Consider the following 72,089-nt stretch of genomic DNA (forward strand, 5'->3'; position numbering starts at 1 on the left):
GGCATAGCATGATAGCAATCCACATTTATCATCACTATGTAACTAGTTTGCGAACCAAACTACCCCCAAAGCATATGGAGGTCATCTTTCCCTAACACTCCTTAAAGTAGTTTATCCTAAACATTCAAACAGTCAGATGTGAAAACATGCACAACAAGGAAAGCATTTACATTAACTAAATCATCATAATTAAGGTATTTCAGAATTGCAGCCCCTGTCTTAGGCAAGTTTCACAAAAAGAAAATCGACAATTGAAGGAAACTCACTAACCCTGACAAAATCAACATCAAATTGACATAAATCAATCATCCAAAGTACCAAGCAATAAATAAAAATTTAATCTTTATAGTTACAACACATAGGCCAGAAAAAAATAAAGGGGGGGGGGGGGGTGGCTAACCCGTGGGAAGAAAATGATAATAACACAAGAACAATTAACTAGCATTGGATTACATATACAGAGCAATGACAAGGTCGAATTAATGGGATTGATATTAAAAGCTAAATGAGGGGTTCCAGATAACAACAACATCAACAACAACAAAAAATCTAGCGTAATCCCGTAAATGGAGTATGGGGAGGGTAGTGTGAACGCATACCTTAGCCTACCTAATATTGATAGAGAGTATATTTTTGATAGACCTTCGGCTAAAGGAACAGTGAAAATAAAGCAACCAAGCAACAAACAATAGTAACAAGAATGTAATATCCTAACAAAAACGAATAACACGTCGTGTAATAATAAAGAACCATGAATAAGAAATGGATCAGAGCATAAAAATAAAAAATAAAATAAAAACGTTGAAGGCATACCCATTCGTGAAAACTCAAAGCTTGATCAATGCTTGTAGATTGGAATGTACAATTATATGATCGAAGCCAGTGTTGCTGTGCGATTTCTATAGACGAAAGAATTTATGCAATATTTACATTAAACCAGTTATTTTAACTTTTAGCATTCACAATTTCCATGTAACCAACCAGGTGAAAAACTGGGGGAAAAAACAAATAATCTTATGAATAGGACGTGCATGGATCGGATCCCATGTCGTTTTATGAAAATCTTCCCCTTTTCCATCGGATGTTCCTACAAAGGGACACGCCAAATGTTCAAAATTAGTTAAAGAAATGTACTTCATGTACGGAGAATTTTTGTCAACGTGCCTAATTATGTTAAATTATTGTAAATTTGATTAGTAACCGGATACTTATGGAGTAACTTTCATCCATACAAATATCAAATGACTTTGATTACGTTATAAAACAATAAAAGAATAAGAAGAGTATTGCAAACAAAAGTAAAGAGAGAATTATTATTGATTTGGGATGATAAAATTCCTTTATTTATAGGGAAAAGTGACTTAGCCACAAAGTAATAAACTCTAAAATCTCTAAAAAATATAGACATTCACCTTAAATACAATTCTATTTATAGCACTCCCCCTTGAATGTTTATTCAACAGATAATGTGTCTCATTAAAATTTTAACTAAAATAAAACCCAGTGGAAAAACAAATTCTAGTGAAGAAAAAGAGTACACATATCTAACAATACACTTATTGGGTGCCTCGTTAAAAATCTTGCAAGGAAAACTCAGTGGGATAAAACCTTGTGAGGAAAAAAGAGTACAACGCGTATTAACTCCCCTTGATGAGACAATCAATTCACATCTTTGAGCCTTCGCATTTCAATCTTGTGCACCATCTTCAAAAAATTGTTAGTAGAGATTCGATAAACAAATCAGCCACGTTAACTTGAACGAATTTGTTTCACCTTGAAATCATCATTTCTGATAGAGATGTATTATCTTCGTATGATCTTGTTGGAATCGTCATTTCAATATCTTCACATATGGGTAAAGATTTTCGCTATCACATTATCGTGCTTATAGTTATAGCAAGATACAAATGTGCACAAATTGCACTTAGGATGTAGTACTTCATGACCAAGAAATCTATATGGAGCAATTTAAATCCTTCAGGGATTGTCATATAAGTATAGCCAAATAAGCCATATAAATAGACTTTAGATTTATATCAAGTTTTCATGTCATGACGATATATAAAATACATGAAAGTGATTGCACACACCTATTGACTTTATACTTTCGAGTGTTTGAACTATATGTCCAAAACTACATGTCTTTCATATAAAACCAATTCTACTTGAATTGTTTCTCCAGACTTAAAATCCTCATATATATTTAGCGCTATCATAGACGTCGTCGACGAATATTTTATATCGGTTTCAACCTCCTTATTTTTCATAAAGACATAACATAGAGATCTCTTCATTCATATTTTCAGGTACCTGAATCTCTCCTGAGATTTTATGAAGTGTTATGTCATGTGATCTTCTAGATCACTTGCCTCCTTATTATGATCAGTTTGATCATTTGCTCATCTTCTTTATCAAGAATATTATTTGAAACCGATTTGTCTATACGTTTTAAGTGTACCATAGACTTTGTCCTTCTAGGACTTATTCTAATAAGAGCATTTGCAGTGAGAATATAGTTACTTTCTTTGGGTCAGCAAATGTGTATGGCATGCTTTGAAATATATTGCAGATGAATTATCTTTTTATGAATTTCAAGTTCATATTGTTTTATTCTAGGATCTAGATGTACAAATGATAATTCATACTATGTAACTTTTTCTCAATTGTTTATCATATCTCCCCCTCGTGTTAAAAAAACTAACTTGCTTCCTCAACTTTATAAAAATACCATTATGCATTATGGTGTTATTTAAAATATATATCGCACATCAATAATAATAAGATAAAATTATTTGGTTCTTGACCCTGAATCACTTGTGAGGGGAGAATGTATTATACTTCGTATATAACGTATATTAAACTGATATAGATAACTTTGTTCTCAGAAGCAATAGTTTAATTATTAAGTGGAGGCACTCAATAAATTATTTTGCTAAACCAATTGTGATGTAAACCAACTTATCAAGATGAACTGTCTTGAATAGAAAATATGAGAATTATGCTCGAAATTAAATTATTGAACAAGTTACCTCGCAAACATTAAGTTGCGGGTTAATAATAATCGCACATGTAACCATCTCATAAATGCATCTTATGTGGTATACATGACAGGTGAATAAGCCCATATTCACCTTTGATGTTTTCAGCATTCATGGGATTCAATCACAATTTTAGTTGGTTTATTAATTAATGAGAATAAACAACATAAGAGAATTCATAAAGAACTTTCTAGTTCTTTAATATTTACCCATGTGACTCTTTCTCTTTATTTTTTTTTTGCTTGCAGATCATACTTAAATTTATATGGCTAAAATTAATTATGTCAACTGAATAAATTATCAATATTGATAAATTTTAGGTTTACACCATGACATATGCAATTATCAATAAACTCCAAGTTTATTATGATATGAATTTTTATATCAATAACTTCTATTTTATTGTGATATTCTTTTGTTTGTGTAGTACAAACGGGAGAATAAAGCAAGTATTTTTTCACATACATATTACCTCGCCACAAGTTGTAGTAAAAAAAGATATTATATCTTTCTTTTATTTATAGTCTCAATATAACCAACCGTTTTCGCGAATACTTTAGATACTATATAAGTTTCTTTGAGACTTACTACAACACAATACCTTATTGATTATCAATTTTATTTCTTCAAAATAATATAATTGGCTCTTCTAGAGCTTTCGATTGATTCTGTACTACCACATATTCATCAACATCCATGTGGTGAATATCTCTTTCAAGGAGAAAGTTATACCATTATAGTCATGGTCAAAATCATTATAGGCAAGATATGTTGCTTCTATTACTTTTACCCTGTAATAATCACATTGCCATAATATTTTGGCATAATCACAATAGGTACTTGATCAATGATAATTCATGCCATAATAATGAAATTATTTTCTTATTTCATCTCAAACCTCTTTCTAGAGATTAATGTAGTATATCCACTACCACTAGCACGTTCATATTCTTTCAAGAATAAATATGTATTCATAAATGAGATGTTGTCACATTCATATCATGAATGGACTATAAACATCTAATCTCATGTCAAATCGATGACAAACATTATTTTTACAGAGTGAAGGATTATTTGAGAATCCTTATTATTCTCATTAACACAACGATGACAATTATAATTTCGTCTATTGCCACGTCCACATCCATTGATACCTTCACAATAATAATTTTGTCTTCCTTCAGACTTATTGCATATTGCTACCACATTTTCTTAAGGGAACGAGAATGAAGCAAATCCATTGGGACGAGTTTTCACTTCTTGTGCTCATAATCATATATGAATTTGATCATGGCAAGACATAAAAATTTTACCACTTCGGGTGGTTATAATTTCTCACAAACTCTATTAGAGTTATAATAAAAATTTATTATCTTTTCTTGTATTTAAAATCAAATTATAGAATTTCAAAAATTTAAAAGAGAAAAATATGATAAAATACTTACCTTAAATCCAGAATTTATTCCTGAAGGAAGTTCATGGATCAATTGACAATCATTATGCTCAATATTATGTAGAAGTTGAGCATCATGCACGTATCCCAAATCCTAGCGACCAAAGCATATGCCTCTACTCAATTGGTTAGAGTCTCATGCTGATAACGTATTATAAAACAATAAAAAAAAAAGAGTATTGCAGAGAAAATTAGAGAGAGAATTCTTATTGATTTGGGATGAATTACAATGGAATAGAACCCATCTATTTATAGGGAAAAAGTGACTTAGCCACAAAGTAACAAACCCTAAAATCTCTCAAAAATATAGACATTCACCTTAAATACAATTCTATTTATAACAGATTACTAATTATATATGTGAATTCAAGAATTCGTTATCAAAGTTCTATTATGATAGCTAGATTATGATATATGAACATATGACACATGCGGAGCTAGCCTATTAGGTACGGGTTTAGCCGAATCCCTACTCATTTTTTATATATATATAAAAAATTGCGAACATATAACTAAGAAGAGCTACAGTTCCGTGGCAAATTCAGATCACATAAACCCATAAATTTTAAATACTAACTCTGTCGCATATCACTAATAATCAAGATTAGTGGTTCTTCTGTTGGTGAAAAAATAATTATATTTCTTTTAACATCAAACAAATGACTATAAATACACATCTTTTTAATGTTATAGCGATTCCTTTTATAAATATCATCTTCATAGTTGCCTAACTTTTTATGGGTGAAGTTATCTAATGTATGTGCTGATAGAAAATAACAAGTATTCAATAAAATAATCGAGGTGTGTGCAAGCTTGGTTTAACACTACATTATCCGGAAAAAAGAGTTTTTTTATAAGCGAAAATTTTCAAAAGGTTAGTAATTGCATCATTCAAAATTTAATTCAATAAATAATGGATCTGCTCCTCAATCTTTTTCACTTAAATATGTAGTTTTCTGACACACATTACGCTAGGATATAAAGATAATGAATTTTAAATCATAAGAGTTTTATTAAAAATCAAGGAGCCAATGTTGGAATTGGATTGCAATTTATAACCCTTATACACCACCAACTACCAATAATAACAAATTCAATGTAATCTCACAAGTGAGGTATGAAAAAATTAATGTGTACGCAAAATTTAACCTACCTTGTGAAGATAGAGATGTTGTTTCTGGTAGACCTTCGGCTCAAGAAATTATGAAAATAAAGCAACAAAAATTGCAACAACAAGATAACAGGGTAACAGAAGCGAATGCACAACATGTACTAATAACGAACTAGGAATAAGAAAATACAACAATAGTACCAGTGCTACTGGTAAGCCTAGAAGAGACTCGCAACTATCTGTCAGCCTTCAACTCTAATACTCGACATCCACACCTTCTTATCGAGGGTCATATCTTCGGTAGGCTGAAGCAGAGGCGGATCCAGGATTTGAGACTTATGGGTTCCTACCGTAACTTTAAATTAATATACAATAATATATGGGTTCATAATTAGATATTTACAAATATTTAGTGAATTTCTTAATATAAATACAGGGTCTACGCAAAAGCTACTGGGTTCCCGGAAACCCGTAGTCAATGCTCTAGGTCCGCCCCTGGACTGAAGCAATGACATGTTTGCCTAATCACCTCACTTCAGTACTTCTTTAGCCTACGCCTACCCTTCTTCGTACCAGCCATGGTCAACCTCTCACGCGTCCTAACCGAGATAGTTATATCTAGCCTTTTTATATACCAAGATAGTTACATGCCCGAATTATCTCGGTCTCGATTACTCCTCCACTGGGCCCCTCCCTCCATATCCCTAATAACCCTTATACACCACAGTTCCTTATAGTTGTTTAATTAACTGTGGGGGAAAAAAGTTTCAATTAACCAAAATATAAAGAAAAAAAAAAAGATGACATTAAAGAAGTGTACTTATCAAAAAGGTGGAACCTTGGGAATTTGTATAAAAGCTTCGACCTGACTAATAAAAGTGAAGCATGGAATTTCAGATGGATCGACGAAGATCATGCCAGCTTACAACCACCTTCTTCGTCTTCCTCATATCGTCTACGCATTCGTTCTATCTTCCTGGGGTTGCTCCTCGCGATTTTCAATCGGTAACCATTTTCGCTTTTCTTTTTTCTATTTTTGTGGTATGCATGCAAAAATGAATAGTATTGGGACCAGATAATAATTCCCATAATCAATTTTTGAATAAATTTGATATCTTTCGATTTTGTGTGTCCACTAATATCTACCCACAATCATTCATAATAATTTCTGGGTGGCCAATAATTTTTATCCATAATCATTTCTTGAATAATTCAGAAGGGGAGTCTTGAAGCAAGTTCAAGTTATCTCCGTGTGTCTTATAGGTTACTGACGCACGGTTGGATTGCCTACATCACACCATTGGGTGCGGTCTTTTTCCGGAACCTACGTGAATGCGAGATGTTTTGTGCACTGCCTGCCCTTTTATTTGTTGAATAATTCAGGCATGTCGATTCTGGGTGTCCACTAATTTCTACCCATGTTCAATTTTATGACTAATTTAGACATTTTTTAGTTTTGGGTGTTCCGTAATTTCTACCCATGTTCATTTTTCTTGAATAATTTAGATATTTTACTATTTTGGGAGTCTATAAATTTCAAGAGTTTATAACTTTTTTTGTGTTCTTGTGAATCATAGTGGTTTGGATCTATTGATTTTCATCTACTGCTGAAGCTCTTATATTACCATGTTTTCTTATAAGGGGTTACTAGCAAAAATGTTTGGCTTGTAAAATGATTGTGAATATAATGACTAATGAACACAGACGGATCCACAATTTAAACTCTATGAGACTTTTAAGGTTCTTAGCATTAAACTATTGTACTTCTAAAGTTAGGGTTTCATATCTACTATTTTTTAGTGAATTTTTTACACATAAAATTATGCACCAAGTCAAAAGTACTAGGTTCAGATGAACCTACTACTGCTATGCTGCATCCGCCCCCTGCTAATGAAATGGCCTATATAGAGTGGAATGATTTCATATGAAGGCGTAGTTGATTGGCTGATTGATTTATAAAATGGATGTGATAATTGATCTCCTCTATTGCTAGACAAGTCCAGGGAAAATAAGTCACATATGTATTACTTCTGCTGAAGTTGATTATTTGCTGGATAGGCATGTTTAGTGTCTTATATGATATCATTTCAACCCTTTGTTACAGGTCATTTCATTAGCAGTTCCAGGATTCAGGTCATTGTGTTGCACCTGCTATATATATATTCGGAAACAGTCTCTCTGCCCTGCCAGGGTAGGGGTAAGGCTGCGTATATCATACCCTCCCCAGACCCCACTTGTGGGATTATACTGGGTTGTTGTCGTTGTTGTCCTTAAATTTTTTAATACCTATATGAAGACCAAGTTTGAGACTGTGAATGTGTGTGCACCTACTACCTAATTTTGATTGCTGGATCGTCTTCTGCTTCTTTAGGAGTTTTCTTTGGGGCCTTTGTGGTTTTTGTGTTGGTCTGCTTGAATGAATGCCTTTGGCAGAATACATTTAATTCATAGCGAATGTGTGTGAAAAGATTAAAAAAACAGTGACTAATTCAGTGTGAACTCAATGTAGAAATGCTGTATATTCTAAAGCTCTGAAATCTCCTTGCTTATGAGGAGGAGGCCTTCTTGATGTTTCTTTTAATTGAATCCGCTTGTCTTGAAATCTATATAAATTTGTCTATTGGTTTATGTCTTGAATATCCTGTGCAAGAAACATTGGGCATTGCAGTGATTTCATTTTCCCAGTTTCATCTGGTCAGAATTGAACACTTTGTACTAGTTGCTCAGGTAGAAATATCAGAAAGAAGATCAATTGAAAGATACCATTTTTGCTTTGTTTGATTGTTGCTATCTGTGATATGTGTTTCTGGTTACTGTTTGATTCTTCCCCCTTCTAGAGGAAAAGAACAAAGTGCCTGGAAAAAAGGGGCAACTCTATGCAACCTACTGCTTTCTCTGTTATTTATAATTGTCTATAACAAACCTGTTCTTATATATGTCTGTACAGGGTGATCCACTTAATGTCAAAGTAAACAAGCTAACATCTACAAAGACACAACTACCATATGACTATTACTACTTGAAGTATTGCAAACCTGCTGAAATTTTGAATAGTGCGGAGAATTTGGGGGAGGTTCTTCGAGGGGACCGCATAGAGAATTCAGTTTATACTGTAAGGATATATGCTTTTTCCTTCTAGCTTGAAATTGGCATTAAAAATATGTTTGTTCATGTACTTACGAGTGAACAAGCTGAATTGGTTATATCTTGTGAACTAATACACAGTTCCAAATGAGACAAGAACAGACATGCCAAGTGGTCTGTCGACAAAAACTTGATGCTGAATCTGCAAAGAACTTCAAGGAAAAGATTGATGATGAATACAGAATCAATATGTAAGATTAATCTAGTGTAGTTTTGTTCCAGTTCAGTCCCACCACAGCATGATATCTTTGCTCATCTTTTTGCTCCGCCACAAAAATTAAACATGGATTATTCAAATAATTATGCAGGATTTTGGACAACCTTCCTGTTGCTGTTCTTAGACAAAGGCGAGATGGAAGTCAGTCAACTACTTATGAGCATGGTTTCCGTGTTGGGTTCAAGGGAAATTATGCTGGGGTTAGTGCAGCACTGAATTGCTATAGAATGGTGACTTAATCCTTGCTAAGTAATCTAACCCTTAATGTTTTACTTTCTTCTGCCAGCGTAAAGAGGAGAAGTATTTTATCAACAACCATTTAAGCTTTCGTGTCATGTACCACAAGGACCCTGAAACTGATACTGCGCGTATTGTTGGGTTTGAAGTCACTCCAAATAGGTTTCAATGCTAACCTGTTCCTTGCTATTGTTTTCACACTCTTTGTTCTTGGGAGGGCTGTTCTTTTCTCACTTGATTTTTCGCAACAGCATTAATCATGAGTACAAGGATTGGAATGAGAAGAACCCTCAAGTGATGACGTGCAACCACAATACAAAAAATTTAATTCTAGGTGGCGTTGTACCCCAAGAAGTAGATACAGATAAAGGTGTTGTATTCACCTATGATGTTTCCTTCAAGGTATTCTCTTACTGAACCGTTCTCTCTCCTACTTCAGATGTGACACAGTATTTATTTGTTTGTTGATTTCTTATCTTCTTTTGTTTCTGCAGGAGAGTGATATAAGGTGGGCTTCTCGTTGGGATACATACCTTCTCATGAATGATGATCAGATTCACTGGTTTTCCATCATAAACTCTCTTATGATTGTCTTCTTCCTTTCTGGTATGGTTGCGATGATCATGATGAGAACTTTGTACAGAGATATTGCTAACTATAACCAACTGGAAACACAAGATGAAGCTCAGGAAGAAACAGGATGGAAACTTGTTCATGGCGATGTTTTCCGCCCTCCTATTAATTCTGGATTACTATGTGTTTATGTTGGGACTGGCGTCCAGATATTTGCGATGACACTAGTGACAATGATCTTTGCTCTGTTGGGTTTCTTGTCACCTTCTAACCGTGGTGGACTTATGACTGCCATGGTTCTGCTCTGGGTTTTCATGGGCTTGTTTGCTGGCTATTCTTCTGCACGTCTTTACAAAACATTCAGGGGAACAGAGTGGAAGAGGATTACCTTGAGAACTGCTTTTATGTTCCCCGGTATACTTTTTGCTGTCTTCTTTGTGCTGAACGCCCTCATCTGGGGAGAGAAATCTTCCGGAGCAGTACCTTTTGGAACTATGTTTGCTCTTGTGTGCTTATGGTTTGGAATCTCAGTACCTTTAGTGTTTGTTGGCAGCTACCTCGGCAATAAGAAAGCGGCCCGTGAAGAGCCAGTTAAGACAAACAAAATACCTAGACAAATACCGGAGCTGGCGTGGTACATGAAACCGGCCTTTTCAATTCTTATCGGTGGAATTCTTCCATTTGGGGCTGTTTTCATTGAGCTGTTCTTCATTTTGACTTCCATATGGCTGAACCAGTTCTACTACATCTTTGGCTTCCTATTTATAGTTTTTCTGATCTTGATAATCACATGTGCGGAGATAACTATCGTTCTGTGCTACTTCCAGTTGTGCAGTGAAGACTATTATTGGTGGTGGAGAGCTTATCTGACTGCTGGATCCTCGGCTTTATACTTCTTTGTCTACTCTGTTTTCTATTTCTTCACCAAGCTGGAAATCACAAAGCTGGTTTCAGGCATCTTGTATTTTGGTTACATGTTGATTGCATCGTATGCCTTCTTTGTGTTAACGGGAACAATTGGTTTCTATGCTTGCTTCTGGTTTGTCCGGAAGATCTACTCCTCGGTGAAGATTGACTGATGAAGAGATAGCTCATAAGTTGTTGCAAGTATAGTGAAAATGGTCTGGTGTTCTGATGATTTTGAGATTTAGTAAGAAAGGTCATGTGGATTGCATCATATGCCTTCTTTGCGCTAACAGGAACAATTGGCTTCTATGCTTGCTTTTGCTTTGTTCAGAAAATACATTCCTCATTGAAGATGGACTGACCGAGACATAGCCATAAGTCCATACCTGTATAGAGGTCTGAATTCTGATGATTTTGATATATAGAAAGTAGCAGATTTTCGTGCTGCATAGGACTAAGGCTGAAGTCTGCCTGCCAACGACTGTTTTGTGTCTGTTCACAGGCTTGACTTGTTTCTTGTCATTTAAGTTTATTTCATTTTGTTTTGTTGGTTACATTATTGCAACATTAATTGTACCTTTTTAAAACAATACATATGGTAGAATGTTACCAGAAATTTTGTTCTGTCTTGAAAACTTATGATGATGCATCTACAAATGTGTACAAGCTTGTCCTTTCGATTAGCAAATTGAAATCCATGAGAAACATTTATGCTATACTTCTGCATGTGATTAAGATAGCATTTTATGTTAGTCTCTCTAGGCCATTGCATAGTTGTCAAGAACAACACCAAGTGCTAAACAATGCAAGCACAGAATGCAACACTAGGTATCTTGACAGACAACACATGCAGATGAATACAACAACAACAACAAAAAACCCAATGTATTTCCATAAACGGGGTCTGGGGAGGATAGTGTGTACGTAGACCTTACCCCTATCTTATAGAGATAGAGAGGTTGTTTCCGATATAGAGACATGCAGGTGAATAAGATGAGAAAAAGGAGCCTGTTGTTACTGCAACATCGTTAAACTATTAATGTCCAAAGCAATGAATAATTGCTTTCTTACATAGATTATACAATGGAAGTTCATGGAAGTGAAATGCTTACCAAGTCTAACCCAAACAAAATTTTGCACATAGACTCATCACTAATCATCCCTATGTGCACTTGGACCAAACCTCAAATTCTTGTTTTACAGTAGCAGGCCAATACCAATCTCAGTAACTAACATGTACAGAATCAGGGGAGCTTTGATCAAAGAGGTGTGTTGCTTAACTGTACAACTTCACCCCCAGCAAAGCCAAAAAATGATAGGTGCCGATTTTTGGATGTGTAGTAGCTTCTTCGAGAAATGTTGAATATTCAAACTATTTCTATCGCGGTGTTTAAGAAAAATCACTGAAAACCAGTAATACCGTCATGGTGATCAACTGCAAATGGCTTCCACTGAAAGTTTCTTCAATACATTTCGACATGGATCACCTCCGAAATTCTCTGGTGTCACACTTACTGAGCAAAACTCTTGCCCAACACAATTCTGCAAAATAATAATAACAATAATTAAAGATGCAAGTAGGTTTCTCATGTTTATACAAAGTGAGAAACTCAATTTTGATTCCAATCATGAAGGTCAAAACTCATCAAACTATGATTCTTAAATACCTTTTCAAAAGCGTCATATGAGCGTCGGGCATGGCAACTTCCCTGCTGGAAGCTTCCACAAACTCCCTCTGGTGTTCCAAAGCTTGCAAATTTGATTGAAGAAATCTTCTGACCAGGTGCACACCGAAGATGGGCTTTAGGTCGGAGAGGTCTGTCAAATTTACCAGATGCTAGCCTCTGCCAATTCAACAACTGTGGTTGCCACTCATATATATCAGCGCAAACACTTGCTACTTCTCTTTTGACTAAAGTGATTCCATAAGGATCTCCTCCCCATTCCTCAAATACAACTAACAAATTTCCAGTAGGATGCAGCCACGACCGGGGAACATGGTACCTGAATTTATGCTACTCTGTTAACTAATTGGAGCTTCATGTTACATAAAGAGGAAAATCCACCAAGGTTTGTCATGACTTACCATCTTTGTGAGCCCTCTCCGCAGTTACTTAGGCACTTTTTCTCGTCAAACCAGCCTTTATAGTTACAGGCAGTACAATTACCAGATGATTTGTATGCAGGCCAATGGCGTCCGAGGCTCTGACCATTTATCCATACTTGACCTTTGCTCATGGTGTTCATATCTAAAGCCAAAGGCTCATTTCCAGCTGGAGCATTGAATGTACTCTGCAAACACAGCAAAGGGATTTTAGTGGCTGGCTTTTACTCAGGTCTTTTGAAGGCAGAGATTTGAATTCTTGATATGTAAATGTAAGCACTGCACCATAAAGCTAACTCCTCTTGGTGATGCCCGTCACCTATGTTAATATACTGAGCTTTAGAAGAACCTAATATTCCTGACTTATAGAAGGACAACTTTACTTTTGTAACTAACCATGAAAGAGAAGATATGAGTTATGCACCTTATACCAAGAGAGTGGCTGTTTCTGAGCCACTAAAGAGCCCTCAACCCACTCAACAGATGGGCTACCGCTGAGCGAATGAAGACTCAGGGCTTCTCCTTTTAGACCAACCTGGTCAAAGAAATGAACAGTCAGATAGACGGACATTTAAGCAAACAATTCTTTTTTTCAAAAATCTAAAAAGACAAACCTTGTAGCACCATTTCTGCCATGTTAAATCTCTTGTCCCCTTGTTAAGACCACTAAGTGAAACTGGTCCAAGAACACCAGCATTCCATGTCTCAAAATGAGGGCCAACATTCTGCATTCAAGCACATGTAGAAGCAAACCAAATGATGAGCATATTTTGGAATTACTGAAGTATTCTGGGATGGGAAGTATAGATAGAAAGGCAGAAAAGGAGGCGTCGGCTCTGAAATGATGGAAGATTGAATCATTCCTTCATTCTATTCCGGCTTTTCCTTTCCGGCGGGTGTAACTCTCAAAATCAGTTTTACTCGAATGCAGCACAAAGAGTCATGCAGCTGCCATGAGGAGATAAACAGGCATATGTATGATATATGCACGTGGAATAGAGAAAGAGGAGGGACAAACCGGAAGACCAACAGCAATGCTTAGCAGAGAAATCTTGTTGACGCCAGCTCTCAGATTAATACCATTGCTGAAAGTTAGTTTTGGGTTTTCTAAGCTTCCGTACACAGTTCCTGCAAAATGTATGGATGTACAGAAATGTTAAATAACAATGTGCAATTGACCGGGACATCAGTTTTTCTTATTAAACCAAATTGTTCCCTCAATTGGGTCGTAAATTGCATACAACAAAAAGCATGAAATCTCTGATTAAAAAAAAAAAAAAAGCCACAATTGCAATTGTTTGTAATGAAAAACATCACAGACCTGCTAATTGACCATTCACGAACACATGCAATGCATGGCCAGCAGAGAAGACTGTAAGCCAAGGCCAATTTCCGCTATTCAAAAATCCTTCTGTTGGATCAATCTCGACGCTGCGGGTAAACATAATCAATCCTAAACATGTGAGCAATCTAAAGTTGTTCGAGTGTAATTAACTTCCTTTGTTTGTTTGTGAAGCAATACCAGAAAGTAAGAAACTAAAGAGAACTTACTCAGTCATGTACCACAAATAATCAGATACATCTCTTGTGGTATTTATCTGCTCCAATAACCCAACAACTGTGTAAGTATTGTCTTCATACAATGCTGCGTCTTCGTTGTATGACTGCCAAGAGAATCCTCTAATGACTGGACTCATCTTCATCTGTGCACTTTGAGCACCAACCTTCACATTAAATTAAGAGTGTGAGACATTTTCATTATTGTGCACTAATAGCATAAGTAATTCAGGAGGTGTCTTTTTCTCACCCTCGCAGTATTATATACAGTGTTCTTGCAGTCGGGAAGAATGCTGATAGACCAGGGTGGCAAGTTATAATGCATGTTCCCAAATGCCACTTTAGCAAAAGAGTGCTGGTTGTAATTTGCAAGGAAGGCAGCGCAGGCTCCAGATTCCGACTTAAAAACACGAGCCTGTAAGAGAAAAATAAAAAGTTTGATCTCGCTTCCAATTTGGCAATGCTGACTGGTTTAAGAAGAATTCAAATGAATGTCACCTCTTGATAGTTTCCCAAGGGTGTCACAATTGGATCAGCAGATACTAAAGCTGGCTCACAAAGCTTTATTGCTCTATGCAGATCTTTCAAATGACCCCATTTAGGTTGCCGTAATAACCCTGAAGATCAAAGGGGGGAAAAAACACTTTGGTTAAACAATGATTTCCACTTCAGCTGCTCTTTTTCTTATCTTTTACATCTTCGTCCTAGTTCTAATCATGGATTTGATAGTAAAGAAACCTCATAGTAAGCTTTACTCAATAGCAGTGTGACTAACTGAACAACATTATATCATGTAAGTTTATCAACAGCAATAAACTAACTGAGAAACACAATATCATTTATGATGAAATAATTAATTTGATGGAATTATTAATATCAGCTGGTTGAACTTAATAGTAACCAGTAGGCATAGATGTCAGCCGCTTTTGCTTTAAATGCAGCTTGCATGACCTACTATAACACATGCATTGCCTTCTGAACTAGATTGACTTAAAATTTGATCACAGTGTTCGGAACAAATAAAACAACGATTTGTTTTTGGGTAAGTAAGTCATACAACAGGTAAAATTTTCCTCCATCCAAACAGAAGCACAGATCATTTGGTCATGGAGTTGCCCTTTTCTGCGGCTGTGAAATGAAAGAGCTGACTCTCGTGGGTGATGTGAAAAATTTAACGGAAAGCAGTGTACTAACGAAGCCAGGGGCTAACAGGAAAAAAAAGGTAAACCAAAGAATCAAATAGAAGAGTTGACCAAGAAAATTCTGCTTCTCCCTATTCAAATTCAAATGGTTTATGGAACTAAACAGGAGTGGTATTTTGATCCTTAACCTTCTCCTTAAACTACGAAATTCAATCCAAATATTGATTCTAAGAAAGCACATACCAAATTCATCAAGAGGTGCATCATAGTCATAACTAGTAGCAATAAATGGGCCACCAGCAGTCCTTCCAAAGTTTGTTCCTCCATGATACTGACCAAAATAGGGGGGGAAAAAGTCATAGAATCCTCCTTGGATTCATATTAAACACTTAAACTTATTAAAGTCAAATTCCAATGAAGTACCATGTAGTAATTGACAAAGGAGCCTCCTGTTTGTATAAATCTTGCGACAGCAAATGCCATATCCTCTGCAGGACGGTAAGGAACTGGACCTCCAAATTCAGTAAACCTGCCAAGATTATCAAAGCAGAAAATTATCCTGTCATGAACTCTAGCAAAGATGTAAAATAAGATATTAAGCTATAGCTTACGAGAGATGCATATGAAATTTACCAAGCTGTCCAGGCCTCAGTCCACATCTTGGGTTTATTAGCCTTATTTGGTGAGAAGTAGTCACAGTAGAAACCATTGCAAGTATTAATCTGCCCAGGGGAAGATATACATTAACATAAAGTACCAAAGTAAATTTAATTTTTAAAAAAAAATAACAGAAGACATGCCAATACAAGCTTTTTTACTGGATGTTTTAAGTTTTAGTAAAGTTAGTTATCACAAATAGAGCAAGTACAGTATCCCTTTGTTTGTAAGTTTGATTCAAACAGGTAAAAGAATGTTATTTTACAGACCACTAAAAAGCAAACATAGTCACAAGTCGGTGACTACAAGAGTCAAAGGCAACTGAATATTTTTTTAAGAGACATGAAAACAGAAAGGAGTGGGAACATAAGCCACCACATGTGCAGGAGTTAAAAGTATTCTATTTAATTCATGACTATACATGGTGACAACTGACAACTGACAATAATTGTTGCATAAGAACCCCACTAGAAATGGGAACATAGCAGGAAAGATGCCAAGAACAAGAAGAAAATATACAGACAATGAAAATAGAAAATCAATGAAATGCTATAGAATCCACTTACTATAGGATCAGGGACATCATCTTGCTTGCACATGATCCAAGGGACACCTGTGCCAAGATCTACTGCCATTTTGGCTGCCCACTCTGAGTAAGCTTTACCTGGTTCACCTAGTTCCCACTCCATAGGTCCATACTCATTTTCAATCTGTTAAAAAAATTCAAAGACATTTAGTTACCCATTTTACCTCTTAGCTTTAGCTGTAGGAAGAACTATAAATTTGCAAGATTGAAAAGTTTTAACAACCTGAGATAGAATAATTGGACCACCCTGAGATTCATACAACCGTTCTGACTTTATCATTTCAACAATCTTGGTAGTGAACTTTTGCATTGCAGCCTAAGTTACAGCATTTTAGATAAAAAGAATAACACCATTATTAGAAACCAATCACATCAAAGTAAGACTAGTACCAAAAATTGTTGCAATGAAGAATTTTTCATTTGGCAGCTCAATCTAACCTTGAAAGGCTCATTGTCTGTTCTGAAACTGATACCTGGAACATACTTTAGCCAAACTGGAAAACCCCTGAAATTGAAACAGGTAATATGATCAAGAACTTAACTTTATGTCTATATGGGGTATCATTATTTTGGCAGATATGACAATAATTTTGAACATTACCCAAAATTCCATTCAGCACATGCATAAGGTCCAATCCTGAGATGGACATAAAGTCCTGCTTCTTGCACCACTTTAATGAACTTCACTAAATCATACCTCCCTTCAAAATAATACTGGAAAATGAAACAAAAGAGTTAGCTAAATAACAGCAAATGATGAAAACAATAAAAATTTGAAGAAAGGAGTCTACTTTACTCACCTTCCCTTCTTCAGGCTCATGTCCATTCCAGAAAACATAAGTCTGTATCACATCCACTCCTCCTTCTTTTGCCTTCTGAATAAGATCTGGCCACATCTGTGTAACCCAAAAACAAGGATAAAGATAATAACTTTATAAAAATCCAATCTTTACAAACAAAAACAACAACTATGCCTTAGTCCTAAACAAGTCAACAGTCGGCTATATGAATCCTCACTGCTTCATTTATACTCAACTCATGTGATCATCATAACAAAAGATTGTCTAAAAACCCAATCTTTAAGCAATAAAAATTAAGAGTTTATTCAGAGAGTGAGAGAGCAACTAATTTAGACACCCATTTGCCAAAAAAACAATCTTGACTAAAACATGGAGCATGAAATCAACATCTTGAAGAAAACACCAAAACAATGAGAAAGATAACATAAGCTTATAAAAATCCAATCTTTAAACAGAAAAAAATAAAAGTTCAGTTAGAGAGGAAGTGAGCAACTAATTAAGACACCCTTTTGCTAAAAAAACAATCTTGAAAAAACATGGGACAAGAAATCAACATTTTGAAGTAAACACCAAAACAATGAGAAAGATAACATAAGCTTATAAAAATCCAATCTTTAAACAATAAAAATTCAAAGTTGAGTTAGAGAGGAAGAGAGCAATTAATTAAGACACCCTTTTGCTAAAAACAAAATCTTGAAAAAAACATGGAACATGAAATCAACATTTTGAAGTAAACACCAAAACAATGAGAAAGATAACATAAGCTTATAAAAATCCAATCTTTAAACAATAAAAATTAAAAGCTCAGTTAGATAGGGACTGAGCAACTAATCAAGACGCCCATTTGCTAAAAAAAAAAATCTTGAATAAAACATGGAACATGAAATCAACATGTAAAGTAAATTGTTCACATGAATTATACCTCAGGTGTGCTTCTTGGGTAATGAATGGATCCAGAAATGAGGATTTTTCTTTGTCCATTTACAATGATAGCCTTATGATCATATGACACTGAAGCAGTTCCACAAGAAACCCATGAACTCAATAACACCAATAAAATCAACAATACATTCCACATTGCAATCCAAGAACAACCCATGTTGGTCAGCATTGAGCATTCAGCTCCCCTTGTACCTCAAGTTCTTGTGCCTTTTACAAGGCACTTAACTTTATTCCTTCTTTTTTAGTCGCACTTTATTCTATTCTTGCATTATGTAGGGAGAGAAAATGTACTACTATAATAAGTAATAAATAGTATTGGGAGAGTGGTGAAGAGAAACAGCTGTTTTTGTTGTCTTTAGTTTTTTTTTTTTTTTTTTAATAACATACTTTCCCTTCTAGTGCAGAGTAAGGGAAAGAATAAAGAAAGAGAGAGAAATTTTGTCCAAATAAAGTAGTGTAGTTCCGAGTGACTGTGTGAATGTGTGACCAAGTGCGGACATTTTTTCATTATTAAAAATAAGGTTTCATAATTAAGATTTTTGTTTTTATTCTTATAATACTTACGTCGAATCTGGTGTTTATTGGAACTCTTTTGGTTTTATTCGAGACATACTATATGTCTTTTTGAAATTTTTACACTTTTTAACAATGATATCTAACAGTATTAATAATTACTCCCTCACCTCGCGTTCTTTCGTGAGAAGATATTAATTAATAAATTATTTTGATTAAATTATTTTTACTTATTTGTTACTCCTATCTTAATTTATTTCAACTCTTTTTTCATAACGTTAATTTGTCTCCATATTTATTAGAATAACGGTAGATGTGAAAAATTAATTAATTCTTTCTTGATTTTTTAAAATGACAAGTATTTTGAATCAGTTATTTTTAATAACCATGACAACCAAGAAGAATGAGAGGGAGCATAAGATATTTGTATAAATAATTTTTTTTCTCTCAATAAATTATAATCACGTCATTTAGTTACCACTTTATTAATTGAACGGTAAGGATAGATTTACAAAAAAGAACTATAATTGACTCCATATGTTTTTATAATATCAACAACAACAACAACCCAGTAAAATTCCACTAATGGGGTTTGGGGAGGGTAGTGTGTACGCAGATCTTACTCCTACCCTAAAAGGAGTAGAGGGGTTATTTCCGAAAGACTCTCGGCTCAAGAAAACAAAAGGACAAAAGGACAAAAGGAGATAATATTAATTAGTATCACCACAACAATCATAGGAAAAATAGGAACACCATGAAATGCAGAAGAAATATGCAAAGCAAAAGCGATAGCTAGTATATAGGACATGCACTGAAAAGCGAAGTAGTAAAACACAACATTGTCACTAGCTATCTTAGACAAAAACCTTACCTGGCTAGTCCCACAATGGTACGAAGTAAGTCAAGACTCAACTACATCCTAACCTACAACTTTAATACTCGACCTCCACATCTTCCTATCAAGTGTCATGTCCTCGAAAATCTGAAGTCTCGCCATATCCCGTCTGATCATTTCTCCCCAATACTTTTTAGGCCTCCCTCTGCCTCTTCGCGTGTCCTCCACGACCAGCCGCTCACACCTCCATACCGGAGCATCTGAGCTTCTCCTTTGAATATGTCCGAATTATCTAAGCCTCGCTTCTCGCATTTGGGCTTCTCCTTTATAATATCAAATATATTAAAACAACTTCAATCTATTAAAATAACTAATATTTAAAATAAGAGGTAAAGTATGTTAGCATAAAATCTGTCTGATATTTATAATACTTGTAATTTATTTGAAAAAAATATGTTTATATCGTAATTAAATAGCTTTTGTTTTAACTTTAAAAGTACGAGGATTCGTATTATTTATCAAAGTAGTTTAGAATTAAAACACAATTAGTTGATCGAATAATTAAGTGAGAAATCGGAACCTTGTTAAAATTGGTAACGAGCAGTTAGCAGCTACTTTAAATGCCGAAAGCATGGACGGTGTGGAAGTGAGGGTGGGGCCCAACCTTTCTGCATTTTATCATCTCACAAAGACTGGGTCCCACCTTAGTATTAATATCTAGTTTGGAGCTAATTAATTCGAATTTACACGCGTGTAATGTTCAATTAAATAAGAAACGCTTTCCATCATAAACTTTTATTGTTAGGACTTTGAACCAATACCTTGGATTAAAGGTGCATGGATAATTAGTCCCGGATTAAACTTGATATGAATTTAACCCATGTTTGGTTGGGATAAAATCGTATTATAACTAATTCTGAAATTAGTTATCCCGAGATTGTAGTATTTTTTATCCTTATGAGATAATGAAATAATTATTCTCGATATAACTAATTCCGAAATAATTACTTATGGAATAACTTATTTACAACCAAACAACCCCTATAATTATTGATGGTCCCACTTATCTCTCCAATTATCCACAAAGCTTACATTCAATGAACAAATTTCCCCACTGCTATTTAAAGCATCTGAATTTTTCATTAAATTGGAGTAGAAAAGTTAATAATTAAAGTAGTGTTTGGCTGTAGTTAGAGAAGTGAATTTAATTGCGGGTTTTAAAGCTACTGAACAAAGATTCCTTTTCTTTTCTTTTTTTTCATTTTCTTATACCACACCAGCACCGGCGTACCGTACAAATATTCTCTCCAATCCTTATAGGGTCGGTTCCGGGTTTATGGGTCGGATCGTCTTGTTTTCTCAAGTAATTTTTACATTGTTATACATTATTTGAAACTTTATTACCCTCCCTACTCAAATTTTAATTTAATTACATCATATATACAATTTATCAATTATATACACTTTATGAGTATTTCTTTATATTATGAATCAAATTATTTCTCATCTTTATTCTCTCTCCCTCATGCGCTCTCTCTCTCTCTGTCCCTTTCTCTCCTGCGCTCTCTCTCTCTACGTCTCTCTTTATCTCTCAATCCCTAATTTCAATAATGTAGATCAAAGAAAAAGAGGGCAGCAATTCCATGCTTATTGAAATTTCATTAATGTAGAGTTGAATGTGTTGCACAATTGGTGTTCAGATTCCAGTAATGTTGCACAATTGGTGTTCAAATTGAAAATGTCAATCAATAAATTTTGAAGGTGTTTGGCTCTCCACCATTGACAACCATTAAAAGGTTTTGAAGCTTTGAATTCGAATTTGGGTTTTCAAAAATCATTATTTGTTTTGATTGGATATTGTTGTAAATAATTAGGAATATTGTTTGGAGCTTATATCTCAATTTTGAGGGTGTTTTGATGAAGATTAAACTTGATTTTGGCTGAATTTAAGATTGAAACTCGAAGATGAAGAAGAAGACATGACATACATTATACTTACGAAATTGTAGTAAAGTCGTAGTAAAATTGTAGAAAAATTATATTATGTTGTTATATATATATATATATATATATATATATATATATATATATATATATACACACACACACATACATAAATATTGTATGAAAGTTGAACAATATTGTATAAAAATTGTATTTAAGTTGTATGATATTGTAGTTATATATAATTGGGTAGAAATAATGTATGAAAGTTGTAGATAAGTTGTATAATATATAATTAGTTGTATAAAATTTATTTTTACTATGTATAAATCAGATACAAAATATACAAAAAATATATTGTATAAAAATTGTATTTAAGTGGTGTGATATTGTAGTTGTATATAACTAGGTAGAAATAATGTATGAAAGTTGTAGATAAGTTGTATAATATATAATTAATTGTATGAAATTTGTTTTTACTATGTATAAATCAGATACAAAATATACAAAAGACATATTGTATAAAATTTGTATAAAAATTGTATTTAAGCGGCATGATATTGTTGTTGTATATAACTGGATAGAAATAATGTATGAAAATTGTAATTATATAACAATTGATAAATGCTCTGTAATGGCTGAAAGTAATGCGTCGTAACTTGACTCCGAGTTTATCACAATTTTGTCGACATTGAAATTAACACATCGACCACTGCTATCCCATCGACTATTATGTTGAAGCATGGCTGCCATTGCCGCCATTGAAGTAAAAAACGAAGCTATTTATCTAAATCATCGTGATTTCAATACTTTGCAACAAAATTAGTGTGTTTTAAAGCTTGATAATATCGTTGTATTTTAAGAAACTATGGAGAATTTGTAACTCGTGTATGAGTAGGTCGTTGATGGCAGAGAGAGAAAATAGAGATATTTGAGGAGAGAAAAAAGGAAAAAAAGTATAACTAAATCCTTTGATTGAAGACACTAATAATGGATTGAGAACCTTTCAAATAGTGTATAAGAATAAAAAATTAATTTTCTCAAACCACAAACGCGCGTGCAATGTCTCCGTAGTCACTACTACTATGTTATTGGTAAGTGACCTCACGCTCTTGGGATAATCGTATTTTGGGGCAATTGTAATTAATTATGTTAATCAGTTCGGGAGAGCACAAGAGGCAACAGCCCAATCTTTTAAAATATAAGAGATTTTTTCTTTCCTACACAATATTTAAAACTTATTTATTAAAATTGTCATAATTTTATATATTATCCGTCCTAACTAAGGTTTACTTACAATTTATATATAATCAATTATTAGCGTCTTAAATAGAAATTCAATTACTTTCTTTTTTATTTTCTCCTCTCCTCTTTCCCTATTCCTTGTCGCTTATCTCCACTCAAAACTCCCTTAATTGAGTATCAAAATATGTGGGTAGTGAAGCCAAGCTACATATTTTACTATGTAGTAACTAGTAGCTAGGAAAATAGGAATTTCCAGACAATTTTATGTTTGAAGTATCAAAGCAATATTCGGCATATATCGACAAATCATTCATACTATTGCTTGTCCATTTGAGAATAAATTTATTTATTGTCAAAACTTTTAAGATCCAAGAAAAATAGTTTCGGACATAAAAATTAGAGTGCAGATTTTAGTGTTGAATAACCATCGAACCCAATTTTGGTCTTTTGAGGATGGGTTATAATATTGGGTTCTTGAAAAAATGCATACTTATTTTACCTAAGAAAAGAATAATGTATGATACTACAACGTACAAATTAGAAATAAATTTCGTACAAATTTAAATATCTGCAACATTATACATACGAAAAATAAATTTCATGCAACTAATTATATAGTATACAACTTATTTACAACTTATCTATAATTTTCATACATCATTTCTACCCAGTTAAATATAACTACAATATCATACAACTTAAATACAATTTCATACAAATTTTATATAATATGTCTTTTGTATATGATTTGTATATATTTTGTAAGTGGTATGTTCTTCTTCTTCTCTGAAATTCCAATCAAAACTCTCTCTTAATATATTTTTTATACATATCAACAACTTTATGTAAAAATATAGTATTTATAACTTAAATACAAATTTCATACAACGATTCATACATTATACAACTATTTTTCAATTTTGATACAACATTCAAATAATTTTTTTTTTATATAATTACAACAAAATACAACTTAAATACAACTTTAATACAATTTCGTAAGTATATTGTATATCATGTTCAATCTAAAATTTAGCCAAAATCAAATCTAATCTTCACCAAACACCCTCAAAATTGAGATATAAACTCCAAAAAATATTCCTGATTGTTTGCAACAATACCCAATCCAAACAAACAATAGTTTTTGAAAACTCAAATTCGAATTTAAAGCTTTGAAGTTTTTTAATGGTTGTTAATGGTGGAGAATCAAATACCTTCAAAATTTATCGATGGACAATTTCAATTCGATCACTAATTGTGCAACATAAAAGGAATTTGCGAAGTTTTACTCTATATTAAACAATTGAATTTCATTGATAAAAAAGAGGATAACAAGTAGAGAAAAACAAAGGAAGACAAATTGGTGAAAGAACAGAGAAAGAGAGAAAGAGAGACAGAGATAAAGATAGAGAGAGAGGGAGCGGAGATGGGGAAATGACTGATTTCCTATTCAATTCCTAATATAAATGGATACTCATTAATACTTATTTGTATATAATTGATAAATTGTATATGCCCATGTGATTAAGTTAAAACTTGATTAGGGAGGGTAAATAAGCTTCATATGTAGGCCAGATAGGTAAAAATCCCTAAAATCACGGGGCAAGTGCACATATAGTTATTCTCAGGGATGCTATTTAGAGATTAGCCAATGCTTATTTTGTCCTGAAATTTTAAACTAAAAATCGTAACTTCAGGATAATTCAGGACATTTTTGTTCTGAAAATTTGAACTGAAATTCAGGATGCACTGGCTAATTTCTAAATAGTAGCCCTTAGAGTGACTACCTGGTGTCATTTCTACTAAAGTCACCTTACGTTGAGAAGCCATTTTTATCCCATGGAGTTACAAACACAAATAAAGAAAGAGTATTGTGGTAAGCATAAGCGGAGCAAAAATTTAAAGCTTATGAGTTTGTAATTATAATCATTTTAAGTTATTGAGTTCTAAATCAATATTTTGTACATATTCAATAAATTTCTTAAGATAAATATACAGTTTAAACCAAAATTATTGGATTCAACTGAACTCATAATATTAATATTAGCTCTGTCCCCGGTGGTAAGTGGACATCTAGTTCAAAATTAGTTAACGTACGATGAATACTCATAAAACAAAATATATTATGATGTATACACCTAAACAAGAATTACATAATACTAGGCTGGAACATACTTTAATAAAATGACATATAGAATGATGATTATAATTAAACCAGCTTACTTGGGAATGTGGTAATGTTGAGTTCCGAAAGAATAAAAGTATTTTAGGAGAAGTAGCAATTTGTGTTTTGTCCGATTATTCATTTATTTGAAAATCACTTCATTTAGCGCTAGAGGAGCAGTTTATAGCCTATATTTTTTAATTTGAATGGCAGATTAAGAAAAAGTATATTAAAAAATTACTTTACAATTAGTAGTATTATTATCGATAAGTTATTTTAAATATTTATTATGGGAGGTCTTAATTAAGTTTTTCATTTTTATATAATTAAGATGTAAAAAAATCCCAAAGTACATCCAAAATTTTAACCAATATTAATATAGTTAAACCTAAGTAATAATATTGAACATATTATACAATTAGTAAATATTTATATCATTATATGATGATTTATAAAGTTGTATCGTGAGAAAAAAGATAAAGCAGGTTTATGAGACTTCGATCATTGACGTAGTATCGACAATGCTTATTATTAGTTTATGCTTACTGTGGGAATATAGTTTGATAAATATAAAATGCTGACAAGAATATCTTCTCCAAGAAAAAATAAATAAAAGTATCTCTTTATGCTTTGCTTAAATTTTAACTTTTTCTCCCTAATGAAAAAACATCGTCACCGTATAAGATACTATCATTACCGCCATCTTCCTACTACTTAAATTTCCTAGAATTACATTAGGTCTCCAAACTAAGTAGTACTACTTTTATATTGAATGGAATAAACACTTTTAGATTCTCAAAAAACTTGTAAAAGAAACTATTATTTTGTGTTTGTATCTCACCTTAATTAGTCTCACAAGTTAGGTTTATGTAATATGGCCAAATTTTCATGACATTTGCCATGACATAATATCCATTATAACAAATTTGTGGTTCATGACATTTGCTATGACATAATATTCATTATTAGGCCAAGGATTTCTTGCTATAAATAGAGGAGTTTCTCCTCATTTGCAAACACGCTAATTCAAGAGCTTTTCACTCTTGTCTTTCTTTCTCCTCCTTTATTTCATTATAGAGTATTTTGTAAGAGAGTGAGTGTTAGGAAATACTTGTGTGAACTCTTTCTTTGGAGTGATTCTGTGAGGTTATTCTCTTGGGGTATTTGAGATTAATTAGAGTATTTACTCTAATTTTGTACTCTTGTTGGTATAGTGAAATTGCTCATCTCCGCTTGTGGACGTAGGTCACCTTGACCAAACCACGTTAAATTTGTGTCTTCTTTATATTCTTTAATTGCCGTTATTATCAACTTCCATTGTCTTTGTTATTGTCATTATACCGTTGTTTGGCTAAATTTCGCACTACCCGAATTCACGATCCTAACAAATTGGTATCAGAGCCAGATCTAACCGGGTTATTTTAAATAGCCAAAATGACTCTAACAAAGTCTTATGTTGAGAAATTTGGCCGAAGTGCAAATTTCGGAATGTGGCAATTAAAGATGGAAGCTATCCTAATTCAGGATGACTTAGATTTGGCACTGCAAGGAAAGGAGAAGATGCCGGATAAAATGACGGACGAGGAGTTTACCGTCATAGACAAAAAGGCAAAAGCAGGTATTATTTTAAATCTTTCAAATGAGGTTTTGCGTGAAGTTGCAACAGAAAGCTCAGCCAAAGGCATATGGGAAAAACTTAAAACCCTATATATGAAAAGAACAGTAGAAAATAGGCTTTACCTAAAGCAAAAACTCTACACTTTTCGTATGGCTGAAGGTACCTCTATACTTACTCATCTTGATACTTTTGATTCTCTTCTTATGGATTTAAGTAACATAGATGCTGAATCAAAGATGAGGATCAAGCTGTGTTATTGCTTGTTTCTTTACCCCAGTCGTTTAAACATATAAGAGATATTATGCTTTATGGAAAGGATAATATCTCTTATAAAGATATCAAATCTATTTTGAAATCAAAAGAACAAATAGATAGAGATATTACTGGGAAAACTAGTGGGAACCAAGGGGAAGGCTTATTCATAAGAGGTAGATCCAATAAGAAAGATTCAATTAGTGAGAAACCTAAATCAAGGTCAAAATCCAGATACAGAAATGTCATGTGCAAATATTGTCATAAGAAAGGTCACATTATTTTTGAATGCTTTAAATTGAAAAACAAAGAAAAGCATACAGAAAAAAAAATGAGCACAAAAATACTGACACTGCCGAAGCAAGTGTAGCTGCTGATGAGACTGAGTGAACTATTTTTTTAGCAACTAATAATAATTTCAAATCTAACAATGAGTGAATTTTAGATTCGGGTCGTTCTTATCATATGTGTCCCAGTCAGAATTTATTTACCACATATGAATCTATTGGAGGTGGAGTTGTCTTGATAGGCAGCAATGCTGCCTGCAAAATTATTGGAAAAGGTACAGTCCGAATCAAAATGCACGATGGTGTGGTGAGAACTCTCACCGATGTTAGACATATTCCTAACTTGAAGAAAAATCTCATCTCTTTGGGCACTCTAGAATCTCTTGGGTGCAAGTACACAGGTGAAGGTGGAGTTCTGAAAATTTCTCATGGTGCTCTTGTGATCATGAAAGCACGCAGATCTGGTACGTTGTATACTCTTTTGGGATCTACTGTTACAGGTGCTGCTGCAGTTTCAATATCAGATAAATCAGATTCTGACATCACCAAATTGTGGCATATGCGATTGGGGCATATGAGTGAAAAAGGTCTTTCCATCCTCAGTAAAAGAGGTCTCTTATGTGGCCAAAGTACCGAAAATATGGAGTTCTGTGAACATTGTGTGTTCGGAAAGCAGAAAAGAGTCAACTTCAAATCTCCAGCGATTCATAGAACAAAAGGTACTTTGGATTACATTCATTCAGATCTTTGGGGTCCTTCACGTACCCCATCAAAAGGTGGTGCCAGGTATATGTTAACTTTCATTGATGATTATTCAAGAAAAGTTTGGGTTTATTTCATGAAAAATAAAAGTGATGTTTTCTTAAATTTCAAACAATGGAAAGTTTTGATTGAGAAGCAAACAGGAAAACAGGTTAAGCGGCTTAGAACAGATAATGGCTTGGAATTTTGTAATGATGAATTCAACGAATTTTGCAAGAATGAAGGAATTGCTCGACATCGTACTGTGAGAATGACACATCAGCAAAATGGTGTGGCAGAAAGGATGAATAGAACTCTTTTGGAAAGGGCTCGTTGCATGATTTCAAATGCTGGGTTGACAAACGCCTTTTGGGCAGAAGCTATCTCTACAGCTTGTTATATTGTCAACCGAGCTCCTTCTGCACCTTTGAACTTTAAGACTCCAGAGGAAATGTGGTCAGGTACTCCTGCTAATTATTCTGATTTAAAAATATTTGGTTGCCCTGCATACATGCATGTAAATGATGGAAAATTAGAGCCAAGGGCTAAAAAGTGCATTTTCCTTGGGTATGCATCTGGGGTAAAAGGATACCGACTATGGTATCCTGATCCCACGGCACCAAAATTTATAATTAGCAGAGATGTAACCTTTGATGAATCCTCTATGTTACATTCTAGAAAAGAGTCTTCTAGTTCTTGTAATACAGATAAAGGAAAGAGTACATAGAACCAGGTGGAGATTGAGATTGGCATTCCTTCTGAGCCAAGCTCATCAACTTTGGAGCAAAATACAGTTGAAACTCCTGAAGTTGAGACAGAAGCTGAAATTCCTGAAGTTGAGACTCCTGAAGTTGAACCATAAGAAGAGGAGTATTCTATAGCCAAACATAGACCAAGAAGAGAAGGTAAACAACCATTAAGGTTTGGAGATTATGTTGCATTTGCTTTTTTAGTTGCACAGGAAACTGAAGAAATTGGAGAACCATCAAAATATTCAGAAGCAGTTTCTGGTGCTGACTCAGCCAAGTGGGATGATTGCAATGAATGAAGAAATTGAGTCTCTCCACAAGAATGGTACTTGGTCTTTTGTGAAGCTGCCATCAGGAAAACGAATTGTTGGTTGCAAATGGGTCTTCAAGAAAAAGGATGGCATTCTAGGGGTTGAAGATGCGAGGTATAAGGCACGATTAGTTGCAAAGGGCTATAGTCAGGTACAAGGAGTTGATTTTAATGATATTTTCTCACCTGTTGTTAAACATAGCTCTATTCGTGTCTTGCTTGCCTTCGTTGCCATGTATGATTTGGAATTAGAACAACTTGATGTTAAGACAGCTTTCTTACATGGCAAACTTGAGGAACAAATATACATGCATCAACCCGAAGGATTTGAAATTGAAGGAAAAGAAGATCATGTTTGCTTGTTGAAGAAATCCTTGTACGGATTAAAGCAGTCTCCAAGGCAATGGTATAAAAGGTTTGATTCCTTTATGTTGGGTCATGGTTATTCGAGGAGCATGTATGATAGTTGTGTTTACTTCTGGAAGTTAAATGATGGTTCATTTGTGTACCTATTATTATATGTTGATGACATGCTCATTGCTGCTAAGGATTTAACTGAAATTCACAATTTGAAAAGTCAGCTGAAAAGTGAATTTGAGATGAAAGATTTGGGAGCAGCTAAGAAAATCCTTGGCATAGAGATCAAAAGAGATCGAAAAGCCAATAGGCTATTTCTGACCCAGAAGAAGTACTTGGAGAAAGTTTTGGAGAGGTTTGGCATGAAAGATGCTAAACCAGTTAGTACCCCTCTTGCTGCTCATTTTAAGTTATCAGCTGCTCAGTTCCCACAGTCAGAGGAAGAAGAGAGGTACATGGCAAAGGTTCCTTATTCCAGTGCAGTCGGCAGTATTATGTATGCAATGGTTTGTACACGTCCAGACATTTCACAAGCAGTGAGCGTGGTAAGCCGGTATATGTCTTGCCCTGGTAAAGCACATTGGCATGCTGTGAAATGGATTCTCAGATACTTGCGAGGTACTTCAAACACATGTTTGGAGTTTGGGAGAAATACTAACACTTTGGTTGGTTTTGTAGACTCAGATTATGCAGGTGATCTTGACAAAAGAAGATCACTGACAGGCTATGTATTTTGCACCGGGGGTTGCGCTATTAGTTGGAAAGCTACATTACAACATGTAGTAGCTTTATCTACTACTGAAGCAGAATATATGGTAGTGACCGAGGCGATCAAAGAAGCTTTATGGTTGAAGGGTCTATTTGCGGAACTCAGTTTACACCAAGGTGGTATTACCATTTTCTGTGATAGTCAAAGTGCCATTCACTTGACTAAAGATCAAATGTATCATGAGAGGACGAAGCACATTGATATAAAGTATCATTTCATCTGAGAAACCATTACTGAAAGAAAAGTCTCTGTTCAGAAGATCAACACTAGAGACAATCTTGCTGACATGTTCACAAAACCTCTTCCAGTATCCAAGTTCAAGCTTTGCCTGAACTTGATTGGCATTTATGAAGAATGATTTTGCCCATTGGGGTTTTTGCGGAGAAAGTGGAGCAAATTTACTATAAGCCAAAATTAGGCCAAGGTGGAGATTTGTAATATGGCCAAATTTTCATGACATTTGCCATGACATAATATTCATTATAACAAATTTGTGGTTTATGACATTTGCCATAACATAATATCCATTATAATAAATTTGTGGATCATGACATTTGTCATGACATAATATCCATTATTAGGCCAAGGATTTCTTGCTATAAATAGAGGAGTTTCTCCTCATTTGCAAACACACCAATTCAAGAGCTTTTCACTCTTGTCTTTCTTTCTCCTCCTTTATTTCATTATAGAGTATTTTGTAAGAGAGTGAGTATTAGAAAATACTTGTGTGAACCCTTTCTTTGGAGTGATCTTGTGATGTTATTCTCTTGGGGTATTTGGGATTAATTAGAATATTTACTCTAATTTTGTTCTCTCTTTTGTACTCTTATTGGTATAGTGAAATTGCTCATCTCCGCTTGTGGACGTAGGTCACCTTGACCGAACCACGTTAAATTTGTGTCTTTTTTATATTCTTTAATTGCCGTTATTATCAACTTCCATTGTCTTTGTTATTATCATTATACCGTTGTTTGGCTAAATTTCGCACTACCCGGATTTCCGATCCTAACAGTTTATAAATAAGATGGTTAATTAGCTCTTCAAGCTTCGAAGGTTTTGCGTATCCACAAACATAGTTGGCTAGTGAACATAAAACAATTTTAATCGCAATATTACAAATTTAAACCATAATTATTTATTTATAAAATACATATTAAGGACCCATTTGTCCATAGATATTTTTTTTCAAATTTTTGATTATTTTTTAAAATATGTTTGTCCATGAAAATTTGTAAATTTTTTAAAAAAAATTCAAAAATGAGTTTTCCAAAAACCACTTTTTAAAAATTTCAGAAATTTTGGTCTCAACTTATAAAATTGAAACATTTTCTCAAGTGAAATACATGTCCAAACATAATTTCTAATTTCAAATATTATTTTTTAAATTAGCTCCAAATACTTTTTTTTAATTATAATTTTTATGTCCAAACACCTACTAAGTATATACCATTAAACTATTTTTTTCGTGCCGGCTCTATAGGTTAAAACTTTTGAAACGTGGAAAAGTATTAATTTCACATGAAGCGCTAATAGCATCATGCACTTGCTAAGTAGTGACAAATGACCTTTGACATAGCAAATATTTTAAAATTGGAAAAAGCTTTGTATACGGGTGAAACCGGGGTAATGAGCACCCCGATTTCCCGATGGTGCGAACAAAGAAAGGACATAATTGCGTGTAGTCGAGATCGAAGCCGGGAGTCACCCGTATCACAACCCGAAAAAAAATACCTGCCCCCGGAGCTATCGAGATCATGCCCCCGAACCTGATTCGAATAATGAGACCTCATAAAGCATTGCCAAATAACTGCATACGATTAACAAAGGGCCGTGATATCCGTGCCCAACCGGATATCACGGCGTGAATCTTGGCCCGTATCAGCAGTAGATCAGTGATTAGTAAAAAGAAAGATTTTTACCTTTTTTAGAATTGTACTTAGAGTAAAGTCAATTTCCAGAATGGAGCTGTTCCAATTTTCAGAATCGTATTCCGACCCCGATATCAATAAAGTCAACTCCCGGTCAAACTTTCCAAAAATCTTATATTTTTCAACTTTCGCCAAAATGCACCGAATTGTCCTACAGACTTCCAAATCCAAATACGAACATGTGCCTATGTCACGACACGAAATTCCTACCTTCGGACCGTGATGGCACCTAACATTTTACTTGCTAGGCAAGCCAACGTTAGAATAACATTATCTATTTTTAAAATAATTTTTAAATTTATTAATAACAAGGAAGCAAATACGGAAGCAATTTTGAAATAATCCATAATAATAACGGTGTCTAAATACCATCCCAGAATTAGTGTCACAAGTGCACGAGCTTCTAGAGTAAATACAAATAAAAGTCTGAATAAAATAAAGCTGTCTGGAAATAAACACACAGCTAAAGTACAATAGACGGGGATTTCAGAACTGCGGACGCCATGCAGTTATACCTCAAGTCTCCTCTGGTAGCTGAAATCCGAGCAAGTCTATGGTACACCACTGGGACCAACTCCAAAATCTGCACAAGAAGTGCAGAGTGTAGTATCAGTACAACCGGCCCCATGTACTAGTAAGTGCTGAGCCTAACCTCGACGAAGTAGTGACGAGGCTAAGGCGGTTCACTTATATTAACCTGTACGCAATATTAGTAACAACAACAATAATAGAAATAAATCAGGTAATTCATTTACAATAATTGAAGGCAACTCAGCAGTCATAACCAATTATCATTTTCACTAATTCTGTTGCAACGTGCAACTCGCTCTCACAATATATTCACATTCAATTCTGTTGCGGCATGCAATCCGCTCCTCCAACATATTCATTTTAATCAAGTCTGTTGCAGCGTGCAACCCGATCCTCCAATATTAACTTTTTAACAAGTCTGTTGCGGCGTGCAACTCGATCCTCCAATATTGACTTTTAATAAGTCTGTTGCGGCGTGCAACCCGATCCTCCAATATAGACTTTTAATAAGTCTGTTGCGGCGTGCAACCCGATCCTCCAATATATTCATTATAATCAATCATGATGCGGCGTACAACCCGCTCCTCCAACATTTTCATTTACCAATTCTTATAGAAGAAATTTTCCCAATAAATGTAACAATTAATATAAAATTACAAGACAACAAGCATACAATAATTATGGTTTAATTATGAAGCAAACAATGACAAATAGCAAATTATTATGGAAATCAGGGAGCAAATAGGCAGTTTAATATTTATTATGCTAAATGTCAAATAACAATTAAGGCACATAATTCAAATAGCATGTAACAATTAATGCAGGAATTCAAGAATTTATATTTGCAAAGAATAAGAGAGAAATAATTATTATAATAATTAATTTATGATTACAAATAATTTATGATTTTTCAAGTAAGTAGACAAACAATTAATTTGACGACGTATAGACACTCGTTACCTCGCTTATACGTCGTTTACATGCAATTCACATAACAAACAATGTAAGGGTTCTATTCCCTCAAGTCAAGGTTAACCCCGACACTTATCTCGCTTTGCAAATTCCAATCAATTATTTAACCACAACTTTTCCTTTTAAATTTGCCTCCGAAAGCTTCAAATCTATTTACAAACAATTCAATATATTCAATACTAATCATAGAAATTAATTCCATATGAATTTACAAATTTTTCGGATAAAAATCGAAAATTCATTAAAATATTCGGCAGTGGGACTCATGTCTCACATCCCGGAAAAACTCACGAAATCCGAACACCCGTTCCGATACGAGTTCAACCATACCAAATTTGTCCAATTCCGATATCAAATGGACCTTCAAATCTTAATTTTTTATTTTTGGAAGATTTTATAAAAATCTGATTTTTCTTCCATAAATTCACGGATTCATGATATAAATGAGTATGAAATCATGAAATATAATCAATATAGGATAAGGAACACTTACCCCAATATTTTTCCGTGAAAATCGTCCAAAAATCGCCTTACCCGAGCTCAAAAATGGGAAAGAATTGAAAATGGATCGAAACCCCATTTCGAGAACTTAAGTTCTGTTTCTGGGATTTTTACCCTTCGCGAACGCGGTCAGTGCCTCGCGTTCACGAAGCACAATTATGTGCTGTCAAATTTTACTCTTCGCGAACGCGAGGGCTACCTCGCGAACGCGATGCATGCCTGGCTTGGCCTTCGCGAATGCGAGATGCCCTACGCGAACGCGAAGGCTAATGTTTCCTGGCCAGTCTCTTTCCCTTCGCGAACGCGAGGCTTCTATCACGAAGGCGAAGCTTTGGACCTCAAACCTTCACGAACGCGATTACTATGTTGCGAACGCGAAGCACAAAACGTGCCAGCCCAATTCGCTCTTCGCGTTCGCGAGAGTACCTTCGCGAACGCGAAGAAGAACACACCAAAAATCTGAAGTTTGCAGAAAACCAGATTTCCTAAGTCCGAAATCATCCCGTAGCCTATCTGAAACTCACCCGAGCCCTCGGGGCTCCAAACCAAACATGTACACAAGTTCTAAAACATCATAAGAACTTGCTCGCGCGATCGAATCGCCAAAATAATACCTAGAACTACGAATCAGACACCAAATCAAAGGAAATTTTTAAGAAAACTTTAAAACTTATATTTTTACTACCGGACGTCCGAATGATGTCAAATCAACTCCGATTCTCACCAAATTCGGCATACAAGTCATAAATATTATAGTGGACCTATATCGGGCTCCAGAACCAAAATATGGACCCGATGTCAATAAATTCAATATCAGTAATTTCTTAAAAATCATTAAGCTTTCAAGCTTTTAATTTTTCATCAAAATTCTATATCTCGAGCTAGGGACCTCGGAATTAGATTCCGGACATACGCCCAAGTCTCAAATCATGATACGGACCTACGGGAATTTTCAAAACACTGATCCGGATCTGTTTGCTCAAAATGTTGACCAAAGTCAACTTAGTTGAGTTTTAAAGCTCTATTTCCTATTTTAATCTATTTTTCACATAAAAACTTTTCGGAAAAATGTACGGACTGCACACGCAAGTCGAGAAATGATAAATGGTGCTTTTCGAGGTTTTAGAAAACAGAATTACTTATTAAATTTAAAGATGACATTTTGGGTCATCACATTCTCCACCTCTAAAACAAATGTTCGTCCTCGAACGGAGTTAGAAAAAGTACCTGAGCTGGAGAAAAGGTGTGGATATTTACTCTGCATGTCCGACTCGGACTCCCAGGTAGATGCCTCTACCGGCTGACCTCTCCATTGCACCCGAACTGAAGAATAATTCTTTGACCTCAACTGTCGGACCTGCCAGGCTAGAATAGCCACCGGCTCCTCCTCATAAGTCAAATCTTTGTCCAATTGGAGTGAGCTGAAATCTAACACATGGGACGGATCACCATGATATTTCCGGAGCATAGACACATGGAACACCAGATGAACCGCTGATAAACTAGGTGGTAATGCAAGCGTGTAGGCTACTTCACCCAGCCTTTCAAGAATTTCAAAGGGTCCGATATACCTAGGGCTTAACTTGCCCTTCTTTCCGAATCTCATTACACCTTTCATTGGTGAAACCTGGAGCAATATTCTTTCTCCAACCATGAATGCAATATCACGAACTTTATGGTCGACATAACTCTTTTGCCTAGACTGAGTTGTGCGAAGTCGATCCTGAATAATCTTGACCTTTTCCAAGGCATCCCATATCAAATCGGTACCCAACAACTGAGACTCTCCCAGTTCAAACCAACGAACTGGCGATCGGCATCGCCTTCCGTATAATGCCTCATATGGAGCCATCTGAATGCTCGACTGGTAGCTATTATTATAAGCAAACTCCGCAAGTGGCAAGAAATGATCCCAAAAACCTCCAAAGTCTATAACACAAGCGCGAAGCATATCTTCCAATATCTGAATAGTGCGCTCTGATTGTCCGTCTGTTTGTGGATGAAATGTTGTACTCAACTCCACCCCGCGTGCCTAACTCATGCTGTACAGCCCTCCAGAAATGTGAGGTAAACTGCGTACCTCGATTTGAAATAATAGACACGGGCATACCGTGAAGGCGGACAATCTCACGAATGTAAATTTCAGCTAACCTCTCTGAAGAATAGGTAATTGCCACTGGAATGAAATGGGCTGACTTGGTCAACCTGTCCACAATGACCTAAACTGCGTCAAATTTTCTCTGAGTCTGTGGGAGCCCAACAACAAAATCCATAGTGATACGCTCCCACTTCCACTCAGGAATTTCTAACTTCTGAAGCAAACCACCAGGTCTCTGATGCTCGTACTTAACTTGCTGACAATTCAGACACCGAGCTACATGTGCAACTATATCCTTTTTCATTCTCCTCCACCAATAATGTTGCCGCAAATCTTGATACATTTTAGCGGTACCTGGATGAATAGAATACCTGGAACTGTGTGCTTCCTCAAGAATTAATTCACGGAGCCCATCCACATTAAGCACACAAATATGGCCCTGCATTCGCAGAACCCCATCTTCCCCCATAGCAACCTGTTTGGCATCACCGTGCCGCACCATGTCCTTAAGGACAAGTAAATGAGGATCATCATACTGCCTCTCTCTGATGCACTCATATAAAGAAGACCGAGCGACTGTACAAGCTAGAACCCGACTGGGTTCTGAAACATCTAACCTCACGAACTGATTAGCCAAAGTATGAACATCTGCAGCTAATGGTCTCTCACCAACCGGAATATACGCAAGACTGCCCATACTCATAGTCTTTCTACTCAAAGCATCAGCCACTACATTGGCCTTTCCGGGGTGATGCAAAATGGTAATATCATAGTCTTTCAACAACTCCATCCATCTTTTTTGCCTCAAATTAAGATCCTTTTGTTTGAACAGATACTGGAGGCTACGATGATCAGTAAATACCTCACACGAGACACCGTAGAGGTAATGCCTCCAAATCTTCAGTGCATGAACAATGGCTGCCAATTCTAAGTCATGAACAGGATAATTCTTCTCGTGAACTTTTAACTGACGCGACACATATGCAATTACCTTGCCATTTAGCATTAATACTGCACCAAGCCCAATGTGAGATGCATCATAATATACCGTATATGATCCTGAGCCTGTGGGTAATACCAATACTGGCGCCGTAGTCAAAGCGGGCTTGAGCTTCTGAAAGCTCAACTCACATTCGTCTAACCATCTGAATGGAACACCCTTCTAGGTTAGTCTGGTCAATGTGCTTTCTATAGATGAAAACCCTTCCACGAACCGACGATAATAACATGCTAAACCCAGAAAACTCCGATCTCTGTAACTGAAGTAGGTCTAGGCCAATTCTGAACAGCCTCAATCTTCTTAGGATCCACCTTTATGCCTTCTGCCGATACAACATGCCCCAAAAAAGCAACTGAGTCTAACCAAAACTCGCATTTTGAAAATTTGGCATATAACTGATTATTCTTCAAGGTGTGGAGCACACTTCGAAGATGCTGCTCATGCTCCTCTCGACTGCTAGAGTAAATCAAGATATCATCAATGAATACAACCACAAAAGAATCCAAATAAGGCCTGAATACCCGATTCATTAAATCCATAAATGTTGCTAGATCATTTGTCAACCCAAATGACATCACTAGGAACTCGTAATGCCTGTACCGAGTCCAAAAAGCTTTCTTAGGGACATTAGATGCCCTAATCTTCAACTGATGGTAAACAGATCTCAAATCAATCTTCGAAAATACCTTGGCACCCTGAAGATGATCAAATAGTCATCAATTCTTGGCAGCGGATATTTGTTTCTGATAGTGGCCTTGTTCAACTGCCGATAATCTATACACATCCGCATCGAGCCATCTTTCTTCTTTACAAATAATACTGGTGCACCCCAGGGCGAGACACTGGGTCTAATGAATCCCTGATCAAGCAAGGCTTGTAACTGCTCTTTCAATTCTTTCAACTCTGGCGGGGCCATACGGTATGGTGGAATAGAAATGGGCTGAGTGCCCGGAGCCAAATCAATACAAATGTCAATATCTCTGTCGGGTGGCATCCCTAGCAGATCTGCAGGAAATACTTCTGAAAATTCACGAACAACTGGTATTGAGTCCATAGAAGGGACATTCGCATTGGGATCGCGAATATAAGCCAAATAGGCTAGACACCCTTTCTCTACCATACACCGAGCTTTCATATAAGAAATAACCCTGCTGGCAGAATGGCCAGGAGTTCCTTTCCACTCTAACCGAGGTAACCCCGGCATAGCTAGGGTCACTGTCTTGGCATAACAGTCCAATATAGCATGATAAGGAGACAGCCAATCCATACTCAAGATGACATCAAAATCTACCATATCAAGAAGTAGAAGATCCACACTAGTCTCAAGATTACCAATAGTAACCATACACGAATGATAGACATGATCTACTACAACAGAGTCTCCCACCGGTGTAGATACACACACAGAAGCACTTAGAGAATGTCAAGGCACAACCAAATATGAAGCAAAATAGGAGGACACATAGGAATAAGTAGATCCTGAATCAAATAGAACTGAAGCATCTCTATGGCAAACTAGAATAATACCTGTGATCACAGCATCAGATGACTCGGCCTCAGGCCTAGCTGTAAAAGCATAAAACCGGGGCTAGGCCCCACTACTCTAAACTGCGTCTCTGGGACGGCCTCTAACAGGCTGGCCTCCACCTCTAACGGTCTGACCTCCACCTCTAATGGCTGACCTCCACCTCTAATGGCTTGACCTCCACCTCTAGCTGCCTGACCCCTACCTCTAGCTGGCTGAGCAGGCGATGAAGCAACCGGTGCCGGTATGATGGCACGGGAATCTTGCCGAGATCTGTTACTCGCTAATCTAGGGCAATAACTCCTGATGTGACCAATGTTCCCACACTCTGATTGACCTCGACCCATAACCAGAGGAGCTCTCATGGTGAAGTACCGAAGCCTACCAAACAGTGAAAAACGTGAGAAATATCAAAACCTAGTGAAATTCAAAGAATGTAGTGATGCCTTACCCAATTCAGCGCCTATTGCGCCTCGTTGAAAAGGCACGAAATGTTCAACTCATTCATTTTTGCATAGTCCTCCTTAGTCACCAGGCATTGGAGGTAGCTGGCTATCCCCACATGAGCAGAAAGAACCCGGGATGGTAAAAATAACCGATCTCTTGCGACCGGGGTCCACACTCGAAGCAGGAAACTGATTGATCAATTTCGGGTTCGAACTTGGCCCACCGATTTCCAAGGGTGTGTCCTTCTTCAGAACTTCCAGGTCGACCAGCCGGAAAAAAGCTTCTAAAGCGGGCGAGTCCACACCATCAAAAAAGGAATGAAGGGGATCGTCCGCGCTATGAAAACCTTCATTGGACTTCTCCTTTCCTGCTTGAGCCTCCTCGAGCATGGACTCAGTGTAGGAGGGCATCCCCGCAATCTTTATTATACCGGGAGCTTCCTTTCGAGCGGAGCCAGCGTCCCGTGGGGTCTCATCCCCTGTCTTCACATCGACCTCTCACATCTGAGGGAGGTCGACCTCACGAATCTCCCCCTCGGCTGTCGCCTCCTCCCCATGTGGAGTCGATCCATGGGCAATGAAAATGTCGTCTTCTTCGGGTTCGTCCCTGATCTGAATAAGCGAATCAGAATCCAACACCCAAGAATTGGAGCTCTTCTTGGGCTTACGGGCCACTCTTTTCTTTGGCTTTACCACGGAGGTCAGGGAGCTCGAAGCCTTTCTTTTCTTCTTTTACTTTTCGTCCACAGAAGCCCCGGGATATCCCGTAAAGGAGGGATCAACGGACAAAGACACGCCCTCGTCCCCTTCCAAAGGCCTAAGTTCAGTGGTATTAGGAAAACCTACAAAAACAAATGGGGAAGGAAAATCAGTATGACGAAAGTTAGGAGCATGGTATTAACTATTGAGAGAGAGATCTTATCATGAGAACGGACCTCCCATCGGCCCTTCGAGAGTTTGCGCCATGCACGCTCGGAGTACGTCATATGTGTGCAGATACCCTCGATCCATCCTTGAACCGGGGGATAGCATTTGGAACCCGATCAACGGCTGCACAACCACAAGTGCAAATGGGAAGAAAGGAAATGAATAAAAAATTAATGCTTAAGAAGAGACTGTACTTACGACATACATTCCATTTCTCAGGGAATGGCATGGACTCAGGAGGGATCAAGTCTTCGGTCTTCACTCAAACGAAGCGTCCCTGCCAGCCCCAGTCTTCAACAATGCTCGAAAATGGGGCCTTGCTGGCCCGACGAGTAAGCTTTTTCAGTTCCCCTCGGAAAATTTGGGGAATGTATAAATGGAGCAGATGATCGATGGTGAATCGACGAGATTTAGTCTTGTTCACGAAGTAACGAAGGAGGATCACGATCCTCCACAGAGACGGATGGATTTGCCCGAGGCATACTTCTCACCTCCTGTAAAAATCCAAAACAATCGGGTCCACCGGATCGAGTGTGAAAGGGTAAGTGTAAACACTTAAGTACCCCTCTACGTGGGTAGTAATGGCATCCTCGGTCCCGGGGACTACTACATCCTTACCTTCCCAATTACAGTCCCTTCAGACTATGGGAAGGACATCTTCGGTCAAGGAGCATATGTACCTTGATGCCCATTCACCCCGGTCTTGTTTGCATGAGGGTTCTTCGACCTTAAAGTCGTCTACAGTCGAGTTGCCCCCGTGAATAAACATTTTCATGGGGGGCTCAGGGGCCGGTTTGTCGATAGGAACATCAGGAGCAGCCGTCTCGAGGGTAACTATTTCGAGAGTGACCACCTCGATATCAGCAGTCGGTGGGAAGAAGAAGCAGCCTGTTGAGGAACTGATTTAGATGTTTTTGCCATTTCTATCTGGAAATGTTTGAGGATTTGAAGAAAAATGGATAGATAAAGAGTTGAGTGTAATGATTTGGGAAAATCTGGGTAAAAACCTAGAAATTGCTAGGAAAACTTGAAGAAGAAGGATGAAGATGTGAAAGTTTAAAGAAAGTTGGTAATAACTTAAAAGATCGAAGGTAGAAGCTTGGTCGGAAAGTAGGAAAAAAACAAAGGATATGAGCTTTTATAGAAAAAATTCATGTCGCTTCGCATTCGGAGGCAACCAGCCGATGGTTGACACGTGTCCAAAGTCAGAATGATGCGATTAACGGGACATTTCGGCTTCTTTGTCGTTTTCGTTATAACATACGGAAGAAGGAACCGGAAAACATATGTCGTTTCTCATCGTTTTGGCAAATCTACCCTGTGAGAAATGAGGGGATGTATACGGGTAAAACTAGAGGTAATGAGCACCCCGATTTTCCGGTGGGGCGAATGAAGAGAGGACATAACTGTGTGTAGTCGAGATCGAAGCCGGGAGTCGCCCGTATCATAGCCCGGACAAAACACCTGCCCCCGGAGCCATCGAGATCATGTCCCAGGACCTGATTCGAATAATGAGACCTCAGAAAGCATTGCCAAACAACCGCACACGATTAACAAAGGGCCGTGATATCTGTGCCAACCGGATATCACAACGTGAATCTCGGTCCGTATCAGCAGTATATCAGTAATTAGCGAAAAAAAGGATTTTTACCTTTTTTAGAATTGTACTTAGGGTAAAACTTTCATTCTATATAAAGGGGCAGCTGACTATTCATTAAACACTTTTATAACACGCATACCAAGGCAATATATATTTGTTCTCTCTATTTCTAAAAGTTATTCAAAGTTCTTGCTTTCGTTCATAAGTTCTTCATAAGTGTTGGCTCGGACAGATGGCAGATTTCTTGTTAAGCCTTTAACCGAACTCGGACTTATTATCATCATCATCATTGGTTTGGCTATTTACTCTATCTTTTATTTGCTTATCTAACATCATTGATCACTTCTATTTAATTAGTCCACGTATCCTCAAAATAGCATATAAATTCAATTATTATCTATTTTTAAGGGTAAACAAGCTTAGACTTAATTTGAGGTCAGGCACTTTGAATTTCATCATCTTTCGGTGGTACTGACTACAATCCAACTAATTGTCGACATTTGACGAGCGCAATCACGTCAAAATTAGAAAATATTCCTTTTTTCATTTATAAAGTTGATATCCGAACCGGCTTGCGTACATCTCAACTAATTACGTATATCCTTTTTAGATTTTGAGCAAGCTTCTAATATGACGTGTCTAGTGTATACGCCTCCTTTAAAACTCCTATTTTTTGCCGAAGGTTGAATCCTTAAATGATAAACTTCAATATTTTTTATTATTTCCCCTAATCTCTAAATTAATTCCATTAAAAACGAATAGCTTTCGGTAATCAAATTGTGCGTCGAATGTTGCCATGTGAAGAGCATAAAACGATAGGGCAAAGCTTTCATTTCAGTAATCAAAAAGAGAATGGATAGGATAAGAGCGAAAGTCTATGGATATCAATTGTCCATATTGACGAGAGGAGTTACTTAGATGGTCAGCATCCCCCATTTATAATTCCAGGTCGTGTGTATGAATCTTCAAAGGAGCAATAGCTCTAACAATGGGATCAAAGGAAAATCAAAGAAGAGGAGATTATAAAAAATAAAAAAATAAAAAAATAAAAATTATCCATATTAAGTATTTATATCAAACCACGATGAAACAAAAGTATTTATAACAAATTAATGAACACATAATGTATGCATTCTTATTTGTCCCGATCTGAAATTCTCACCTTCAGGACGGTAATGGCGCCTAACATTTCACTTGCTAGGCAAGCCAACGTTAGAATAATCTTAATTATTTTTAAAAAAATTAAATTAAACGGAAGTTAATTACTGAAATAAAGTGCGGAAGACCATAACTACCGAATCATCAAAATACATCTCGAATCTGGTGTCACGAGTGCACGAGCTACTAGAAAAATACAAATATAGGTCTGAATAAAATTCAAGTTATTTGAAAGATAATACACAGCTAAGATAAGATAGAAGGGGACTTCAGAACTGCGGACGCTGTGCAGTTATACCTCAAGTCTCATCTGGGTAGCTGAATCCGAGCAAGTCTATGGTACGCCATTGGGACCAACTCCAAAATCTGCACAAGAAGAGCATATTGTAGTATGAGTACAACCGACCACATGTACTCTGTAAGTGTCGAGCCTAACCTCGACGAAGTAGTGACGAGGCTATGACGAGACACGTACGTAAACAACATGTACAAGCATATATAAATACGAAGCAACAATAACACAATAATTAACAATTTATAAATTTGGGAGGGAACATGCGAAGGAGATTGATATAGAAATTTCAGTAGGAAAAGTGTCACGTAGCAACCAATTAATTCATCAATAATAAAATGAGCAGCTGATAATATGAAAATGGCACGGCACCACCCCTTCGTGCTTTTACTCTCATTCTTCCCATAAATTTATAAATAAATAATAAGATTGGCAGAGGATCACCCTTTGTGCTTTAACTCTCTTCTGGCACGGTATAACCATTCGTGCTTTAACTCTCTTATGGAACGGCATCACCCTTCGTGCTTTTACACTCTTTCTCACCATGTTAAGGATAATATAAATAATATAAATGACACGGCATTACCCTTCGTGCTTTTACACTCTTCCTTACCATGAAAATAATGATATAAATTCGGAAGAGTATTAAAATGCGGGGATATATACTTATCAATCAATTCAATACCAGAATACCGACCTCACCTTCCAAAATATTCAACAATAATTAAATTGGCAATAATTTCATGAAAAATGATCAAATAAACAATAATAACTTAAACAGGAATATCTTAATTAAATAGGTAATTATTCACAATAAACAAATTCCACCCGCATGCTTTGCCTCAACCACAATGTATAAGTACTCGTCACCTCATATATATGTTATACCCGCACATTAAATCAAGTAGCAAATAGACAAACAAGTCTTATTCCCTCAAGTCAAGGTTAACCACGACACTTACCTCGATTTGCAACCAACTTTAGATTCCAATACACTTTTGCCTCATGAATTAGTGCCCGAACGCCTCAAATCTAGTCACAATTAATTCTATCTAGTCAATACAAATTATAGGAATTAATTCCATATGAAAATATTAATTTTCCAACAAAAATATGAAATTGTACTCAAAAATCGCTCGTGGGGCCCACGTCTCGGAACCCGATACAAGTTACAAAATACGAAAGTCCACTCAAACACTAGTCTAATCATATAAATTTTATCAAATTCCGACATCAACTCGACCTTCAAATCCCCAAATCTTATTTTCTAATCCCTCCCAAATCCTCGAATATCACCTCAAAAATACGTAATCTAGTTGGAATAATTGATGGTAATTCAATATTATTGACTAACAATGACCACAAGTGACTTACTTCAAGTTTTTCTGTGAATTCTTGCTCAAAAATTGCCCCAACCCATACTTAAAATTTCCAAAAATGAGAAAAATCTCAGAACCCTTTTGTTTTTTAACACTGCCACTGTTTCCGCATCTGCGATGCACTTGGCCGCATCAGCTGTCTCGCAGATGCAAGGGTGGAGGTCGTTTCTGCGGTTGGCTCGCTTTTGCGGACAATAGTCCGCTTATGCGAAGAAGCATCCGCTTCTGCGGTCCAAGGCCCCCTTAGCCCATGCCGCATCTGCGACTATTGCGTCGCTTCTGTGGTCGCGCTTCTGCGATGTGCCTTCCACTTATGCGGTCCATCCGCTTCTGCGAGCTCGCACATGCGGTCAGAAATCCGCAGGTGCGATTGCACCAGAAGGCCAAAATTTTAGATTTTTCTTAAGTCCAAATTTTGATCCGTTAACCATCCGGAATCCACCTGAGGCCCCCGGAACCTCAACCAAATACACCAACAAGTCCTAAAACATCATACGAACTTAGTCGAAACCTCAAATCACATTAAACAATGCTAGAACCATGAATCATACCCCAATTCAAGCTTAAGAAAACTTAAGAATTTTCAACTTCTACATTCGATGCCGAAACCTATCAAATCAAGTCTGATTGACCTCAAATTTTGCACACAAGTCATAACTCACATAACAGACCTATTCAAATTTCCAGAATCGGATTCTGACCCCGATATCAAAAAGTCAACTCCCCGGTCAAACTTACAAACTTAATTTTTATTTTAGCCATTTCAAGCCTAATTTAACTACGGACCTCCAAATAATATTTCGGACACACTCCTAAGTCTAAAATTACTATATGTACCCACCGGAACCGTTAAAATACTGATCCGGGTCCGTTTGCTCAAAATGATGACCGAAGTCAACTCAAGTGAGTTTTAAAGCTCTATTTCACATTTTAATCAATTTTTCACATAAAAACTTTTCGAAAAAATTTACGGACTGCGCACGCAAGTTGAGGAATCCTGAAAGGTACTATTCGAGGTCTTAGAACACAGAAATGAATGTTTAAAATTAAAATGACATATTGGGTCATCACATTCTCCACCTCTAAAACAAACGTTCGTCCTCGATCGGAATTAGAAAAAGTACATGTGCTGGTGAAAAGGTATGGGTATCTACTCCGCATGTCCGACTCGGACTCCCAAGTAGCTGCTTCTACTGGCTGACCTCTCCATTGCACTCGAACTGATGGATAACTCTTAGACCTCAACTGTCGGACCTGCCAGGCTAGAATAGCTACCGACTCCTCTTCATAAGTCAAATCCTTGTCCAATTGGACTGAGTTGAAATCTAACACATGGGACGCATCACCATGATATTAGACACATGGAACACCTGATGAACTACTGATAAACTAGGTGATAATGCAAGTTTGTAGGCTACTTCACCTACCGTTTCAAGAATTTCAAAGGGTCCGATATACCTAGGACTCAACTTGCCCTTCTTTCCGAACCTCATTACACCCTTCATAGGTGAAACCCGGAGCAATACTCTTTCTCCAACCATGAATGCAACATCACAAACTTTACGGTCGGCATAACTCTTTTTCCTAGACTGAGCTGTGCGAAGTCAATCTTGAATAACATTGACCTTATCCAAGGCATCTTGTACCAAATCGGTACCCAATAACCGAGCCTCTCCCGGTTCAAACCAGCCAACTAGCGAACGACATCGCCTCCCGTATAATGCTTCATACGGAGCCATGTGAATGCTAGACTGGTAGCTGTTATTATAGGCAAACTCCCCAAGGGGCAAAAACTGATCCCAAGAACCTCCAAAGTCTATAACACAAGCGCAAAACATATCTTCCAATATCTGAATAGTGCGCTCTGACTGTCCGTCTGTATGTGGGTGAAATATTGTACTCAACTCAACCCGTGTGCCTAACTCAACTGTACAGCCCTCCAGAAGTGCGAGGTGAACTGTGTACCTCGATAAGAAATGATAGACACGGGCACACCGTGAAGGCGGACAATATCGCAGATGTAAATATCAGCTAACCGCTTTGAAGAATATGTAACTGCTACTGGAATGAAATGTGTTGACTTGGTCAACCTGTCCACGATGATCCCTACTGCATCAAACTTTCTCTGAGTCCATGGGAGCCCAGCAACAAAATCTATAGTGATACGCTCCTACTTCCACTCAGGAAAAAGCAAACCACCAGGCCTCTGATGCTCGTACTCGACTTGCCGACAATTTAGACACCGAGCTACATATGCAACTATATCTTTCTTCATTCTCCTCCACCAATAATATTGCCGCAAATCTTGATACATTTTGGCGGTACCCGGATGAATAGAATACCGGGAACTGTGGGCCTCCTCAAGAATTATTTCACGAAACCCATCCACATTAGGAACACATATACGACCCTGCATCCGCAAAACTCCATCTTCCCCCACAACAACCTGCTTGGCACCACCGTTCTGCACCGTGTCCTTAAGGACAAGCAAATGAGGATCATCATAGTGTCGCTCTCTGATACGTTCATACAAGGAAGACCGGGCGACTGTGCAAGCTAGAATCCGATTGGACTCTGAAACATCTAACCTCAAGAACTGATTAGCCAAAGTCTGAACATCTGCAGCTAATGGCCTTTCACCAACCGGAATATACGTAAAGCTTCCCATACTCACAATCTTTCTACTCAAGGCATCGGCCACCATATTGGCCTTTCCGGGGTGATACAAAATGGTGATATCATAGTCTTTCAACAACTCCAACTATCTTCGCTGCCTCAAATTGAGATATTTTTGTTTGAAAAGATACTATAGACTACGATGATTAGTGAATACCTCACACGAGACACCGTAAAGGCAGTGCCTCCAAATCTTCAGTGCATGAACAATGGTTGCCAATTGTAAGTCATGGATAGGGTAATTCTTTTCATGAACCTTCAACTGCCATGACGCATATGCAATCACTCTGCCATCTTGCATTAATACTGCACTAAGCCCAATGCAAGATGTATCACAATACACCGTATAAGATCCTGAACCTATGGGCAATACCAACACTGGCGTCGTAGTCAAAGCAGTCTTGAGCCTCTGAAATCTCAACTCACACTCGTCTGACCATCTGAATGGGTCACACTTCTGGGTCAATTTGGTCAATGGAGATGCTATAGATGAAAACCCTCCACAAATCGGCGATAATAACCTGCCAAACCGAGGAAACTACGAATCTCTGTAGCTGAAGTAGGTCTAGGCCAATTCTGAACAGCCTCAATCTTCTTAGGATCCATTTTATGCCTTCTACCGATACAACATGCCCCCAAAAGGCAACTGAGTCTAACCAAAATTTGCATTTTAAAAATTTGGCATATAACTGATTATTTTTCAAAGTCTGAAGCACAATTATGTTGCTCATGCTCCTCTCGACTGCTGGAGTAAATCAAGATATCATAAATAAATACAACTATAAAAGAATCCAAATAGGGTTTGAATACCCGGTTCATCAAATCCATAAATGCTGCTGGGGCATTTGTCAGCCCAAATGACATCAATAGGAATTCGTAATGCCCATACCGAGTCCGAAAAGTTGTCTTAGGGACATCAGATGCCATGATCTTCAACTGATAGTAACCAGACTTCAAATCAATCTTTGAAAACACCTTGGCACCCTGAAGCTGATCGAATAAGTCGTCAATTCTTGGAAACGGATACTTGTTCTTGATAGTAGCTATGTTCAACTGCCGATAATCTATAAACATCAGCATTGAACCATCTTTCTTCTTTACAAATAATACTGGTGCACCTCAGGGCGAGACGCTAGGTCTAATAAATCCCTGATCAAGCAAGTCTTGTAACTGATCCTTCAATTCATTTACCTCCGGCGGGGCCATACGGTATGGTGGAATAAAAATGGGCATGGTTCCCGGAGCCAAATCAATACAGAAGTCAATATCTCTATCGGGTGGCATCCCGGCAAATCTGCAGGAAATACATCAGGAAACTCACGGACAACTAGACTGAATCCATAGAAGGAACATCCGCACTAAAATCGCGAATATGAGCCAAATAAGCTAGACAGCCCTTCTCGACCACGTCGAGCCTTCACATAAGAGATAACCCTGCTGGTAGAATGGCCAAGAATCCCTTTCCACTCTAACTGAGGCAATCTCGGCATGGCTAAGGTCACCGTTTTGGCATGATAATCCAATATAGCATGATAAAGTGACAGCTAATCCATACCCAATATGACATCAAAATCTACCATATCAAGTAGTAGAAGATCTACACTAGTCTCAAGACTCCAAATAGTAACCACACATGAATGATAGACATGATCTACCACGATAGAATCTCCCACCGGAGTGGACACACACACAGGAGCACTCAGAGAATCACGAGGCATCACCAGATATAAAGCAAAATAAGATGACACATAGGAATAAGTAGATCCTGGATCAAATAGAACTGAAACATCTTTATGGCAAACTGGAACAATACCTGTGATCACGACATCAGATGATTCGGCCATGGCATCAGATGATTCTGCCTCAAGCCTAGCTAGAAAAGCGTAAAATCGAGGCTGGGCCCCACCACTCTGAATCGCGTCCCTGGGACGACCTCTAGCTGGATGGCCTCCACCTCTAACGACATGACCTCCACCACTAGTTGTCTGACCCCTGCCCCTAGCGAGCTCGCACCTGCGGTCAGAAATCTGCAGGTGCGATTGCACCAGAAGGCCAAAATTTTAGATTTTCCTTAAGTCCAAATTTTGATCCGTTAACCATCCGGAATCCACCCGAAACCCCCGGGACCTCAACCAAATACACCACCAAGTCCTAAAACATCATATGAACTTAGTCGAAACCTCAAATTACATTAAACAATGCTAGAACCACGAATCATACCCCAATTCAAGCTTAAGGAAACTTAAGAATTTTCAACTTCTACATTCGATGCCGAAACCTATCAAATCAAGTCCGATTGATCTCAAATTTTGCACACAAGTCATAATTCACATAACAGACCTATTCAAATTTTCAAAATCGGATTCCGACCCCGATATCTAAAAGTCAACTCCTCGATCAAACTTCCACACTTAAATTTTTATTTTTGCTATTTCAAGCCTAATTTAACTACAGACCTCCAAATAATTCTTCGGACACGCTCCTAAGTCCAAAATTATCATACATACCCACCGAAACCGTTAAAATACTGATTCGAGTCCGTTTACTCAAAATGTTGACCGAAGTCAGCTCAAGTGAGTTTTAAAGCTTCATTTTACATTTTAATAAATTTTTCACATAGAAACTTTTCGAAAAAATTTACGGACTACGCACGCAAGTCGATAAATGTTGAAAGGTGTTATTCGAGGTCTCAGAACACAGAAATGAATGTTTAAAATTCAATATGACATATTGGGTCATCACATTATTATTAATTATAACTAGTCTATCGGTACGCGCGTTGCACGTGTATTTCGTGTCAATGAGAAATGTTTTTTTAAATATGTGAGTAATATTCAAAATACGTGTCTGTATTATAAAATAATAAAAATTAAGACAAAATTGCAAGTTTTTTTTTAAAAAAAAATATAAATATAAATTATATTTAGGGGTTTAATTGAGTCCAGTTTTGTATTTTTATAGTTTTTTTCAGTACCTATTTCATTATATCAAAATATTATAGGGGGATAGTATTGAAAGAAGGTCGTTAATCTTTATATGGCACTATTTTTAGCAGAAAAGGGAAATTACGTATATTAAAATATACATTGTTTAGGAATATTACAGACCATAGTTATGTCATTTAGGACATTTTGGTTACCAAGTCCAGCCAACTTATTACAAATACTATTCAAATCACTTTAACAAACTTTGTTCCTTGTTATGGAACTTGAATAAAGAACATATAATTCATGATAATTATTACTATGATTGATTAACAACAACTGAAATATTTGTCTCTTGAAACTTTTATCCGTTATATCTTCCTAGTTATCCTTCGCACAACTTACTTTGGAAGATGAAAGTATTACTTTATCTAACCAATTTTATCTTCTCTATATTTTCTAGTGATGATACTACTAGTTATATCTTGTAATATTTTCCTTATAAAGTTTAATTGGTCCACCTGAATATACTCAAGTCACGTGTTTCGAATTTGATATACTGAGCAATTTGAGCTGACACAATAATTAATAATTTTAATTATAAAACATAAGGTAAAATAATCTTGAAATAATAAGATCTTGAATTTATATTATGAGTTAGAATGCCCAACTATTTTTTTGTTACGGAATGCAATGATCTAAAGTCTAAACAACTTGTACAAAATCTGTAAATAGGTCATTAAACTGATAATCATATATGAAAAATTGTAAAAAAAAAAAACACAAAACTAACAACTTTTAAATTTGTAATAGTATGTCAAGAATACATGAGCCGTTATTGTTACTTAACTTCAAAAATACACTAAAGATTAAAAGGTTTACTTCAAATATAAATAAATTTTGCCTCTAGAGACGTTGTTACTGGCGTATCCAAACCCACGAATTTTAAGAACTTCTTCCAATGATCAATTGTAAGATACCTACAACAGTTAAAATGAAAATAAAAGTCGTTAACAAAATAAAGCTACATACAATAATTAAAACGAAAACAAAGTTGTTACAAAAGATCTGTAGCATAAGGAAATTTTGATAAAGGATCCTAAATCTAAAGTAAATCCTAAACCTAAACAAAGAAGAGACATAAGTAAATATATATTGGTAAAAGAATTCTAAACTTAAAGTGAAACCTAAACCTAAATAAATAAAAGGCCGTATGCAACTAAAACGGAAACAAACGGCTATTTTTAGTTTTATTCCATAGGATTTTTTTTTTGAGTTTATAGTTATAATTTTATCCAAAGTAGAATATACTTACGAAGGGTAGAAAAGGGAGAACGATTTTTCGCTAAGGGATTCATGCTTTTAATATAGTATACATATAGCTTAATATATATTATCACCTTTGTTTATCATTACAATAAACTTAGGGCACACACTTTGCGCGGGTACCTACATTAATGTGTACATAATTTTTAAAAATTACATCAATAATTTTAAATAATAAATTTACTTAATTTTAAGTTAGAAAGTACCAATTAAATAAAAGAAATATAAGTTCTTGAAAATTATGAATGTTAGATCCCAATTTAACAAGTTCAATAACTGAAGAAATCATGTCCCATGAAAGTTCTCTGCTGCCTTATTGTGATTTGTGAGAGTTTCTATGTGAATATCTTATGAAAATTGTTATTTTATGACTTAATACTAAAAATAAATAAGTAACACAAAAAAAATACATTTATCAAAATTCTTCATTGATTTATCAAGTAATACTAATTGAAAAACTGAGTCTTGTGGGCTATTAGAGATTGGGGATGAGAGGTTGGCTACGTTGTTCCTAGAAAAAAATTGCTAAGCAACAATGTTAACTCTAAAAATAACTAATATCTAGTTAATATTTTACAATAAATAGCTTAATGTATTTAAGAAATAGGAATTTGTCATTTATTGAAATGAATGTAAAAAAAAACATAACCAATGATCTTTAGTTAATATTTTACAATCAATTTTTAATACATTAAAAAATAAAAAGTTGTCATTTATTTAAATGAATGTAAAAATAATAATAATTAATAATAACTCATTTAGAAACCTTTTGTATTCTACTATTTGATCCCCAGTGCTTCAAATTTGAATTTTTATCAATTTGACTTTTTATACAATAATACAACTAATTTTTGCTTTGTTTTTTTTTATTTCTCTCACTGCAGTGCTCTTCTAATGAGAACATATTTATATATTCTAAGAGTTTTTTCAACTTAAAAAATAATTTTTTCTTATATGATTAATTTGAAAAAGAATTGAATGAATTTTTGCTAATCAGTTAATTCAAATACTTAATTATTTATTCTCAATATTAAAGGAAATAAATTATCTTTTATTGATTCAAATTATTAATATTAGTTCATCATATGCTTTAAATGTTTAATTGTAATTAAAATATTATTCATTAAGAATTCTATTTTGAAATGGTAAAAAAAGTCAATTTGATATCTCACTTTTGAATTTTTAAATAAAATTTTACTCAATTTTAAAATTAATTGAAAATCGGACATTCTACGTATTCAAATAAGAAATTTCTAATTGAAAATTAATTTAAAATCATTCCTTACTTAATATTCAAATAAGACTTGCTAACTCAAATCCTTCCTTTGATCTAGGTTAGTATTTAAATCCTTCTTTACTCAGTATTCTATAACAACTTATATTTTAAAATTGATCGAAATAAGACTTTGTACATATTCAAATAACCATTTTTAATCCTGAAAAATAGGATTTACTACTATTTAGTCTGAAAGAGGACTTTCTTCTTACTTTACGCAACTACCTGTAACGATCTGACCGGTCATTTTGAGCTCTACCATGTCGATCAGCGGTTTGAGACCTTGAGTAGCATCACTTCAGGTATTATGACTTATACGTGTGGTCGAAATTGAATTTCGGGAAGTTCAGAGTTGATTTGGAAAGAAAATTTTAATTTCGGAAGCTTTAAGTTGGAAGAATTTACTAAGGTTTGACTTTTGAGTAAACAACCCCAGAATCGGAATTCGAATATTCCAGTAGATTCGTATGATGATTTCGAACATGGGCGTGTGTTCGAGTTGAGTATCGGGTGGCCGGAAGCATTTCAACGCTTATTGTGAAAAGTTGGCATTTTGAAAGTTTTTGAATTTCCTAAGTTTGGTTTGAAATGGATTCAGGTGTTATTGATGTTCGTTCGAGATTTCAGCCTTGGAATAGGTTCGCATTGTGATTTATGACTTGTACACAAAATTTGGCGTCAATCCGGAATATTTTGGTATGATTTGGACGCGTTCGTCGAAGTTTAAAAGTTTAAAGAAAGGTTTCGATCGTCGGTTCGCAATTTTGATGTTGTTTGGTGTGATTTGAGACCCCGAAAAGGTCCGTATTATGTTATGGAACTTGTTGGTAATTTCATATGGGGTCCCGGGGGCCTCAGATGTGTTTCGGACGAGTCGCTAATCACTTTGGAGCTTTGTTGTATTGCTAAAGAGCCCGGGTACTGGTGCAATCGTACCAGCGAAAAAAGTGTCGCATATGTGATGCCGCAAAAGCGGCCAGGCAAGCGTAGGAGCGATTCTGGTTCTTTAGTGCTGGGACCGCAGAAGAGGTCGTGTCGCCGCAGAAGCAGGACCGCACCTGCGGAGTCGGGAAGCTCAGAAGCAGCTGGCTTCACAGATGTGCAAATGGGACTCGCACCTATGATGGCGCAGAAGAGAAATTATTTCCGCATGTGTGAGAGTGCGACTGGGCAGTGGGCTTCGCAGAAGCGGAGATGGAGTCGCAGAAGCGATGTCGCGGGTGCGCTAATTCGTCCGCAAAAGCGAAACTGGGTAGATTATAGAGAGATCGAACTTGGTCACTTTCCTCATTTCGTTTTGGACTTTTGGAGCTCGGGTTTGGGCGATTTTGGAGGAGTTCTTCACATCCTCGACTTGGGTAAGTGTTCTATATCCAAAAGTAATTATATCTCATAAATCCACGGTTATATTCATCATTTATTTTGAATTTAATGGAAAGAATTGTGAAAAATTTGTGAAATCTTCCTAAAGTGTAAATTGGAGATTTGGAGGACGATTCGTTGTTGGAATATAATAATTTTGGTATGGTTGAACTTGTATCGGAATGGGTGTTTGGATTTCGTAAATTTTCGTCGGGCTCCGAGATGTGGGGTCAGGTCGACTTTTTGGGGCGATTTTTCAATTCTTTCTATATTCGTAGATTCATATTTAAATTAATTTTTTATAGTTATATTTATAGTATGTAATTGTTTTGGCTAGATTCGAGCCGATCGGAGTTGGAAAATGGAGGCAAGGTCTTCTTATTGATTGATTGAGTGAGGTTTGAGGTAAGTGACTTATCTAACCTTGTGTGGTGGGAAATTCACCTTAGGATTTGGTACTATTATGGTATTTGCAATATGTGAAGGCCGTGTACGCGAGGTGACGAGTGCGTACTCGGGCTAAATGTTGAAAAATCTGATTTTTGCTAAATAGTTCCTTTTATTCCTTTAATTGAGTTACTCTAGTACGTGTAGTCGTCATGTTTAGCCTAATGTCACATGTCTATGTGTCTTATCTCTTATTTGCAATTTGTGCAATATGCTTAGTTGAATTACCTGCTTCCTTGATTTTGTATTCAGGCTTTAACTCTAGGATTCCTTGTTGTAATTTTATTGTCCCATTGGTCACATATTGTGTATTTACTTTTGGGACTACGAGGCGGTACCTCGGGAGCGCCCCTGTTGTGTATTTACTTTTGGGACTACGAGGCGGTACCTCGGGAGCGCCTCTGTTGCATATCTACTTTTGGGACTCTGAGGCGTTACCTCGGGAGTGCCCTTGTTGTGTATTTACTTTTGGGACTACGAGGTGGTACCTCAGGAGTGCCCCTGTTGCATATTTACTTTTGGGACTACGAGGCGGTATCTAGGGAGTGGCCCTGTTGCATATTTACTTTTGGGACTATGAGACGATACCTCTGGAGCGACCCTGTTGTATATTTACTTTGGGACTACGAGGCGGTACTTTGGAAGTGCCCCTGTTGCATATTTACTTTTGGGACAACGAGGCGGTACCTTGGGAGCGTCCCTGTTGCATATTTACTTCTGGGACTATGAGGCGGTACCTCGGGAGTGCCCTTGTCGTGTATTTACTTTTAGGACTATGAGGCGATACCTTGGGAGTGCCCCTATTATTTATCTCTATTTGATGTGTTCTCTAATGTATATAGATATTTAGTATTTTTTTCTCTTTGGAGCTTGTGGCTTATTTCTACCGGATTTTGGGAGTTGTAACTATTTTGAATCACAGTTCTTATTTATTTCAGATGTTGAGGTTGAGTGTCATGACCCGAAATTTCCCACCGACGGGACCGTGATGGCGCCTAATATTTCACTCGCTAGGCAAGCCAACGTTAGAGAATCATTAAACCAATTCCTTATTCTCATTCAGTAATTAGCAATAATTAACTAAGATGAAATATAATAAGTGCAAAATATCATAAAACTGTATTAATTACAGCCACCCGGATCTGGAGTCACAATTCACAAGCATTCTAGAATTTACTACAAGTAATAGTCTCAAAGAAATATAACTGTTTGAATGAAAGAAAATAGTAGGGCATAAAAGATAGACAGGGATTTCAAGGTCTGTGAACGCCGAAAGAAAATAGTAGGGCATAAAAGATAGACGGGGATTTCAAGGTCTGTGAACGCCGACAGATCTACCTTGAGTCTCCCGACATCGGACCAATAACAAAATCTCGATCAACCTGAGCCGATATCAAAATCTGCACAGAAAGTGCAGAGTGCAGCATCAGTACAACCGACCCCATGTACTGGTAAGTGTCGAGCCTAACCTCGACGAAGTAGTGACGAGGCTATGACAAGGAACTGTCACGACCCAAAATTCCACCACAGGCGTCGTGATGGCACCTAGTCTCTAAGACTAGGTAAGCTGATTTCCATTACATTTCGAAGCCTTTCTTTTTTTAACGAAACTGAATTAAATAGATAATCAAAACCAACAGCGGAACAAACATGAATTAAATAGATAATCAAAACCAACAGCGGAACAAACATGAATATAGAAACCTCCCAAGACTGGTAGTACTGAGTCACAAACTCTAACTGAATACATGAAATGATCTCAAGGATCGAATACTCAATACTGTTTGATTAATAATTAACAGTACAATAAAATAAAAAGATTTCAAGGGACTGCGACGACCAAGCAACTCTATCTTGAATCCTTGCGATCACACTTTAACTCTGTCCGAGTCTGATAGCTTCAATACCTAGCTTTGCATAAAAAATGTGTAGAAGTGTAGTATGAGTACACCACGGTCGGTACCCAGTAAGTATCAAGACTAACCTCGGTGGAGTAGTGATGAGGTACAGTCAAGACACTCACTAATCAATTAACTTGTGCAATGTAGCAGTATATAATAATAATAATAGAAACAAATGGCAATGATGATAACAAGAATAAATAAATGATGTAAACCACAAGTCAACAAGAACACCATAAATATTTCTCAAACGAATAAGGAACACAAATACAACTAATCAATCCAAGTCCCTCAAATATACGTCTTTCCAATGTAAGTACTTCAAGTATAAATCTTTCAAATATAAGTTTTTCAATAAAAATCCTTAGAATATAACCTTGTCAAATAAATATATATTTCGAATATACTCCCTTCAAATAAATTTCTTTCAACTATAATTCTTTCAAATAATATTTTTGGAATATAATTCCTTCAAATAAAAGTCATCGTGTGACACCTCATTTCATAATTATGAATAATACGTGTCTCAACCCACTTCCATATTTTCATGGCACCTCGTGCCCATATTTCTATCACAACTGCATGGATAACTCACGTGCCAATAATATCAATGTATATAAGATCCACATGATCATGATGTAAATGAGTATGAAATCATGAAATATAATCAATATAGGATAAGGAACACTTACCCCAATATTTTCCCGTGAAAATCGCCCAAAAATCGCCCAAGAACCGTGCTCCAAAAATCCAAAACAAAATGAAGGAAACGACCATTTTTGCTCCTTAAGTTTCTGCCCATCTGTCACTAAAAGTCCATTTTCCATCACTAAAAGTCCACACCAGAACTTGCTTGCACCAGCCTTCTTTCAATCGATCATAGCTTTCTGTACAAACGTCTAAATGATGAATGGTTTAACTTTCTGAAAACTAGAATCAAAATACTACAACTTTTATGTATTGATAATGTTCTGATTCCTAATGAATTGCGAGATATAAGCTTCCAAAGTCAGCTCCACGCATCAGAAATTTCTGACAAAATTGCCCTACCAGCCTTCATTCAATCCATCATAACTTTCTGTACAAATATCCAAACGATGAGTGGTTTAACATTCTGGAAACTCGAATTAAAATACTACAACTTTCATGTTTCGATAATATTTTTGATTCCTTATGAATTGCGAGATATAAGCTTCCAAAGTCGGCTCCACGCATCAGAAATTTCTGGCAAAACTGCCCTACCAGCCTTTATTCAATCTATCATAACTTTCTGTACAAATGTCCAAATGATAAGTGGCTTAACATTCTGGAAACTAGAATCAAAATACTACAACTTTCATGTTTTGATAATTTTCTGATTTCTTATACATTTCTAGATATAAGCTTCCAAAATCGGCTCTTCGATTGTACCAGTTGCTGTCCAAAACAGCTTCTGTAGCAGAAAAATTCCAGCAGCTCCTTTTTGTCTGAATCCATTCCGTTAACCTTCCGAAATTCACCCGACGCCCTCGGGACCTTAACCAATTATACCAACATATCCCAAAATACAATACAAACTTAGTCGAGGCTTCAAACCATATCAAACAACATCAAAACGGCGAATCGCACCTCAAATCAAAATCTATGAATTTTGAACTTTCAAATTCTATATCTTGTGCCGAAACACATCAAATCAATTCGGAATGACTTCAAATTTTGCACACAAGTCATAAATGACATAACAGGCCTATTCCAATTTCAGAATCAGATTCCGACCTCGATATCAAAAAGTTAACCACCCGGTCAAACTTCCCAAAAAATCAACTTTTAGCATTTCAAGCCTAATTTCACTACGAACCTCCAAATAATTTTCCGGATACGCTACTAAGTCCAAAATCACCATACGGAGCTATTGACATCATTAAAATTCCATTCCGGAGTCGTTTGCTCAAAAGTTAACTTTCTGGTCAACTCTTTCTATTTAAGCTTCAAATTAAGGATTGTTTATTTTAATAATTCGAATCTTCCGAAAAATCAAACTCGACCACACCCGCGGGTCATAATACTTATTACGAAGTTGCTCGAGACCTAAGTCGCTGAACGATGCATTAGTTCTTAAAATGACAAGTCGAGTCGTTACAGGCACCTACAAATCAACCTGTATAATTTAACAGTGTATATACAAATAACAGAAATGAAGAACTAAACAAGAATTGTCGGGAGGGGAACATACTGAGGGGAATAAAAGATAAATAACTACAACAGAATGATCACCGGATCAGTTAATATACCATGAATCAACAGGATTAGTAAATACAGTAAGGAAAAATACACGGCATCACCCTTCGTGCTTTTACTCTCAATCTCACCATAAAATTAATAGAAACGGCACGACATCACCCTTCGTGCATTAACTCTCATATCATGGCACGTCATCACCCTTCGTGCATCAACACTCACAATATGGCACGGCATCACCCTTCGTGCATTAACATTTACAATATGGCACGGTATCACCCTTCGTGCATTAACACTCTCCCTTACCATAATGCAATGCATAAATAACAATAAGGAGATAGAATAACAAGTACAAACCTTACTTCAACATTTGATTCCATAATATCAATCCTAACTTTGAAATAAAAACTCAATTGTCACCAAAAAATCCGTAAACATGATAAGAACAATAAATTGAACAACACTAGTATAACTCATATCAATTTGGCATAGGAAAGAGATAATATAAGAAAAACAGAGAAACATGAAAAACAGGTAAATTGGCTGCGCATAAGTACTCGTCACCTCACATATACGCCGCTCACATGGATTTCACTTATAAAGTAATCTAAGGTTCCTAATTCCCTCAAGTCAGGGTTAGACACAACACTTACCTCGCTCCGAAGGCCACTTAATTCTCAATCACAGCTTTTCCTTTGGAATTCACCTCCAAACTGCTCGTATCTATTCAAAAATGACTCAATAATATCATATATTGCTAAAGGAATCAATTATATTGCATAATTTAAATTTCCCAAATTTTCCTCAAAATATTAGTCGAAAAATCGACCCCGGGCTCGCTTGGTCAAAACTCGAGGTTTTGACCAAAATTTATTTACCCATTCATCCCCGAGCCCGAGTATATAATTGGTTTTGGAATCCAACCTCAAATTGAGGTCTAAATCCCCAAATTCCCGAAATCCCTAGTTTCTATCCTAACCCCTAATTCTACCATAAAAACTCTAGATTTTAGGTTGAAAGTTCAAGAAATGTAATGGGTAATTGAAAGAAAATGGTTTAGAATCACTTACCAACACTTTGGGGAAGAAATGACTCTTGAAAAATCGCCTCACACCATTTGGTTTTTGAGAAAAATAAATTTTTGGCTAAATCCCGTGTTTGGATTTTGTTAAGTGTTGGGCGACAGTGTTCATCGCGTTCGCGAGAGCACTGTCGCATTCGCGAAGAGTATAGGCTGCCAAGCCTTCGCGTTCGCGAGACAGTGCTCGAATTCACGTAGGCTACCCTTCCCTGGTCTTCGCGTTCGTGAGACAGTGTTCGCGTTCGAGATGAAGTAAAGGCTGACTCCCCCTCCCCAGTGCCTAACACTACCCGTTCGTGATGGGATTGTCGCGTTCGCGAAGGCTAATGCCCCTATCGTTTCGCGTTCGCGACCAAGCCTTTGCGTTCGCGAAGAAGAAATCCCTGCCTCATCCGTTTACTCTTCGCGTTCGCGAGAGGACCTTCGCGAACGCGAAGAAGGACATGCCAGAACCCAGACTTTGCAGAAAAAACTAGATTTCCAAAGTCCAAAACATCCCGTGGCCTATCTAAAACTCACCCGAGCCCTCGGGGCTCCAAACCAAACATGCACACAAGTCTAAAAACATCATACGGATCTGCTTGCGTGATCAAATCGCCAAAAAAACACCTAGAACTCTAAATTTAGCACCAAATCAAATGAAATCCTCAAGAACACTTTAAAGTTACTATTTTCTCAACCGAAGGTCTGAATCACGTCAAATCAACTCCGTTTCTCACCAAATTTCACAGACAAGTCTTAAATATCATAATGAACCTGTACCGGAATCCAGAACAAAAATACGGACCCGGTACTAACAATGCCAAACATCAATCAATTCTTAAAAACAAATAATTTCCAGACTATTAATTTTCATAAACAATTCATAACTTGAGCTAGGGACCTCCGAATTTGATTCCGGGCATACGCCCAGGTCCCATAATTCAATACGGACCCACCGAGAACATCAAAATACGGATCTGAGCCTGTTTACCAAAAAGGTTTTCGAAAAACCTACCCGGACGGCACACGCAAATCGAGGAGGGTAAAAATGAGATTTTTAAGGCTTAAGAGCGCAGATTCGAGTTCTAAAACATAAGATGACCTTTTGGGTCATCACATTCTCCACCTATAAAACAATCGTTCGTCCTCGAACGAACATAGAAAAGTACCTAGGCTGGTGAAAAGGTGGGGATATCTACTCCGCATATCCGACTCGGACTCCCAAGTAGCTGCCTCAATAGGCTGACCTCCCCACTGCACTCGAACTGAAGGGTAATTCTTTGATCTCAACTGGCGAACTTGCCGGGATAGAATTGCCACCGGCTCCTTCTCGTAAGTCAAATCCTTGTCCAACTGGACAGATATGAAATCTAACACATGGGACGGATCACCGTGATACTTTTGAAGCATGGACACATGGAATATCGGATGAACAACTACTAAACTAGGTGAAAACGCAAGCCTGTAAGCCACCTCTCCCACTCTCTCTAGAATCTCAAAAGGTCTGATATACCTAGGGCTCAACTTGCCCTTCTTTCCGAACCTCATTACACCCTTCATGGGTGATACCCGAAGTAACACTCTCTCTCTGACCATGAATGCAATATCATGAACTCTACGGCCGGCATAACTCTTCTGACTGGACTGAGCTATGCGAAGTCGATCCTGAATAATCTTGACCTTATCCAAGGCATCTTGTACTAAGTCTGTGCCCAAAAACCGAGCCTTTCCCGGCTCGAACCACCCAACTGGCGACCGACATCACCTACCATATAATGCCTCATAGGGAGCCATCTAAATGCTCGAGTGGTAGTTGTTGTTGTAGGCGAACTCTGCAAGGGGCAAGAACTAATCCTACGATCCTCTGAAGTCTATAACACAAGCGTGGAGCATATCCTCCAAGATCTGAATAGTATGCTCGGACTGCCCGTCCGTCTGAGGATGAAATGATGTGCTCAACTCAACCCGCGTACCCAAATCACGTTGAACTGCCCTCCAAAAGTGCGAGGTAAACTGCGTATCTCGATCAGAAATGATAGACACTGGCACACCGGGAAGACAAACGATATCACGAATGTAAATCTCTGCCAACCGCTCCGAGGAATAGGTAACTGCTACAGGAATGAAATGCGCTGACTTAGTCAGCCTGTCCACAATAACCCAAACTGCATCGAACTTCCTCTGAGTCCGTGGGAGTCAAACAACAAAATCCATAGTGATACGCTCCCACTTCCACTCAGGAATATCTAACCTCTGAAGTAAACCACCAGGTCTCTAATGCTCACACTTTACCTGCTGGCAATTTAGGCACCGAGCTACATAGGCAACTATGTCCTTCTTCATTTGCCTCTACCAATAATGCTGCCTCAAGTCCTGATACATCTTGGCGGCGCCCGGATGAATAGAATATCGGGAACTGTGGGTCTCCTCAAGGATCAACTCACGAAGTCCATCCACATTAGGCACACAAATACGACCCTGCATCCTCAAAACTCCGTCATCTCCAATAGTAACCTGCTTGGCACAACCGTGCTGCACTGTATCTCTAAGGACAAGTAAATGAGGATCGTCATCCTACCGATCTCTGATGCGCTCAAACAAAGAAGACCGAGTAACTATACAATCTAGAACACTGCTGGGCTCAGAAACATCTAACCTCACGAATTGGTTGGCCAAGGCCTAAACATCCAATGCAAGCGGTTTCTCACCAACTGGAATATATGTAAGGCTACCCATACTGACTGACTTTCTACTCAAAGCATCAGCCACCACATTGGCCTTCCCGGGATGATACAATATGGTGATATCATAGTCTTTCAATAGCTCCAGCCACCTACTCTGCCTCAAATTGAGTTCCTTCTGCTTGAACAAATACTGCAAACTTCGATGATCAGTGAATACCTCACATGGCACGCCGTAAAGATAGTGCCTCCAAATCTTCAGCGCGTGAACAATGGCTGCCAGCTCTAGATCATGAACAGGGTAATTCTTTTCGTGAACCTTTAGCTACCGCGAAGCATATGCAATAACCTCCCACCCTATATCAATACCGCACCCAGACCAATACGAGATGCATCACAATATACTGTATAAGATCCTGAACCTGTGGGTATCACCAATACCGTTGTCGTGGTCAAAGCAGTCTTGAGCTTCTGAAAGCTTGCTTCACACTCGTCTGACCACCTAAACGGGGCACCCTTCTGGGTCAATCTGATCAATGGGGCTGCTATGGATGAAAACCCCTCCACAAATCGACGGTAATAACCCGCCAAACCCAGAAAACTACGGATCTCTGTAGCTGATGTGGGTCTAGGCCAGTTTTGGACTGCCTCAATTTTCTTAGGATCCACCTGAATACCCTCTGCTGATATAATGTGACCCAAGAAAGCAACTGAACTCAACCAAAACTCGCATTTTGAGAACTTAACATATAGTTGGCTGTCTTTCAGAGTCTGAAGAACGATCCGAAGGTGCTGCTCATGTTCCTCTCGACTGTGGGAGTAGATCAAGATATCATCAATAAATACAACCACAAAGGAATCCAAGTAGGGTTTGAACACTCGGTTCATCAAATCCATGAATGCTGCTGGGGTATTTGTCAGCCCAAATGACATCACTAGAAACTCAAAATGCCCATACCGAGTCCGAAAAGCTGTCTTAGGCACATCGGATGCCCTAATCCTTAACTGATGGTAGTTAGATCTCAAATCAATCTTTGAAAACACCTTGGCACCCTGAAGCAGATCAAATAAATCATCAATCCTCGACAATGGATATTTGTTCTTGATGGTGACTTTGTTCAACTGCGGATAATCTATACACATCTTCATCGATCCATCTTTCTTCTTAAAAAACAACATAGGTGCACCCCAGGGCGAGACACTAGGTCTAATGAAGCCCTTATCAAGCAATCTGCAACTGCTCCTTCAATTCTTTTAACCCTGGCAGGGCCATGCGATATGGCGGAATGGAAATAGGCTGAGTGCCTGGAGCCAAATCAATGCAGAAATCAATATCCCTGTCGGGTGGCATCCCCGGCAGGTCTACAGGAAATACCTCTGTAAACTCACGAACAACCGGCACCGAATCTATGGAAGAAACCTCCGCACTAGAATCGCGGACATAAGCCAAATAAGTTAGACACCCCTTCTCGACCATATGCCAAGCCTTCACATAAGAGATAACTCTACTGGCAGAATGGCCAAGATTCCCTCTCCATCTAATCGAGGCAACCCCTGCAAGGCTAAGGTCACCATCTTGGCGTGTCAATCTAATATAGCATGATAAGGTGACAACCAATCCATACCCAGTATGACATCAAAATCAACCATGTCGAGAAGTAGAAGATCTACACGAGTCTCAAGACTCCCAATGGTGACCACACACGAACGATAAACATGATCTATAACAATAGCATCTCCCACTGGTGTGGTCATATACACAGGAGCACTCAAAGAATCACGGGGCACAACCAAATAGGAAGCAAAATAGGATGACACATAGGAGTAAGTAGATCCCGGATCAAATAGAAATGAAACATCTCTACTGCAAACTGAAACAATACCTATGATAACAGCATCAGATGATCATCCTCAGGCTTGGCTGGGAAAGCATAACACCGGGGTTGGGCCCCACTACCCTGAACTACATTCCTGGGATGGCCTCTAACTGGCTGGTCTCCACCTCTAACGCCCTAGCCTCCACCTCTAACAGTCTGGTCTCTACCTCTGGATGCCTGACCCGTGCCTCTGGCTAGCTGAGTAGGTGGTGCAACAACTGGTGCCAGAACCATGGCACGAGAACTCTGATGCTGTGAGCTGCCCGTTGCCCGAGGGAAAAATCTAGCAATGTGCCTCGGATCACCACAAGTATAATATAACCCTGGCTGCTATAACTGCTGACCCTGAAACTGACCCTGTAAACCTGAATAACCACCCTGATAACTCTGGAGTGGAAGTGCACTAATAGGAGCTGGTGGTGCACTGTAGGCTAGGTGGTCGGAATAATGCATCTGAGGGCCACGACCACCTGAGGCACCATGGGATGCCTGGAGCGCTGAATGAAATGGCCTAGGAGGATGGCCTCTACCAAAAGTACTCCTGCCTCTAGATGAGGCACCGCTGAACTCACCAGAATGACGAGGTCTCTTGTTAGACCCTTGACCTCCCTGAGTAATAACCATTTCGACTCGTCTGGCGGCATTAGCAGCTGCCTGAAAAGAAATCTCACTCCTAGTCTCCTTATCCATCTGCAATATGATAGGCTGAGCAAGTCCATCAATAAACCTCTCACCCTCTCTCTCTCTCGGTGGGAAGCAGAGGAATGCCAAATCCACAAAATAGGTCTCATACTAAGTAACAGTCATACTGCCTTGCTGGAGACGCTCAAACTAATGGCGACGCTCCTCTCTCAATGTGATAGGCAGAAAATTCTCTATGAAGAGCTGAGAGAACTGGTCCCAAGTAAGAGCAGGTGACCCAGCTGGTCTGGTCAACAAGTAATCTCTCCACCATTTCTTGGCGGAACCAGTCATCTGAAATGCAGCAAAATTGACCCTATTGGTCTCTACTATACCCATGTTCTGTAGAACCTCGTGACAGCTGTCAAGATACTCCTGGGGATCCTCTGAAGGAGCACCACTGAAGTGAACAGGAAAGATCTTGGTAAACTTGTCCAATCTCCATAAAGCCTCAGAAGACATAGCTGGCCCATCTCCGACCTGTGCCGTAATAACCTGAACTACGTCCCTGGGACGGCTTCTAACTGGCTGGTCTCCACCTCTAACGGCCTAACCTCCACCTCTAACAGTCTGGCCTCTACCTCTGGATGCCTGACCCATGCCTCTGGCTAGCTGAGCAGGTGGTGCAGCAACTGGTGCCGGAACCATGGCACGAGAACTTTGATGTTGTGAGCTGCCCGTTGCCCGAGGGAAAAATCTAGCAATGTGCCTCGGATCACCACAAGTATAATGTAACCCCGGCTGCTGTGACTGCTGACCCTAAAACTGACCCTGAAAACCTGAATAACCACCCTGATAACTCTGGAGTGGAGGTGCACTAATAGGAGCTGGTGGTGCACTGTAGGCTAGGTGGTCGGAATAATGCATCTGAGGGCCACGACCACCTGAGGCACCATGGGATGCCTGGAGCGCTGAATGAAATGGCCTGGGAGGATGGCCTCTACCAAAAGTACTCCTACCTCTAGATGAGGCACCGCTGAACTCACCAGAATGACGAGGTCTCTTGTTAGACCCTTGACCTCCCTGAGTAAGAACCATTTCGACTCGTCTGGCGACATTAGCAGCCGCCTGAAAAGAAATCTCACTCCCAGTCTCCTTATCCATCTACAATCTGATAGGCTGAGCAAGTCCATCAATAAACCTCCTCACCCTCTCTCTCTCGGTGGGAAGCAGAGGAATGCCAAATCCACAAAACAGGTCTCATACTGAGTAACAGTCATACTGCCCTGCTGGAGACGCTCAAACTAACGGCGACGCTCCTCTCTCAATGTGATAAGCAAAAACTTCTCTATAAAGAGCTGATAGAACTGGTCCCAAGTAAGAGCAAGCGACCCAGCTGGTCTGGTCAACAAGTAATCTCTCCACCATTTCTTGGCGGAACCAGTCATCTGAAATGCAGCAAAATCGACCCTATTGGTATCTACTATACCCATGTTCCGTAGAATCTCGTGAAATCTGTCAAGATACTCATGGGGATCCTCTAAAGGAGCACCACTGAAGTGAACAGGAAAGATCTTGGTAAACCTGTCCAATCTCCATAAAGCCTCAGAAGACATAGCTGGCCCATCTCCGCCTGTACCGCAATAACCGGTTGAACTAATCCGACTGGCTGAGCTGCTGGAGCCTGATACTGGGGAGCTATCTGCTCTGGAGCGGGAGTGGTGGGAGTCTGGGCTCCTCCTCCAGCCTGGGAGACTGCCGGTGCCATGGGAAATGCGCCAGTCTGGGCCACACTCTCCATAAGGCCCACCAAACGGACCAAAGCATCCTGAAGTACTACAGTAACAATGAACCCCTCCGAAACCTGAGCTGGTCCGGCAGGAACAGTCTGGCTGGAACCTCCTCGTCAAGCTCTATCTGAGGCTCCACTATTGGGGCTGCTGCTCGGGCCCTAGGCTGAGCCCTGCCCCTGCCTCGGCCTCGGCTTCGACCTCTGCCCCGCGTAGGAGCTGTCACTGGAGGCTTTGGATGCTGCTCAACTGAGGAAGCGGTACGTGTTCTCGCCATCTGCGAGAGAATAAGAGTAGAAGATTTCAATCAGTATTGAGAAAGAAAATTCGCACGACAGAGAAGAATTGAAGTGAAACTTGTTCCTAAACTTCATAGCCTCTGGAAGATAAGCACAGACGTCTCTGTACTAATCCTCCAGACTCTACTAAGCTTGCTCGTGAATCGTGAGACCTAGGCAACCTAGTGCTCTGATACCAACTGTCACAACCCGAAATTTCCCACCGATGGGACTGTGATAGCGCCTAACATTTCACTCGCTAGGCAAGCCAACGTTAGAGAATCATTAAACCAATTCCTTATTCTCATTCAGTAATTAATAATAATTAACTAAGATGAAATATAATAAGTGCGTAATATCATAAAACTATATTAATTACTGCCACCCTGATCTGGAGTCACAATTCACAAGCATTCTAGAATTTACTACAAGTAATAGTTTGAAAGAAATACAACTGTCTTAATGAAAGAAAATAGTAGGGCATAAAAAATAGACGGGGACTTCAAGGTCTGTGAACGCCAATAGATCTACCTTGAGTCTCCGGACAGCGGATCAATAACAAAATCTCAATCAACATGAGTCGGTATCAAAATCTGCACAGAAAGTGCAGAGTGCAACATCAGTACAACCTACCCCATGTACTGGTAAGTGTCAAGCCTAACCTCGACGAAGTAGTGACGAGGCTAAGGCAAGGCACTGTCATGACCCAAAATCCCACCACAGGCGTCGTGATGACACCTAGTCTCTAAGACTAGGTAAGCCGATTTCCATTACATTTCGAAGCCTTTCTTTTTTTAATGAAACTGAATTAAATAGATAATCAAAACTAACAGCGGAACAAACATGAATATAACAAGCTCCCAAGACTGGTAGTACTGAGTCACAAACTCTAACTGAATACATGAAATGATCTCAAGGATCGAATACTCAATACTGTTTGATTAATAATTAATAGTACAATAAAATAAAAAGATTTCAAGGGACTGTGATGATCAAGCAGCTCTACCTTGAATCCTTACGATCACACTTTAACTCTGTCCGAGTCCGATAGCTTCAATACCTGGCTCTGCACAAAAAATGTACAGAAGTGTAGTATGAGTACACCATGGTCGGTACCCAGTAAGTATCAAGACTAACCTCGGTGGAGTAATGACGAGGTACAGTCAAGACACTCACTAATCAATTAACTTGTGCAATGTAGCAGTATATAATAATAATAATAATAACAATAATAATAATAATAATAATAATAATAATAATAATAATAATAATAATAATAATAATAATAATAATAATAATAATAATAATAATAATAATAATAATAATAATAATAATAATAATAATAATAATAATAATAATAATAATAATAATAATAATAATAATAATAATAATAATAGAAACAAATGCCAATGATGACGACAAGAATAAATAAATGATGCAAACCACAAGGCAACAACAACACCATAAATATTGCTCAAACGAATAAGGAACAAAAATACAACCAATCAATCAAGTCTCTCAAATATACGTCTTTCCAATGTAAGTACTCCAAGTATAAATCTTTCAAATATAAGTTTTTCAATAAAAATCCTTAGAATATAACCTTGTCAAATAAATATATATTTCGAATATACTCCCTTCAAATAAATTTCTTTCGACTATAATGCTTTCAAATAATATTTTTAGAATATAATTCCTTCAAATAAATGTCACGACCCAATTTCACCTGTAGGTCGTGATGGCGCCCAACACTACAGCTAGGCAAGCCAACTAATAAATTAAGCATACATTGATAAAATTTAAAACCAAGAAAATCCAAACACAAACTCTACCAATGTGTGTGCCAAGACCTGGTGTCACAAGTGAATGAGCATCTAGTAGATTATACAAAACTCCAAATACTGTCTGAAATGAAATAGACAGAAAGTAAATATAAGAAAAGACACTGGTAGCTGCAGAATGGCTCAGAAAGGCAGCTCACCACTATGCCTCGGGATGACGTGGGTATGTGATGATAGGTCCTCCACTAGTACCTGTCTCAGATCCTGCACAAAAAGTGCAGCAAGTATAGTATGAGTACGTAAACAACGTGTACCCAGTAAGTATCAAGCCTAATCTCGAAGTGCTAGAGACGAGATGGCCGACTTTGACACTCACTATGAGTCAATAATAATAACTGAAATAAAACTAGGATATTTAAATCAACATGATTTACAGAATTTACAATAATTTATTTAATCAGCGGAAATAATCAAATTCCTTCAAATGTAACAATTCTCAATATATTAATTAAATTCCTTCAATTCAAATAATTTCCAATTTATCAATTAAATCTCATTTATAGGAGTATCAATTAATTTCTTAACAGGCAAGAATAATAATTCATTAAATTTCAAGGATTTTTTAATTTATTAATAAGCTTCACAAGCTGAAATAAATTATTAAAGTATCGTGTAATTATCATTATTAAGCACGATTTCTGCCAAGGTCGTTCAGCCCGATCCAGAATATTGTGTACACTGCCGAGGGATGTGCGGCACGATCCATAGATGTATCTATCCTGCCGAGGTGTTCGGCCCGCTCCACAAGAAAGGAGGACATTTTCTTATGTACCTCCGGAAGAAGAGTATATTTATTATAATATAAATTCGGGAGAATGAACAGTTTCTTTTAACAATGAATTAATTTAAACAGAAAATCAAGTATATGAGATTTCCATCCTTTAATATTTTTAACTAACAATTCACAATATATATATATATATATATATATATATATATATATATATATATATATATAATAATAATATTAATTAAACAAAGAATACAATTTACACAATTTATTCATGCTTTGAGTCCTAAACTATTCGGACTTTAGCATTAATAGTAACTACACACGGACTCTCGTCACCTTGTGCGTACGTAGTCCCCACAATTAGCAACAATTATATAATTTAATCACCTATGAGATAATTTTCTCCTCACAAGATTATACAAGAGACTTACCTCGTCTTGCTCCAGTTTAATCTACTATAAGGCCTTTTCCACGATTACCCAACTCCGTCTGGCTCGAATCTAGCCAAAATAATTCGATACAATCACTAAATATTATAGGAATCAATTCTATAAGAAAATACTATATTTTAAAGAAAAGATCCCGAAATTAATTAAAAATTCGCCCGCGGGGCATTCATTTCGGAATCCGGTGAATGTTATGAAATCCGACAACTCATTCGATTACGAGTTCAACCATACCAGTTTCACTCAAATTCGACTCCGAATCGATACCGAAATCTCAAAAATTCGTTTCTATGAGATTTTTAAAATTTTCCAAATTTCAATCTCAAAACACTAATTAAATGGTGAAAACAATGATATATTTGTGTATATAGACCAAATCCGAGTTGGAATCACTTACCCCAAATGTCTTTCCTTGAAAATCTGTCAAAAGTCGCCTTTGTTCAAGCTCAAGTTTATTAAAAAAATGGCAAATGGGTCGAATGCCTCTGTTTTTTTTATAACTTACAGATCTGTCCAGTTCGATCTTGGGAGCTCGATCTCGGGAGCTCGATCTTGGGAGCTCGATCTCGGAAGCTCGATCTCGGGAGCTCGATCTTGTGTGCTCGATTTTGGGTGCTCGATTTTGGGCCTCGATTTTGGGCTCGATCTTGGGCTTGATCACAGCCCAGAATTTACAGCAGAAGAGAAAAATTGCAGCAGCTGTTTAAGTCCAATTTTTGATCCGTTAACCATCTGAAACTCACCCGAGGTCCTCGAGACTTCAACCAAATATACCAAAAATTCTTAAAATATCATACGAACTAAGTCGAACCTATTAATCACATCAAACAACGCTAAAACCACGAATCATACCCCAATTCAAGCTTAATGAATTTAAGGATTTTCAACTTCTACATTCGATGTCGGAACCTATCAAATCAAGTCCGATTGACCTCAAAGTTTGCACACAAGTCATATTTAATATAACGGAGCAGTGAAAATTTTTAGAACTGGATTCCGACCCCGATATCAAAAAGCCAACTCCCCGGTGAAACTTCCAAACTTTAAATTCCTATTTTAGCCATTTCAAGCCTAATTTCACTACGGACTTCCAAATAAAATTTCGATCACGCTCCTAAGTCAAAAATTAACATACGGAGCTGTTGGAATCATCAAAATTCTATTCCGGGGTCGTTTGCATATAATTCGACATCTGGTCACTATTTGAACTTAAACTTTTTATTTTTCATCAAAATTTCATATCTCGGGCTAGGGACCTCGAAATTTGATTCCGGGCATACGCCCGAGTCCCAAATCATGGTACGAACCTACCGAAACTGTCAAAATATTGATCCGAGTCCATTTGCTCAAAGTGTTGACCAAAGTCAACTCAATTTAGTTTTAAAGCTCTAATTCACATTTTAATCTATTTTTCACATAAAAACTTTCTAGAAATATATTTTTTTTACGGATTACGCACGCAAGTCGATGAATGATAGATAGTACTTTTTGAGGTCTTAGAACACATAATTAATTATTAAATTTAAATATGATATTTTGGGTCATCACATTCTCCACCTCCTAAACAAACGTTCGTCCTCGAACAGGTTTAGAATTATACCTAAAGTGCTGAATAAGTGTGGATATCTGTTCCGCATGTTTTCCTCGACCTCCCAAGTCGCTTCCTCAACTGGTTGGCCCCTCCACTGGACTTTTACTACAGAAATCCTCTTGGACCTCAACTGGAGAACCTGTTTATCAACAATGGCAATTGGCTCCTCTTCATAACCCAAGCTATTATCTAGTTGAACTGTGCTGAAGTCTAACACATGTGATAGGTCGGCATGATACTTTCGGAGCATAGATAAGTGGAAAACCGGATGAACTCCCGATAGGCTGGGAGGCAATGCAAGCTCATAAGCAACCTTCCCAACTCGTTTCAACACCTCAAATGGGCCTATAAACCTTGGGCCCAACTTGCCCTTCTTCCCGAATCTCATAATTTCCTTCATCGGCGTAACCTTCAAGAGAACTTTTTCACCT

The 72,089-nt window shown here is 37.4% G+C and overlaps 3 protein-coding genes across 3 annotated transcripts in view; 1 reads left to right on the top strand and 2 right to left on the bottom strand.

Moving 5' to 3' along the window:
* The window catches only part of LOC104118064 (protein ROOT HAIR DEFECTIVE 3-like), an 11,021-nt gene extending 9,902 nt beyond the window's left edge, over window positions 1-1,119 (bottom strand). Inside the window, exon 1 of the mRNA XM_070191739.1 lies at window positions 814-1,119. Within this exon, the coding sequence (XP_070047840.1) occupies window positions 814-817 (4 nt within the window). The 5' untranslated portion in view covers window positions 818-1,119. The remainder of the gene's footprint in view (window positions 1-813) is intronic.
* A 5,238-nt stretch (window positions 1,120-6,357) lies between these two features.
* Window positions 6,358-11,303, top strand: LOC104118065 (transmembrane 9 superfamily member 7-like). Its single transcript, XM_033661771.2, has 7 exons — window positions 6,358-6,607; window positions 8,550-8,714; window positions 8,828-8,937; window positions 9,055-9,163; window positions 9,250-9,362; window positions 9,452-9,602; window positions 9,695-11,303. The coding sequence occupies exons 1-7, from the start codon at window positions 6,488-6,490 to the stop codon at window positions 10,850-10,852; spliced, it is 1,926 nt and encodes a 641-aa protein (XP_033517662.1). The 5' UTR covers window positions 6,358-6,487; the 3' UTR covers window positions 10,853-11,303.
* A 370-nt stretch (window positions 11,304-11,673) lies between these two features.
* LOC104118067 (beta-galactosidase) lies at window positions 11,674-18,780 on the bottom strand. The gene is made up of 19 exons (XM_009629241.4): window positions 18,448-18,780; window positions 17,526-17,621; window positions 17,327-17,439; window positions 17,164-17,230; window positions 16,949-17,041; window positions 16,706-16,849; window positions 16,116-16,204; window positions 15,906-16,011; window positions 15,726-15,813; window positions 14,839-14,957; window positions 14,591-14,755; window positions 14,335-14,507; window positions 14,105-14,214; window positions 13,802-13,911; window positions 13,398-13,508; window positions 13,208-13,318; window positions 12,766-12,971; window positions 12,347-12,683; window positions 11,674-12,221 (listed from the first exon to the last, which is right to left on the bottom strand). Exons 1-19 carry the CDS (start codon window positions 18,634-18,636, stop codon window positions 12,111-12,113), a joined length of 2,538 nt encoding a protein of 845 aa, XP_009627536.1. The 5' UTR covers window positions 18,637-18,780; the 3' UTR covers window positions 11,674-12,110.
* Between the last annotated feature and the right edge of the window lie 53,309 nt (window positions 18,781-72,089).

The sequence above is a fragment of the Nicotiana tomentosiformis genome, chromosome 12 (genome assembly GCF_000390325.3).
Source record: "Nicotiana tomentosiformis chromosome 12, ASM39032v3, whole genome shotgun sequence".
NCBI classification, from domain to species: domain Eukaryota; kingdom Viridiplantae; phylum Streptophyta; class Magnoliopsida; order Solanales; family Solanaceae; genus Nicotiana; species Nicotiana tomentosiformis.

Excerpts from the sequence above, each read along its gene's own strand:
- LOC104118065 (XM_033661771.2), top strand. The coding sequence starts at position 6,488 with ATGGAATTTCAGATGGATCGACGAAGATCATGCCAGCTTACAACCACC. Across the intron at positions 8,938-9,054 it reads GATGAATACAGAATCAATAT|GATTTTGGACAACCTTCCTG; the intron begins GTAAGATTAATC and ends ATAATTATGCAG. Across the intron at positions 9,603-9,694 it reads CCTATGATGTTTCCTTCAAG|GAGAGTGATATAAGGTGGGC; the intron begins GTATTCTCTTAC and ends TTGTTTCTGCAG.
- LOC104118067 (XM_009629241.4), bottom strand. The coding sequence starts at position 18,636 with ATGCTGACCAACATGGGTTGTTCTTGGATTGCAATGTGGAATGTATTG. Across the intron at positions 13,912-14,104 it reads CGTGAATGGTCAATTAGCAG|GAACTGTGTACGGAAGCTTA; the intron begins GTCTGTGATGTT and ends TACATTTTGCAG. Across the intron at positions 12,684-12,765 it reads GGAGAGGGCTCACAAAGATG|GTACCATGTTCCCCGGTCGT; the intron begins GTAAGTCATGAC and ends GCATAAATTCAG.